Below are 72,089 nucleotides of genomic sequence, written 5' to 3'. Positions count from 1 at the left end.
ATATGTGATATGCATATGATATGAATATGAGTATGAATGGAAATATGACTACGAATACGAGAATGGATACGAAATGTAAATGAGTATGGATACGTATACGGATATGGATGTATGCACACGGATACGCAATAGAAATGGAATGTCCCTATGAAAAGCAAGTAAGTGCTATGACGATGATACTATTATCTCCCATCCTATGCTATTTCATTTGTTGTCTATTATCCTTTCACATTGCTATTGATCATGCTTTACATACTCAGTACATTCTTCGTACTGACGTCTTTTTATTTGTGGACGCTGCGTCATGCCCGCAGGTGGTCAGGGAGATAGACTTGATCCATAGCCATATTTCTCAGGGACTACATAGCGGAGCTCCATTTCATTCGGAGTTATAGCTTTTGGTATTGATTCTTTTGTGTATATATTTATGGGCACGGCAGGGTCCTGTCCCGCCTATATGATATGCCATATTCTTTTTAGAGGCTCGTAGACATGTGTATATGGTTAGATGTGTTTGGCCTTGTCGGCCTATATTTTGGGGATATTATTTTGCTAGCCTTGTCGGCTTATGTACATTGATATGGGCATAGTTGCTAATGATGATATAAATGAATTGACGCCCAAAGAGATTAGTATGATTGATGAACGAAAAGTATGATTTAGCTATGTGGCTCACCTAGATGTAATGTGAAAGTATGTTAAGAGGTGCCTGGGTGGGTTAGCACCGGGTGCCCATCGCGGCCATCCGGTTCGGTCGTGACAATAAGAAAGAAATAACTCAAAGGCAAACAAAGTTAGATTCATCAGAATAAAGGGAAGAAAAGCAAGATATCACATATAAATGGCAGTTTAAAACATTTAGCACAGAAAGGATCATATGTTTGATTCAAATTCTTAATTGATCTCTCGTATCGGGTTTGGGGGTACTTGGGCCTCGTTTGAGTGAGGGGAATATAATATTTCTAATATATAGGGACCGAGTCTTACGTAGACTGCCTACGTATCCCTCCACGGGAAGTCAGGCCTTTCCGTAGTTCGGTTTACATCAAAATAATCTTAAACCTACCTATGACCAGGCTTGATAGAGGCTTCCTGCGTATCCCTCCTTGGGACATTAGGTCGGCGCAGTTCCGTTTAAAAAACATGGGGGGGGGGGGGGACAAATCCGTGTTAAATACAAAAAATAGGATCCCCTAGAACTACCCAAAAAGCGACCTTTCTTTTGAGGTCAATATTGGTTGTTTGTCCGGTCAACCTTTCCTGGTCCTAAGGCTCGCAAATTCTAATACTGAGAAGGGAGCACCAACCAAAGGGCTCCCTTGTGGACCAAATTTTCCAACTCAAATTTGAACGCATCGCATTCTTCTATGTCATGTCCTAAAGCTCCAGTATGATGCAGAAACATTTTAAGGTGGCCAACTCCTTCAGTTTGGGCCCTTCTGGGTCTGATGGGGTGAATCTTCCCAATACTGACCAATTTCTAGAAGATGCTGGCATAAGAGTCTCTGAATATAGTGAGGTTGTAATGCCAAATATGAGTGTTCTGTGTAATCCCTTCAGTCCGGATGAAGTTGTCATGGACCATTGTGAATGTGGGCCCCACATCTTGGTGATACTCTTCTCTGCTATTAGTCTAATGAGTCTCCTTTTGAAGGCTAGACATTCATTGAGGGTATGCCCAGCCTGATCTTGGTGATAAGGGCATCTCTTATGTGTGAAAGCCGGAGGGCAAGGTGGCAACCTGTCGAAGAAAACACTGACTATTCCTTTGCTTCGAAACTTGATCATCATCTCCTCATTCGTAACCTACTGAGGCGAGACTCGGTAGGGACAATCCAACTCTTTGATCGTAATAGCCCACCACTCGGGTGAAGCTGGCCGGGCATACTCCATTCGCTCTATAGGCTCCTTCCTAGGGCTTGATAATGCAGCAGAAGCTCCTTCCCCTTTAGGGCTTGACGGTACAACAGAGGTTTCTTCCTTTTTTATGCTTGAAGGCGCAGTGGAGGTAGCCACCTTTGATGGCCATATGGGCTCCTGTGGGTCCGATTCCATTTCTTCTTCCTCGGACTCTTCCATTATCGGGATGTACTCGGGAAGAATTCCTTTTCCCTTGTCAAGGACATTTTCTCCTTGAGCTTCGACAGGCTTTTCGGGCGAGCTTTCCGCCTCATCCAATAATTCATCCGTCTCCTTGATCTTGGACTTTACTATCCGGATCTTCTTCTTGAGATATTGAATCTTTCGTCGTAGCGAAACCTCATTCTTTTTCATGATCTTGAGCTCGGGTGCAGTCTTGTTGTTCATCTTCAAATTCTGAGAAAATCGTTGGGCTTAGTGCGGGTATTTTGTTCATTGTTTTTCTTTGGGCGAGTGGACAGTATTCGAGATCAATTGAGCATTTAAACGAAACATATGGAAACAAATAAAGCCACACAAAGCAGTTCATAAGAGTATACTACGCGCGTTCTTAAACATAACTAAACGTTTGAAACATAAATGTGCCATTTGAATTAAACCATTGCCCCATAATCATTAATAATAACATTCTTCCCCGCAAGGTGCAAAAGATAAAGTAAAGACAGTGCATAAAATAAATCAGTAGAAATGTCCTCCAGTAGTGGATGATGAAGCCCGATCTCTATTAGTCTCGCCTTTCTTTGCTTTCCGGAGGGTAGTCTAGATGTGTAGATGGCCCGATCTCTATGTGAAGGTCAGTGGAGCGACATCGTCTAGAATCTTCTTCATTCGGTCATCCAGCTCAACCAAACAATCGTTGGTAAGCTCCAACTCATGCCTCAGACTCTCTATGACGGCCTTATCATGCTCAATTTTCTCCAAATATTTAGCATCCCTGTCGTCAGCTCTCCTTTGAATCAAATGGGCTCGGATCTCGGCCTGCGAGTCCTTGTCTTGGACATAGCTATAGAGAATAGGCCTAGGAGGAAGTGTGCCTTGCAAGTCAGCTCTCGACTAATCTTTATATTCTACAACACAACCCGGACGAAACCTATCTTCGGCTAAAGTGTCGAGACCCCAAATCATGCGACCCTTCCATTCCCGGATGCAATCTAAATCCCTCGGTGGTCTATCCATGTAGTAGTCGATGATGAAATCTCCCATGCCTCCAATCTGGGGTACGACTTGGATTCTCCAAAATTGTCTCAGAACCCAGGCAGGAGCAGAAGGGCGAATCCCTCGAATAGCCATAAGTGGCAAAAATGGACACTTTCTTCCTTTAACTACAACTTATATGGATACGAAGTCATGGAACATCCATTGAATGCTTTCTTCCTTCAATCTAGAGAAGGTGAATGTCTAACTTTGCATGTTTTGTTCTCCGAAGTTTGGATGAAAATCCTGAAGATTATCCCTTTCAGCCGGCCTATTTAAATGTTGTTCACCCATAACCTTGACAATATGTTTGAGGATCCACCATTGCAGGAGTAAATTACAACCTTGGAAGAATTTGTAATGATTCAAGAGAGACTCGGTATAAATCGGCTAATATGATCGGGGTTATATCAAAGTATTGGGTTTCTAGTATTTCGACCGTAGAAGATGACATGGGTGACCGAAATGACTCGGGTATCAATGGCTAAGGACCAATCTTTGGGAAAAACCATAGTTCCCAAAAAGCAAATGGCGAAGGCCAAGGGTTTGGTAGCCGTCCAGTCGGCATAAGTCTTGAATTCTCTGGGATGTTCCACGAATCCATCCGGGCTTCCAAACCTTCTGTACAACTCTCGGAAGGGTATGGTGGGGCCGTGGGCCAAATTGGCGTAGTTTAAAGAAAGCATCCTACAAATTTGGGAATAGGTGGGTTTTTCCGGGATCAAAGCATTTTGGTCGGGTTTCTTTCTTCTTTTTAACCCCAAGCTCACACTAGTTAACACGTCCCTAAACTCCTCCAATGTTGGTGTCATTTCAATGTCATCCCCAAATTCGAAAACCATCCAGTCTCTATCGCTGAATCCGATAATTACTTCTATCAAATCCTTATAATCGGTCATAATCATGATGGATGTCAAATTTCCTAAATGGCATGAGATTCCTCTTTTCTCTTCCGGGGACATTTAGCCCCACCAACTCCACAGTAGCTCAGGTGTAGTTAGGACCATATCAAAATTGAACTTAATTGACATCTACAAAACAAAACCCGATGTTAATTCCCCCCCCCCCCTCAATTAGGCAATGGTTTCATTCATAGGCACATTTAAATATTTTCAAATAGCACATAATATGATATGCGATGTTTTTCGGGTCATAGACCGTACTTGACATGGGGTAGTCTCCGTATCGGGTTTGGATAAGTCTAAAATATCCAAACCACGCAGTTTAGTTCTCATTTGGATTTTGCTTAGCTCAATATTAGGCTTATGCAAGAGTGAGTTTTTTCGAATTGACCTTGGACCAGAGCGGACTACTCGGGGTGAACCGTTGTTGGCCGTTGGGTGACCGCACACCAACTTAACGTTCAACGTGTTCCAAAGAAAGGATGTTTCGGGTTTTTTAGTGGAGACTAGATCGCGAGCCCGCGTGTCCCTTTTGAAATCATGCTTTTTGCCTAAAGTGGCGGAGTTTATGATATGATATGAATGATAGTTCAAAAATTGCGGAAATTAAACACATAGGCAAATAAATACAGTCAAGATCATATTATATTGAAACTCTTATGGTTAGAACCTAGAAAAGTTCCCTAGCAGAGTCGCCATCTGTTACGGTTCGCTTCTACGCGGGTTAGGCATAAAAGTTACTACGAGGTTGTTGGTGCTCTAATTTGGATTTTTATGTTTTTTAGAGTCGCCACCTAATTTATTAAGGAAAATTAGGAAAAACCGAGTTAAAAGATTTTTTTTTTTTTTTTTTTGGAAAATAAGAGAAAAAATCCTTTGGACCAGAGTTCGAGGTAAGGGTTCCGGTGATCCCTTAGGGAAGGTTTTAAGCACCCTAGTATTAAGGATCCGTAGAATACGATTGACCTACGAGCTTCAATGTGTGATTAGCGTATTTATTTGCCAAAAGAGTGTTTTAATTTTTTTGCAAAAATGTCATTCCTTTTCATATCATAACATGGTTCCAAGAAAAATTTGGCAAAAATTCCCCCTTATAAGAGGGGGTTTTGGTTTAAAAATCCACGCAAGTGTTCAACTCACTTCATTGCCGGACTAGGACACTAGGATTTCTCACACAGAGTCACCACTATTTCTCCTAACGAAATGGGTTTAACTTACGAGTTTACTATTATATATATATATATATATATATATATATATATATATATATATATATATATATATATATATATATATATATATATATATATATATATATATATATATATATATATATATATATAAAGAAATATAATCTTTTTTTAAGCCCAATATTATCATTTAAGCGCATAAGTCAACTTATATTCCAAACCCAAATTCCTCAATTTTGGTCCAAATAGTTTTGTCACCATTTTTAGTTCCTTTTTGTTTTGGGCTGTCGAGCCCAAACCAGTCGGATCTCATCAAGTTTTTACCAAGTCCAAAACCCATTTCCACTTTTAAAGAATGCATGCAACCAGATCGAGCCCAAATTCAAAATGGTCTTTGAGTTTTTTGTAAAAGACTGTTTTCAACCAGTTCCAAAATATTAAACAGTTTGCCCATTTTTACAAATCACGGATGATAGCTTGGAAATTCATTTTTCATTTTTTGCCAACTTTAAGTAAAAGACGCTAGACATTGCTCCATTTTAAACTTAAGCAAGATCCCGTTCCTCTTTTACAATTAGCCAAGTCATTTAACCAATTTTGAGAAACTCACTATCAAACCAAGTTTTAGTTTTATGCAAAATTAACCATTAACCGAGTTTGAAAAATTTTTTTTTTTTTGGTGACCTCTTAAAAATACTAGGCGTTCCTCCTAAGTTCTAGCATGCACAAGGGTTCCATTATTCACATATTAAGGACGCATACAATATATACATGTCAAATATATAAATGGAGAAAGGAGGAGAGTGAATTTTTTTAACTGATGGGCCTACCCAAGCCCATCAGTGCCATTTTCATCCATTGGCTGGGCCTTCAAAAACATATCAGCTTCCCTTTATTTTTCTCAGTGGACTAGATCAAAAGAAACTATTGGGCCTTTGGCCCAATGGGTTTATTCAAGAGAGATCACCCAACGATGGCATTTCATGCAAGCAAGGATAGAAAAAGATAAAGATTAGGGCTTGTGCAAGTTTAGGATGGCAAAATGAAAGTGAATTCATGTAATGCACAGATATACAAGGCAAGCCAGAATAGAACCTGGAATCGACTAAGTATTGGAGGCACTAAACAAAGTAAGCCCCAAAATTGTGAATAAGCCCAAAGCCCACATAGATCAAAGTACATTGAAATAGACCAAAATATTTACACAAATAAAGAAAGGTATATGAGATCAACCTTCTTAAAATAAGCACCGGGCAGTATCATACAAATATATAGGACTTCAAACTTAATATACCATTGGTATACACATCCATGGAGATACATGAATAGCCCAAAAAGGAAAACTTTTATCTTCTTATTCCTGATGCCGCACAAGATCCAAGGGGTTTCTAGGAACCCCAGGCATGGCAGACACCAGGGAAGACTTAAGCTTGATCCTTGAGTGCTATTAAGCATCTCTACTTATGTGCTAAGTTGTGGTATACAAGAGAGAAAGCATTAATATTTGTATGCACAACCCTCCATGAAAACTAGCTATAGCATACATATAATATACAACCAGTCGAGTGTATTGCAAAATTTAATAATGAACACCCTTTTAAAAAAACAATCAGGCCCAAGCAGAAACAGTAATAGGAAAAGAACCTCGAACCCAAATAATGTCAATTATCAGAAGTACAACAAAACTGGGCTAACCAATGAATTATACTTAGTCACTTAGAAAAGGCCCAAGAAACTGGCCATGAACTCCCAAAAAGCTAAACAAATATTAAAGCCAACAAACTCATAGTAGTGATATACACCATATATAAATATTAGGTATACCAATCTTTATACACTTGTGAGGTGTATAGAGTTTGAGTATATCTCATATATCTAGGTATATCCTTTCATTCATTATATATATATATAAAACAACTCTATACAATAGATGATGAAACAAAGATGATAGACCCTCAAATATAGAAGTTTCAGCCAAGCCAAATAGACAGAATCAAAAAAATTTAAAAATTAAAAAAAAAAAAATAACAGAAGGGATTCACAGGTCAAGTGTCGAGGATATATGATCATGAATGTCTCTACTCTCTTTTTCTTTTATTCAATATCAATGATAACCTCTTGCCAACTTAGTCTTTAAACTCATGATCACACACTTACTATATACTAACTCTAAATCCAATTTTACAAATAAGTCTTTTAATCAGACACATATAGAGAGACAAATGTGTATAGTTACAAGATAAGGGCAGAAATCAGCAGGGGAAGATAGATTTTGAAATCACTTTCTTTTCAAAACTAAGCATCAAATGGTAGTGCTATAGCCAATGCAAGCTGAGACATGTCCTGCACAGAACAACCTCATGAGGCAATTTGTAATGGATTTAAAGGACCAACATCTCATCGCTTCTTACCCAAGCACAAGATTCTTGACTGTCCTCATGAGTCACAGACCATAAATGCCAATTCTAGAAAATTTGAACATGGATTCTAGCACTTAGGACTCAGTAAAAGACTCCCTTTTTAAATTGAAACTAGTTAAATCAACTTGATGACACAAGCCTCATACTTCCCAAGGAGCATGTAAAGATCTTAATTACCACAGACAAGTCAATTTGATGTGTAAAGGTACAATGCAAGTCTAATCAAAACCTCAAAAGATTCATACACCATTTAATTTTGAGATTTACTAAGAATGGTGTGCAGATAGCCTCAGAGCAAAGCAAAGCAATAAAAAAACAACTATCAACTAGGCAAAAGTCCTATTTTTAGACAAAGTGCCAAGCTTTAGACAAGTTATTTTTTATAGTGGACTAACTTAAGCAAAACCAAGCTTGACATGTTAAGACATCAGACTTAGTAGAAGTTATCATAAGACAGGAATAAAAGTTTAAACATAGTCTAATTCAATGAGATCAGCCAAAAAAAAAAAAAAAGCTTCCCAGACTTAAAATTATTGCAGTACTGCCCATCAAATATAAGATCATCAGGCCAAACAAGCCAAAAACCATCCTAGGAGAAGTATAGAAAAAATAGTCAAATTAACACTTAACTTTACTGACCATGTTTAAGCTACCAATGTCTAATAACCATCCAACTATCTCCCCACAAGATAATAATACACATTGTTCAAGTCAACACTAGCTAACAGTCATCTAACCAGCTCCCAACAAAGCAACAACACACATCTCATTTAAGCAGCACAACACAGATTTAGACATGAATAAATTTAGGCATGAAATGACTAGAAGAAGGGCAAGTTTGACCATATAGATCAGACACTCAACCCATAATGTGGCTAGTTTGATTTTAACAGTGCATAAGCACTCTTTCTTTATCATATCAAGACTTAAACTATAGAACCCTATTTTTCATTATAAGCATGTTAGATTAACAAACAAATGAAGCCTATTTGATTAGGATTGAGCAAATTATTAAGGCCAAAGTCAATATAGGGGCATATTCTAGTTAAACTAGATTACTAAGTGTGTTAAGAAAACACCTTTATTAAAAGCACTATTTAATGTTCATCAAATCAACATACTTTAAACTTAAACCACATCATCTTACCTACCGAAATCAAACTAAATACATATACAAAGCTAATTAATTGGACTAATCACACACATAGACTACATTGTATTAAATAGGACATGACAAGTTAACTAAAACAATCAAGTAGACCAGCACAGCAAAAGGCTAAGGAAAACAGGAATCGAGAGAAAAATGCAAAGGAAAATTACCTCCTTCTTGAGCAGCCTTTAGTCGAAATTTGAACTTGGAGACTCTTCCTTCCCAAATCAAACTCAACCACAAAATCAAATAATGATTTTAAAATTTTAACTCCTTAAACTTCAGTCTCAAAGCAAGTATTGCCAAAACTGAGTTTAAGCCTCTATTTTCCGTGAAATAATTTTTTTTTCCTCCCCTTCAAAATGAAAAATCGAGGCCCCTTATATAGGAAACCCCAAAACCAACAAACCCTAGTTATACCGATGTGGGATGAATCCCAAAATTGGGATTTTCTCCACACATCTTGACATTGAAGGGCTAGGACTGGTTTAAAATAAACCTCCATGGATAGATTTCATTTCAAATAGTTAGTCCTCAAAGTTCTTGAAGACCAATAAAAAATTGGAATTTTCAAATGAATACAAACAAATGTAATTAAAGATTTCAGAGTTGACCGTTTGAAATCACAACAAATCACAAAGAAAGATAAAAAAAAATAAGGCACAATATACCTTGTTTGGTTAATCTATGATGAAAATGGCCGAATGCATTTAATGTGTTCCCCCTTAAGGTGATACAACCCTGAAGAAAGCAAAAGCTTCTCTGAAATCATGCCAAAAATGGCATTGTGACACAAGAGAGAGAAGGCCGCCTCTAGGCGGCGCTTAGGGTTTCAAACTCTTTCAACCGAGAAACACCAACAACCCCTTAGGGGTTCGTTTGGTTGGAGGCTTGCCCTCAAATTTGGGGCGTGATGGGCCGGGTCTTGCCCTTCATTGGGTTAGACTCGGCTGATTTTTAAAAAGCCATAAAGGGACCCAATATGGTGTACATATATATATATATGATATATATGCATATACATGTATATATCATGTATATATGGACGGGTACAACGATTTTAAATAAATAGCCTCATTTTGAGAAGATGTCCATTAAATACTACAAACCCCGTTTAAAATTAATTAGCCAGATTTTAAAAAGAGAATAATAAAATAATCCAGATAATAATAACAAAAGACAACTAAGATTTTAAAAGAGGTGATAATAATAGAAGTAGCCAAGTTTTCTTTTCCTTTTTCTTTTTATCAAAAGTGCTTAACAAAAATTTGGCCAGTTGTCTTAATTAGCTAATAATTAATTACTTTAATTATAGCCGCTTAATGACAATTTCAAAATTAATTACACTTAAAATTCAATTAATTAAGAAAAAATTCCAAATTTGGTAAAAATGAGAAATGAGGGGTAAAATGGTCAATTTACTTAATTGATCAATTTTCCTTGAATTTAAACAGAGTGAACAATTTGCAGAAATCCCTTTTAACAACTTAGACAATTAATTGAAGTAATCATGGAAAATTATCATTCTCTTCTTGGTTAATTTTAACAAGAGTGTAATATTTGTAAAAATACTTAAATTAATTCAAAATATTATAGAAATTATCCCATCAACAAAAATGGCAAAAATATAGCCTTAATAGTTTTTTTTTTTTAGAAAATTATTTTGGCTTTCTAAACACATATTTCCCTTTGTCTAATACTTCAAGGACTCTGAATAATTAAAGTAAATTATGGAACGTCAAAAATTAGGTGTCAACACCCTCAGCCACACAGCAAGCACAAATATTTAAAATTTTAACTAATATCGAAAAAATAAAGGTTTCCCAGCAAACTTGCTAAACCCAACTATTTCGATTTTTTATATGTAAGCGATATACTTTTTTTTTTCGATTCGCCTCCTCTTAAAAATGCAAATAAAGAACCCCTTATATAGGAATCCCCAATTCTCTCAAACCCTAAGTCCACCGATGTGGGATAAACCCAATCTTTGGGTTTTCTCCTCGCAATCTCGCATTGTAGGGCTAAGATCTAATCAATTTAAACATCAAAGGCCAACAATCGACCAACACAAAATATATCTGTAGGGTCTCTCAAGGACCAATAGAAATCAACCATTCAAAATCAAATACAACAAAACCCATTAAGGTTTCTCAGTTATATAACCGTTGTAATGAAAAAGTAGAGTAGAAAAATACAAGTTATACCTCGTTTGGCTTGGTTTTGGATGAAAGAGGAAGAAGCATTAAGGGCCTATTTGGAAAGCCACCCAGGTAATTGGAGTTGGGTGTAACTGGATGTAATTACATAGTTTGGCCTATTTGTTTGACCAGACAATTACACAGTTAGGTGGGAATTGGGTGTAATTGAGGTATAATTACACTCTCAATTCTCAAGGGGGAGGGGGGGGGGGGGAGAATGGGTGTAATTACACCCTGTAATTACAGGGTTACTTTTTAGTCTATATTTTTAATTTTATTTTAATTTCTTTTCTTTTTTAATTTATTTTTTATTTTTATTAATTAATTTATTTTTTATTTTTAGTTTTAAATTATTTTTATTTTTAAAATATATTTTTCTTTTTATAGAATTTATATTTCATTTCCTTTCTTCTCATTCCCAACCTTTACTTCTTGTGGTTCCATGTAATTGCTCATATTTTTATTAGTTTTTGTTTTATTCATTAACCGTGTTAATATTCTAATTTTTTAAACTACATCTCTTAATATTAGAAAGAATGGGTCATTAACAAATTTGACATATAATAAGTGATGTTATTAAAATAGAATTTCATTGTGAATGAGGTTGTAGACTTATATTTTCCCTTCTTTTTCCCTTCTTTTGAATTATAGGATTATTTACTAATGTTACATTGAAACTTACTTATGTAACGTTGCAATTTGACATAAGAGTATTATGTTAAAAAAAATTCTTTTGGATTTTGAATTTAGGTTATATTTTCAATTTTAACAATATTTGCTTTAGTACTATTGGCTTGTTATTTTCACATTGTATGTTGTTTATTTTTCACTTACAATTGATAGAATTATTGTCAAACATTTGAATAGTGTTATGGCATTATATTATAAATAGTCTTTTTTTGTCAAGCATCCAATCCCATGATGTTCTCACAAAAAGGGTATGCTTTTAAGTTTTATAATCAATTAAAATTAAAATATTATTAATTTTGAAATTATATATCAATTATTTTTTACAATATTAGTTACAAATATATGATTATTAATTAACATATTTTCAATAAACAATGTATTATTAAATAACTAATTTAATATCATTTATAAAGGCACCTATTTTTTAAATATTAATTTTAAATTTTTTATAATTAAATTTTATTTTAAAATTAAATTAACTGTGTAATTGCACTTGTGCAACCAAACAGCACGCTTGTAATTACACTGTAATTACATTATGACAAACAAACAGGACGTAGTAATTACAATGTTGTGTAATTACTAGGCTGTGTAATTACTAGGGTAGTAGTTACACCAATTCCAATTACCAGGTGGCTTTCCAAACAGGCTCTAAATGCTTTTCTCAAAAGAGACCCAATACGATTGTGCCATGCCTGTGGCACTCTGAGGAGTTGCCAAAAATGGTGAAACACGTAGGAGAGAGGGAGCTGCCTCCAGGTGGCGGTAAGGTTTCAAAAACCCTTCACAAGTGAAAACAATACAACCCTTTTAGGGGTTTGTTTGGAAAAGCCCGATTCTTTTATATTTTTGGCTATTGGGTCAGGTCGGTCCTTAATGGACTGGACTCAGCCATTTTTTTAAAGTGAAAAACAGGCAGTCCATCTAGCATTTGTATACATGGGATATACACATGTATATGTATATTCATGTGTATATCCATGCATATGTATATGTTGGGAGAAGCTTCACTTTAAACAAATAACCACATTTAAAGGAATACCCGCTAATTAAACACATTTTCGCAATTAAAACCACTTTTTAAATTAATTTGCTAAATAATTCCCTACTTTGCAAATATGGCCCTAATTAAAATAAACCATAAATTTGGCCATTTTAATTAAAGTAAATAATTAGATTATTCAATTATAATAAATTGTAATCCTATTTTAAATCATATTGGCCTAGTTGTGCAAAAATTTAAAGTTAAGCAAGAAATTGAATATTTATTTTAAATAACCAATTTCCTTGAATTTAAAAGAAGTGAAATATTTACTAAATTGATTTAATTTTTCTGGAAAACATCAATATTGTTCCAATAATATGTAATAATTTCCAAATGAGTTATAATATTTATAGAGATTATTTCACCAAGTGAAAATGGTAAGAATTATCTAAATAATTTTATAAAATCATTTTGGTTTCTAAAAAAACCTTTTTCACTCCGTTTAATATTCAAGGACTCTGGATGATTAAAATAAATTATGGGAGATCAAAAATTAGGTGTCAACAACTGCCCCTTCGGTGTTCGGGGATGGCGGGACCATCCCCGAGCAACGAAATTTGACTAACCCTGATTTTTGACTGACCCAACTTATATCACCTCTCGTTTTATGCAATTTTTTAAAATTTATGCCGGACCCTTGTTTCTGAGTTTCCTACATATCTCAGGTTTCATGAGAATTCAAGCCACTTGTAGTTCGACTCGATTATGACTTCTAAATGCGAATTAGATCAAATTCTCAGATTTTTCGGCTGTCAAGCAGGGAAGTCCGGTTTGATTGTGTCACGACCCAGCTAGAGGGCCATGACGGGTACCCGGAGCTAATCTACCGAGCACCACCCATCATGCTCATCATCATATTCAACTTGGATGAACACAATTCTCAAGCAAAGCTTACTAAGAAATGATCTTCAATTACTCCTCAAAATATACATATATGCACAAGCCCACGAGGCTACAAAATGATATACAAGATATACACTAAGAAGATCATGAGACATTCACTACCCATACATATGTATCTACGGGCCTCTAGATGGAGTGCTGAAATCATAGGGACCGGACAGGACCCCGCCATGCCCCAAATATATACACAAAAGAATATACCAATAAGCTGCAACTCCGGAGTAGTGGAGTGCTCCTGTGTATCTTTTGATAAAGCTCCTAAGTATTTGTGACATCTCCCTGTCTACCTGCGGGCATGAACGCAACGTCCATAAAAGAAAGGACGTCAGTACGAACAATGTATTGAGTATGTAAGGCATGTATAACAACATAACAAAGAAATAAGAGAGTATCAGATGAAGGGATAACCTGTAACAGATTGCCTCTTAAGGCGGAGTCATGCTTGCTAACTTTCATATTAAAACAATATTACATCATACATACATAAACTGCCCGACAATATAGGCACGGTGTGATCATCATTAGCTCGCGTCCAGGGTAACCATCTCATGCCGCCCACTAGTGGTGTCTGCCGGGCCAACTAGTCACGGTGTAATTATCATCATAGCTGCCCACTACGCCCATCGTAATGGTGTCTGCTCGGCCAACTAGGCATGGTGTAAACATACTTATACATAACATAAAGCATGCATGAGAGCCTAACTGAAAGCTACAACTCTATTGGAGCGACGTAAGGTCGGTAACGTCCGATTATATTATGGAACAATCATCATCACTATGCCTCACCTTGAAGGAACTAGTACCATGAGGTGAGATGGCCAACAATTAATAACATCAAGGAAATTATGAAATAAGATCATTAGGCTCATAATGACATCAATTTATAAGCTTTGAAATCTCTAGAAATAAAATCATCATCATTATCATAGAACACATCTTATCTCTTTCTCATAACAAGCTCTTAAGAATCTTTAACTTTAAACTTTTGGGATGCAAGAAGGTCATGAAAATATAGAGAGGAATTCGTAACATAGGATTCATGCCTTTGGAAGAAAGGGGCTAGCCTTAACATACCTTTGCGTCTCCTTAACGACTAAACGTTCTCCTTCCAAGCTCACAACTCTACCTTCAAGAGAATTCGTACTAAATTAGATCATTTAAAACATGCTTAAGTCTAAACTAAAGCGACTAAGAGCTAATAAAAATTGGGCAGCATTTTTTTTTTTTTTGGCGACTTTCTCCATATAATAAACAACTCCCAAACATCAATAGCAACACCCATAATACCATAATCAATAAACTTCTTCAAGTTAAACATTGTTCAATTATCAAAACTCCCTTTCAAAGTCATTCATAACCATAGCTACAGCATAATACCATATTCATTTTCACATAATATTTCCTCAACGTCATTAGTGTCATCCTCAACAAGATTATACTCATGGTATACCAAGAACTATGACTCAAGTCAAGTTACTCTTCAAGAATATCATTAAATCCATGTTTGAGCCTCATATTCTTCTTCCTTCCTTCATTCAAGTTATTCAACAACCAAATACTCTTAATACTATGAAATAGATGTAAAACTCACCTTTGATCATGTAGAGATGAACTTTGGATGGATATACTTCACTTGAGAGAAACCTTAACTTCAATACCAAAGGGAATCTTGACTTCTACAAACCCTAGTGAGCTTCTTTGCATCTGATTCTCTTGGTTCTTGGTAATTAATCCTTGGTTTCTCTTGGATTTGTGTTGTTATGGTGTGAGAAAATTTCTAGAGCTCTCAAGAGTTGTGGAGAATATGGGAAATGAATTAAATGATCATGGGTCATATATATATATAAAGAGAAAAATCTGAAAAAAGTGACCTGATTGAGTTATACGGACATTTATACGGTCCGTATAATTTTATACGATCCGTATAAGTGACCGTATAATACTACCAGGGACTGACCTTCTCTGGACAGGTTATACGGACCCTTATACGGATTGTATAAAGTTATACGAACCGTATAAGTGGTCGTATAACTCATATTTTCCGAAATTGTCTCGTTGATTCATTTGACTTCCAATCCTTGAAGGACCTTCTTGACACTTGTATAACACTTCATTAACCATCTAAGGAGCCCTATAGCTTCTCCTCAAGACATTACTAAATAATCATTAGCTAGATAATTGTGAAACCTTCACAAACACAACTTATACTTTACTTCCTTCGACAAACTTAATTTCTCTGATTCGTAATACTTTAAAAATCTTGTAGTATACACTTTTAAGATACCAAATACCCTCCTTAAGGTAATGTGGGCTTCATGGCCACCTTAAGCTTGCGTGAGTCTATTCACAGCACAACGACACAAAATGTCCGAGGTGTAACATTCTCCCCCTTTAGGAACATTCGTCCTCGAATGTTAAGCTCTCGGGGATTCTACCAAAATTTTGCCCAAGTTTCCCTTATAATATGGCATTACCATCCTGTCACAGAAACCTACAATATATGGCCTCATAGGGCTACAGCAACGATAGCAAGAAACATGGCCACACACGACCCAAAAGCATTGAAAACAAGCATTACATACCTGAAGACAATGGCTTCTCATCTTGAACCTCTTCTAGGGGTGGAAATAAATGTGGATATCTAGACTTCATATCTTCTTCTACTTCCTAATTCATCTCTTCTCTATTGTTATTTCTCCATAGAACCATAACTGAAGCTACGTCTTTAGTTCTGAGCTTTCACACTTGCCTATCTGGTATGGCAATCGGTAGTTCTTCATAAGTCAACTTCTCGGTAATTTGGACATCATCTACAGGCACGATTCTGGAAGGATCTCCAACATACTTATGGAGAATTGACATATGAAATACTGGATGAACTGGCTCCAATTCTGAAGGTAGATCTAATTCATATGCCACTTGGCCTATTTTGCGCACAATCCTGTAAGGCCCAACATACCGGGGACTAAGCTTCCCCTTCTTGCCAAATCTCATTATACCTTTCATTGGCGATACTTTCAAGAATACCCAATAATTAACTTGGAATTCCAGATCTCGTCGACGATTGTCTGCATAAGATTTCTGAAGACTTTGGGCTGTCAATAATCGATCTCGAATAAGCTTGATCTTTTTCACTGCCTGTTGAATCAATTCTGGACCTATTAGTTGTGTCTCTCCTACTTCAAACCACCCAATGGGCAATCTACACTTCCTTCCGTATAGAGCTTCGTACGGAGCCATCTAGATACTGGAATGATAACTGTTGTTATATACAAATTCAATAAGTGGAAAATGATCATCCCAATTACCTCCAAAATCTAATACACATGCCCGCAACATATCTTCCAAGGTCTGAATAGTGTGTTCAGCGTGTCCATCAGTCTGTGGATGAAGTGCTGTGCTGAGTCTCACTTGAGTTCGCAATCCTTCTTGAAAGCAATTCCAGAATTTAGCAGTATTGTACTCCTCTATCAGTAATGATGGATATTGGGACACCATGAAGTCGCACTATCTCTTTAAGATACAGCTTTGCATAATCTTCTGCTGAGTACATAGTTCTGACTGGAAGAAAATGAGCTGATTTTGTAAGTCTGTCCACGATTACCCATATGGAGTCATACTTACGCTGAGAACGAGGCAAGCCTACAATAAAATCCATGTTAATCACTTCCCATTTCTAGGTTGGAATTTTCATAGCTTGCAACAATCCTCCTAGCTTTTGATGCTCAATTTTCACTTGTTGACAGTTTGGACATCGAGCTACAGACTCTGCTATATATTTCTTCATTCCGTTCGACCAATACATTAATTTGAGATCATGGTACATGTTTTTCGCTCTAGGGTGAACAGAACAATGGGAGTAAGGGCCTTCTTCTAAAATCTGATGGCGTAATCCCGCAACATCCGGAACGCACAACCTGCTTCGATACCTGAGAATTCCATCTGCAGAAATCTCAAATGTTGACTTCTCTTTCTGAAGAAGTGTATCTTTGTAATAATTCAACTTGGGATCTTCATATTGGTGCGTTTACACCTCCATATCTAACGATGAAACTGTAACACCTCGTGCATTCGGGCTAAGATTTGACTCATAAGACGGGGGTATAATGAACGCAATTTGAGTAGTGTATAAATAGTGTTTGAAACCCAATCAAGACATGAGAAGAGTCCTTGAGCAAAGGAAAGTTGGAAGCTACCCTACGGAGCGTGTTTTCAAGTGAGTTTGCACCATGTCTCAATTAAAATGAGTATACGGAATACTCTGTAAGGAATTTGGAAAACTTTCCTTCTTCAAAGTTGTAGATATTTGAAATACCTTTCCAACGGTATACTATGAAGGTCAAACAGACATTTGCACAAAAAGTTATGCCTGTTTTACTAAAACAATGTTCTGCCGATATACGGTGGAATATACGGGCCGTGAAAATTATACGAGCCGTATATTCAGACCATAAAATTGGCCCAGAAAGCCCAAATCACTTTAATTGATTTACGGTGAGACATACGGTCCGTAAAACTTTTACGGGACGTAAAATAGGGCATAAAATGGGTCTGACAGCAATTATAAAACTTCGTTTTAAGGCTTTTTCACTTCATTCTTCACACCCCCAAGCCCTAGAACGACCTTCTATTCTCTCCCATCATCAAGAACACCAAGGTAAGCCTACTCTAATCATTCCAAGTCAATTCTAATATATATCCTTGTAATCTAAATAAGAAATCATCATTCATAACCTAGAGTTTTCAAGAAAACCCATCTCAAGGTTCAAGAACTCAAGATTTTGGAAATATTCTTCAAAGTTAAAGAATCCAATTCAAGTTTAGAGCATTACCAGGTATGTAGAGTTACTATCTACGTGTGAGAACATCATTGTTCTTCCCCACGCCTCATAATCCATAAATTATTATTCTTTACGAAAATTAGGGTTTCTATACCATGCTCATGATAACCCTAGGTCCATGTCCATGATTATATTATGTATGAATTGTTATAATTCCATCATTGAGTTCTTAATATTTCTTTATGATTATTAAAAATCTGTCCGTAATCTATGAAAAACCCATATATCCCATTCCATGGGTTCATGCATGCTAATTTATGATATATTATGTTATTTTCAAGAAAATACTATACATGTTTTACAAGTTCATGCAAGCAAGTTATGATTCATGAAAACCATGTACAAGCAAGTTATGATTCATGAAAACCATGTATAAGCAAGTTACGGTTCATGAAAACCATGTACAAGCAAGTTATGTTTCATGATATACCATGGCAGCAACTGCCACTATTTTACATGTTCATAATTTTGGGAGTTGCTTTAATTACCGAGGAGGGCTTCAGATAGCCTAAAACTACGTTGCCACCGTAGGATGAGGATTAATCCACTCATGTTCCGGATGATTCTCATAATGACTGGATCCTTTCATATTATTAAATCTCTTGTTCCACAGGCAAGGATCGAAAGTGTGTTCTTGGCGGGACGCAAGCACCAGACCATGGATCGGTTACAAGCTATTGCACTCCCCACGTATAATAATTTTTCTTATATTATACTCATATGTATTCATGCTCATGCTCATGTACAGGTTTCAGTTCTCGTATATCATGTTATATCATGTCCCATGTTATTTCTTCAGTTGCTTTACATACCAGTACATTCAATGTGCTGACGTCCCCTTTTATTTGCCCGGGGGCCTGCATTTCACGATACTGCATGCGATTTTACGGGACGACACATCTCAAATAGGGGACGCATTCGTATCAGCTTATTGGTAAGCCCCATCTCATTCGGGGTTTAGTCAACTTTTGTTTAATGATTAGTTATGCATCTAAGGTATGCTGGGGGCCTTGTCCCAGTAAGTATGTTTTCCTGTCAGACTCATGATAGAGGTTTCATAGACTAGACAAGTCAGTTATGTTATGTCAGACTTTCGGAGTCGTATAGCTATTTTGGCTCATTCATGTTATTTCTGTACTCATATTTAAACAAGTATTATTATTAAGTATTATGACTTACTATGTTTTATAAAGGCTCATCATGCATTCACATTATATTCCGCTCATGTTATGCCTCATGATGATTCGGCAAGCCATGTGGTTCGCTCGGTTACATGCAAGAAGGCACCGAGTGCTGTGTTTTCGCCTGTGCCATGGTTCGGGGCGTGACAAAGCTTGGTATCGAGCCAGGTTCAAGTTGTCTTAGGGAGTCTATGAAACCGTGTCCGGGTGGGGTCACTTTTATATGTGTGTGCGCGCACACATATAAACGATTGACCACCAAGACATTTAAGATTGTCTCACTTCTTTCAACTCTAGATCGTGCAATAGAGTTGTGTTCTCAGAAATCATTCGAACTCAAGTGTTGTTTCCCATTCTACCGAATACGCCTAGTCTCAATGGTTGAGGAAGATGTAAAGCTAGTCGTTATCGATGTGTTGCTTTCCGATGGAGGCATCAGGAATTATTCTAACTCGTGCCATGAAGCTTAGAGCAAGAAGTAACATTCTCTTTCCATCGAATTCTAAACGTATCGAATGCGTAAGCGGCGAGAAGAGAAAATTCGAGACCCAAGACTTACCAAATAGTGCATGGTGTGTTTATCGAACAAAGATAATACCCTTTTAAAAATAAGTTTCGGCATGGCAAGACACATAGGTATATATACCTTTGGCGTAATAAGTTTATTTGGATTATCCGACCATGGAGCTAAGATAAGGATGATAGTTCGGATTTAAGACCCTACAGAGTAACATGTTATGAAATTGGGCCGCAAGAATCATAAATTGTCCCATTAGTTTTGAGCAGAAATAGCCTAAGAGCCAACCACTCCGTAATACTAGAAAGTCTCAACTTTTTTTTAAGGATATATATATATATATATATATATATATATATATATATATATATATATATATATTTTTTTTTTTTGTCATATGATCTATGTACATGACTAGGAAGTGGGACCGATGCGATAAGAAAATCATGAGCAAACAATATTGAATTTTTTTGTAGGGTTAGTTTTAATTTATTTAAGCTTATTCAGATCAGACCTAGAGAGTATGATGTTAGTGAGTTACTACAAGAAGCAGATATTACTATGAGATAAAAGATATGACAATTCCCTCTTAGGTTATGTCATTAAGTATTTATCCTCGATATGTATAGTGTAATATAATTTTAAACTTGTATAGGGAGTTTGGGATTAGTTGTTCCAATTTCTCATTTGAGAATTTGAGACAGATAAAATTTCCCTAGGTGTGATCCGTGTCTACGATTCGAAAAGATAGTATACAACCCCGCATAGAATAGAGTCGGATAAGGAGGAAAAGTTAGAAATAACCTTATGCTTCACTTTAGTACTCAGAGAAGAATTAGATAATGTGATGCTAGCAAGTAGATTGAAGCATAGTAAGTAAGTTTGAATAGATACGGTGAATTAGAAATTTTCAGCGTAGTTAGTAGAAGTATGATTTGAGTTACTTAGTCAAGTTAATACTAGTGAGTAGCAACGTCTAAATACACCGAAGGCGCGTTAGAACCCAAAGGGTTTAAGTTAAATTCGAGGTATAGACATGGGTGAAAGAAGAAAACCATCTAAGCAGTAAAGAGAGCAAGCTACAGAAGAAGAGCCTTTAAGAATTATCAGAAAAGAGTTTTCCCAAGGCCCGACAAAGCCAAAGGTGCCGCTAAGGGTAGATTAGAAACCCCGTTCATTTAAGTAATCCAATTTTCCCACTAAGTAAGACTTGCTTCAAGTAAGCTAAATAAATGAGTCGTCGGTATGTTGAGGAAATTAGTAACCACTAGATGGCCACTTATCACTAACTCAAGGGATCCACGAGGCTTTAAACGTCACTTTTGAACTAAGGGAGATCGTGCGATAAGGTGCTAGATAAACTATGTGTTTTGTAAGTTGATAGGTGTTAAGGAGATTATGTCAGAGGGTCACAATTTCATGTAGCCAAGATAAGGAGCGTAGAATGTGATCTTTGTCATGCTGTTGAGATCAAGTACTAGGTAATTATGTTATAAGATAAAGTTCTAGAGCGAATAGCGGGTTTTAAGGGTATAATGGTTCCAATTCCAGAGTAATTCATGTACTATGTGGTACTAATGCCCAGACGTACTCTACTCATGCCTTTTGTACCCATATCATGCCCATGTTAGAAGCTTTACACTCCACATTTAAGATACAAGAATTAAGACTTCATACGATAGTAAGCTATGCAAGGGAATGTCCTTTCATGTTTCGCACATCAGGTGTGCTCATGTCTAAAGTTAAAAACTTCATTCAGGTCTCACGTATCTATCATTCTTTTATACTCATCTCCATGTTCTAGCATCTAAGTGCTTTTCAAATCTGATAATGATCTTGACCCCTATGATTATGTTATCCATGTTACCACATACTCGTGCCCAATTCATTTGGCTATCATTCCAACATAGCGGTATCGTAACAATGATTAGATAATAATGAAGGTGAACCAAGATGGATGTCCTACCTATGATTCTATGTAATTCGTGCTTATGTTTCTTTGGCTAATGTTTTAAACCATCTTGTGGCTTGGCACAAAGGATGCCCTTATCTTTTCAGTACCTATGCCATTTTTATGTTCAAAAGTGACTTTCTACCCGTATGTAAATGCTCGAGGAACAAATTATACATGCCTATAATCCATTCTTTGATGAGCCTTATTTATAACAAGGGCGTTTACTCACGGTGATAAGAGTAAACTATGTTAAACCATGTCCTATTCTTTCGGTATATCTAAATTCTAAAGGTAATATTTTATCCATGCATGTCTTATTATTAGCTCAATACTCATGAAATTAGGTCCAGACTCCACGATATGCATCTATGATGTACTCAGATAAATGTCAGGTTGCTCATGGTCCCATGCCTCATGTCATGCTATTCACGTTTCATTCCATATGAATCACGCTCTCATGTACGCATGTTCCACGTTACGTCCTCCATGTTCAATGTACCATGTCATGTCTGTTCTCTAAAGCAAAGTGTCCCATGTGAGTAGTACCAATAATTCCTTTTCTCTCAGTCCCCTATAATTCGCTCACGAGAATGAGCAAGATAAGCTAAGGTATTCATAATCATGATTAACAGCTAACAAGATAATCAGAAGTAAGGTGCATTCCTATATTCAAATAGATATCTTTTCATGTACCCTGTGGTACTTATCTCAGGAGTATTCTACTCAGATTTGACGTATTCATGTCATGCCTATGCTAAAGATTTATGAATACCTATGTTAGGATCATATTCTTGTTATATGACTCAAGTATGTCGCATTCTCACCGAATTGCGCTTACATTCAAAGCCTAAGTCATACTCCTATCTCATATTACCATGGTGACATACGAACGTCTATGGTTAAGTCTCTAAGTATCCAAATCCTACCTGCGCTTAGTATTCAACCCTCATGTTGTAACAATCATGTTTTCGACATTCAGATCCCATGTTACGATATCCATTTGTACACGTATTCGTATCTCATGATAGTTTGGCACTCATGTATTCATGTCATCCAGTCTTCATGTATTTATGTCCCACGTCATGCGTCTCACGCCCAAGTAATCATGTCATGTTCATGCCTATTTCCAGTAATCATGTCATGTTCGTGCCTACGGATTTTATTTCAAACCCCATGTATAGTAATCATGTAATCATTCAACCAATATTCGTGAGTTCAAGACACTCGGTATTTATGTTAGCTACAAGATGCGGTAATCACGTACGTCACATCATACGTATTAAGATACCGTGTGAGTTGTGTGTTGGTACTTTAGTTAGCTGGCAGACATTTGAGAAATGTCGTAAGGGTTTGAATTATGAAGGAAGTCCTGCCATAAATTTTGTAGATTCCAGAGTTAATAGCGATTCTTAACCACTAGTCATAAATCGAGGACAAATGTTTCATGATTCTCATTCATGTAGGTGCTACTCAGTTTCATGTTCTCCATGTACATGTTTCCATGTAATCACGTATTCAGTTCTCATGATCCATGACTATGTTCCCACATAACCATGTCAAACTCTTATGTTTTATGTCATGTTTCTTTCATGTTCATGTATTCAAGCCATGTCCAGCCATATTCTTGACCATGACCCATCATTCGGGGACGAATGATCCCAAGGGGGAGATATTGTAACACCTCGTCCATTCGGGCTAAGATTTGACTCATAAGACGGGGGTATAATGAACCCAATTTGAGTAGTGTATAAATGGTGTTTGAAACCCAATAAAGACATGAGAAGAGTCTTTGAGCAAAGGAAAGTCGGAAGCTACCCTACGGAGCGTGTTTTCAAGTGAGTTTGCACCACGTCTCAATTAAAATGAGTATACAGAAATATCTGTAAGGAATTTTGGAAAATTTCCTTCTTGAAAGTTGTAGATCTTTGAAATATATTTCCAACGGTATATTATGGAGGTCCAACAGACATCTGTACAAAAGGTTATGCCTATTTTACTAAAATAGTATTTTGCCGATATACGGTGGAATATACGGGCCGTGAAAATTATATGGGCCGTATATTCAGACCGTAAAATTGGCCCAGAAAGCCCAAATCACTTTAATTGATTTACGGTGAGACATACGGTCCGTAAAACCTTTACGGGACGTAAAATAGGGCGTAAAATGGGTCCGACAGCAATTATAAAACTTCGTTTTAAGGCTTTTTCACTTCATTCTTCACACCCCCAAGCCCTAGAACGACCTTCTATTCTCTCTCATCATCAAGAACACCAAGGTAAGCCTACTCTAATCATTCCAAGTCAATTCTAATATATATCCTTATAATCTAAACAAGAAATCATCATTCCTAACCTAGGGTTTTCAAGAAAACCCATCTCAAGGTTCAAGAACTCAAGATTTTGGAAATCTTCTTCAAAGTGAAAGTATCCAATTCAAGTTTGGAGCATTACCAGGTATGTAGAGTTACTATGTATGTGTGGGAACATCATTGTTCTTCCCCACGCCTCATAATCCATAAATTATTATTCTTTACGAAAACTAGGGTTTCTATACCATGCTCATGATAACCCTAGGTCCATGTCCATGATTATATTATGTATGAATTGTTATAATTCCATCATTGAGTTTTTAATATTTCTTTATGATTATTAAGAATACGTAGTAATCTATGAAAAACCCATATATCTCATTCCATGGGTTCATGCATGCTAATTTATGATAAATTATGTTATTTTCAAGAAAATACTATACATGTTTTACAAGTTCATGCAAGCAAGTTATGATTCATGGAAATCATGTACAAGCAAGTTATGATTCATGAAAACCATGTATAAGCAAGTTACGATTCATGAAAACCATGTACAAGCAAGTTATGTTTCATGATATACCATGGCAGCAAGTGCCACTATTTTACATGTTCATGATTTTGGGAGTTGCTTTAATTACCGAGGAGGGCTTCGGATATGCACGAAACTACGTTGCCACCGTAGGATGAGGATTAATCCCTCATGTTCGGATGATTCTCATAATGACCGGATCCTTTCATATTATTAAATCTCATGTTCACGGCAAGGAGGCGGGTGTTCGGGTGGGACGCAAGCACCGGACCATGGATCGGTTACAAGTTATTGCACTCCCCACGTATAACAATTTTTTTCTTATATTATACTCATATGTATTCATGCTCGTACTCGTACTCATGTACGGGTTTCGGTTCTCGTATATCATGTTATATCATGTCCCATGTTATTTCTTCGGTTGCTTTACATACCGGTACATTTAATGTCGACGACCCCTTTTATTTGCCGGGGGCTGCATTTCACGATGCAGTGCGGTTACGGACGACACGTACGCTCGGTAGGACAAAGATTCGTATCGGCTTATTGGTGAGCCCCATCTCATTCGGGGTTTAGTCAACTTTTGTTTTATGATTAGTTATGCATCTAAGGTATGGGGGCCTTGTCCCGTAAGTATGTTTTCCGGTCGGACTCATGATGAGGTTTCATAGACTAGACAAGTCGGTTATGTTATGTCAGACTTTCGGAGTCGTATAGCCATTTTGGCTCATTCATGTTATTTCCGTACTCATGTTTAAACAAGTATTTTTATTAAGTATTATGACTTACTACCTTTTATAAAGGCTCATCATGCATTCACGTTATATTCCACTCATGTTATGCCTCATGATGATTCCAGAACGTATGTGATTCGCTCGGTCACATGCAAGGCATCGTGTGCCGTGTTTCGCCTGTGCCATGGTTCGGGCATGACGAAATGTGGGTTATACAGAAACTATTGCATTGCCTGAGTCCATTTAGCGGATTCCCAGGCTAGCTAGCTGGTGAAGCTCATGGACTAATTCCTTCATCTCCAGCTGAATGTCACATAAACTGCCCATGGATTTATGGCTAAGAGCATCAGCCACCACATTTTCCTTTTCGAGATCATATAAAATACTTACATCATAGTCTTTCAGTAGCTCTAACCATCGCCTCTCCGTAGATTCAACTCCTTCTGCTTGAAGATATACTAGAGACTCTTGTGATCTATATAAGTATCAACGTGAACACCATACAAATAATGTCTCCATATCTTCAGTGAGTGAATAACCGCAGCTAATTAAAGACCATGGGTCGGATAGTTCTTCTCATGTTTCCACAACTGCCTGAAGTCATAGGTAATAATCTTACCGTGCTGCATCAACACACAGCCCAACCCAACACCCGAGGCATCACAATAGACAACATAGCCTTCTGATCCTTCTGGAAGTGTCAGGACTGGGGATGAAGTCAACCTATCCTTCAATTCTTGAAAACTGCGCCCACAAGTATCGGTCCATTGGAATTTTGCCGATTTCTGGGTTAGCTTCATCAATGGTGCAGAAATAGAGGAAAATCCTTCTACAAATCTTCTATAATAGCCCGCCAATCCCAGAAAGCTAAGGACCTTTGTAGGTGTTGTAGGCCTTGGCCAAGTCTTTACGGCTTCAATTTTCTGAGTATCCACTCGGATGCCTTCAGCTGAGATGATATGGCCCAGAAAAGTCACAGAATTCAGCCAAAACTCACATTTTGAAAATTTGGCATATAATTCACGAGTCTGAAGAATTCTAAGGACAGTACGTAAATGTTCTGCATGCTCCGCTTTTGACCGAAAGTATACCAGAATGTCATCAATGAACACGATCACAAATAGATCTAGGAAAGGCCTGAATACATTATTCATCAAATTCATAAACACTGCTGGGGCATTAGTCAAGCCAAACGACATTGCCAGAAATTCGTAATGACCATATCTGGTTTTGAAAGCCGTTTTTGGAATATCTTCTTCTCTAACTCTCACCTGATGATATCCTGATCTCAGATTTATCTTTGAAAACCATTTAGCTCCCTGCAATTGATCAAATAAATCATCGATTCTCGGAAGCAGATATTTATTCTTTATTGTCACCTTGTTCAACTGCCTATAGTCAATGCACATTCTCAAGGAACCATCTTTATTTCTTACGAACAAGACAGGTGCTCCCCATAGTGATGAACTGGGTCTAATAAATCCCTTCTCAAGCAAATCCTTCAGTTGTGCCCTTAGCTCTTTCACCCCGGGAGCCATTACAGCAGAAGGAAAGAGATATGGGTTCGGTGTCCGGTAGCACATCAATAGTAAAATCAATCTCCCGTTCCGGTGGAAGACCTGGTGACTCATCTGGAAACACATCTGGGAACTCATTCACTACCGGAACGGATTGAAGAGTCGGCAGCTTTGCTTCGGTATCATGGACCCGGACTAGATGATAAATATAGCCTTCAGCAATCATCTTCCTCGCTTTGAGATAGGAAATAAACCTACCTCTTGGAGATGCTGTATTATCTTTCCATTCAAGCACTGGTTCTCCTGGAAATTGGAATAGCACCACTTTTGTTCTACAATCCACATTAGCATAACAAGAAGCCAGCCAATCCATGCCCATAATAACATCAAAGTCTAAAATTTTCAACTCAATCAAGTCAGCTACAGTGTGACGACCGCACACCACAACCACACAATTTTTATATACTTGTCTAGCTATTACCGGGTCACCAACAGGAGTAGACACCTCAAAAGGTTTGATTGGCTCGGGTCTCACCCCAATATGATCGGCAATATAAGAAGTGATATACGACAAAGTAGAACTCGAATCAATCAATGCATAAACATCATAGGAGAATACTGATAATATACCTGTGACAACATCAGGGGAGGATTCAAGACCCTGTGGGGATGTGAACTGGATGCTCCCCCTCTTCCCCTGCCATGACCTGATGGCACTTGTGAACCTTGCCCCATAGGGTGTACAGACAAGGAATAATCAGCTACTGATCCCGTGGGTTGGGCCCCAACTCTGCCACTCATCGAGGGACAATCACGCATCATATGCCCAGTCTGACCATAGGCATAACAAGCATCTGAGCCTCGGCGACAACGACTCGAATGTAATCCCCCTTGCACCTTTGGTGCACGTCGGGTACCGGTGGTCTCCTCTGACTAAAATCACCTCCAAACTGGGAACTCAAAATTCTCGAACTCTGACCCGGACCAGAATAAATGGGGTAGTCAAATCTCCTGCCCGCAAATCGAGAAGGTGCACTAGTCGCGGATTGGCCTGAATACCTGGAATATTGTTGCCTCTGGCCTCCTCTATACTCGCTACTAGCACCGACAGATCTAGCCGTCTTACTATGCCCTCTATCAATATCGCACTCACCCCTTTGCGGCTGCTGTTGCTCTTCCAAATTTTGGGCATGGGCCTGAATACTGGAGATGTCCATCCCTTCCTGAAGTGAAGCTGTCAGGCAATTTTTGATCAAATGTGGCCCTATGCCACTCACAAATCAATGCAACCCGGTCCCCAAATCAACTACCATGGTCGGAGCATACTTGGCCAATGAATTAAAACAAAGACTATACTCTCGAGCTCTCATCTCATATTTTCTTGCCTTAAATTCAAAAACCTGTCAGCTCGGGCCCGACGGACCTCAGGCGGCAAATAATGGCGGATAAAAGCATCTACGAACTCCTGCCATACCGGGGAAGGCACATTTTCCCCTCTCAAAGTTATCCAATTATTATACCAAAGGACGGCTACATCCTGCAATCTATAGGACACTAACTCCACTGACTCAGTATCGAACGCATGTATTATTCTCAGCGTCCTCAACATCTCATCTATAATACCCTGCGGGTCTTCATTTGGCTTTGACCCAAAAAATTCTGGAGGATTCAAACTCATAAAATCACGGGCCCTTGCAATAACTGCTCTATCGCCTAGACCCACACTCTACTATTGAGCCTGAGTAGAAACTAGCTGGGTTAATAACTGAATTGCCTCGATCATCTGCTAGCCCGAAGCGCCCGGTAGAGGGACTGGAGGCATTGGAGCTGGAGTGGAGACCCCTTCATGCTCCTCTAAGATAGGCGGAGTGTGAGAAGTATGAGATGGAGCCTCATTATAGGACTCACCCCTTCTATATTTACCGGTGGCTCCCATTCTCCTGCCTTCCTGTCGCAGTCTTGCCCTTCTGGGTAGTTGTTACTTTCCTCTTTACAGGCATTGCTGAAATCATAACGCACAATTAGGGAAAAGAGAGATCTTATATTATAGCTCTATCGCACGACCTATGAAGAATAAGGACGGTCATTATTCCTAAATGCCCTGCAGCCTCTTGTTTATAAGTGTGGCGTGCTTCACACCCATAAATAAGACTCTACCGGACACGGCTCGTAGACACACCCTAGGATGGAACTGCTCTGATACCACTTTTGTCACGACCCAGCTAGAGGGCCATGACGGGTACCCGGAGCTAACCTACTGAGCACCACCCATCATGTTCATCATTATATTCAACTTGGATCAACACAATTCTCAAGCAAAGCTTACTAAGAAACGATCTTCAATTACTCAAAATATACATATATACACAAGCCTACGAGGCGACAAAATGATATACAAGATATACACTAAGATGATCATGATACATCTACTACCCACACAGATGTATCTACGGTCCTCAAGATGGAGTACTGAAATCATAGGGTCGGGACAGGATCCCGCCATGACCCAAATATATACACAAAAGAATATACCAATAAGCTGCAACTCCGGAGTAGTGGAGTGCTCCTGTGTATCTACTGATAAAGCTCCTAAGTATCTGCGCCGTCTTCTTATCTACTTGCGGGCATGAACGCAGCGTCCATAAAAGAAAGGACGTCAGGACGAATAATGTACTAAGTTTGTAAGACATGTATAACAACATAATAAAGAAATAAGAGAGTATAAGATGAAGAGATAACCGGTAACTGATTGCCTCTTAAGGTGGAATCATGCATGCTAACTTTCGTATTAAAATAACATCATATAATACATACATAAACTTCCCAACCATATAGGTACGGTGTGATCATCATTAGCCCGCGTCCAGGCCTCCCGCGTCCAGGGTAACCATCTCACGTCCACTAGTGGTGTCTGCCCCGCAAATTAGGCACAGTGTAATTATCATCATAGCTGCCGACTACGCCCATTATAGTGGTGTCTGCCCGGCCAACTAGGCACGGTGTAATCATACATATACATAACATAAAGCATGCATGAGAGCCCAAGTGAAAGCTACAACTCTATCGGAGTGATGTAAGGTCGGTAACCTCCGATTATATTATGGAACAACCATCATCACTATGCCTCACCTTGAAGGAACTAGTACCATGAGGTGAGATGGCCAACAATGAATAACATCAAGGAAATTATGAAATAAGATCATTAGGCTCATAATTGTATCAATTCATAAGATTTGAAATCTCTAGAAATAGAATCATCATCATCATCATCATCATTATCATAGAACACATCTTATCTCTTTCTCATAAGAAGCTCTTAAGAATCTTTAACTTTCAACTTTTGGGATGCAAGAAGGTCATGGAAATATAGAGAGAAAATCGTAATATAGGAGTCATGCCTTTGAAAGAAAGGGGCTAGCCTTAACATACCTTTGCGTCTCCTTAATGACTAAACGTTCTCCTTCCAAGCTCTCAACTCTACCTCCAAGAGAATTCGTACTAAATTAGATCATTTAAAACATGCTTAAGTCTAAACTAAAGCGACTAAGAGCTAATGAAAATTGGGCAGCATTTTCTTTGTTTTGACGACTTTCTCCATACAATAAACAACTCCCAAACATCAATAGCAACACCCATAATACCATAATCAATAAACTTCTTCAAGTTAAACATTGTTCAATTATCAAAACTCTCTTTCAAAGTCATTCATAACTATAGCTACAACATAATACCATATTCATTTTCACATAATATTTCCTCAACATCATTAGTATCATCCTCAACAAGATTATACTCATGGCATACCAAGAACTATGACTCAAGTCAAGCTACTCTTCAAGAATATCATTAAATCCATGTTTAAGCCTCATATTTTTCTTCCTTCCTTCATTCAAGTTATTCAACAACCAAATACTCTTAATAATATGAAATAGATGTAAAACTCACCTTTGATCATGTAGAGATGAACTTTGGATGGATATACTTCACTTGAGAGAAACCCCGACTTCAATACCAAAGGGAATCTTGACTTCTACAAACCCTAGTGAGCTTCTTTGCATTTGATTCTCTTGGTTCTTAGTAATTAATCCTTGGTTTCTCTTGGATTTGTGTTGTTATGGTGTGAGGAACTTTCTAGAGCTCTCAAGAGCTGTGGAGAAGATGGGAAATGAATTAAATGATCATGGGTCATATATATATAAAAAGAGAAAAATCTGGAAAAAGTGACCCGGTTGAGTTATACGGACACTTATACGGTCCGTATAATTTTATACGGTCCATATAAGTGACCGTATAATACTACCACAGACTGACCTTCTCAGGATAGGTTATACGGACCCTTATACGGACCGTATAAAGTTATACGAACCGTATAAGTGGTCGTATAACTCATATATTCCGAAATTGTCTCGTTGATTCGTTTGACTTCCAATCCTTGTAGGACCTTCTTGACACTTGTATAACACTTCATTAACCATCTAAGGAGTCCTATAGCTTCTCCTCAAGACATTACTAAATAATCATTAGCTCGAAAATTGCGAAACCTTCCCAAACACAACTTATACTTTACTTCCTTCGACAAACTTAATTTCTCTGATTCGTAATACTTCAAAAATCTTGTAGTATACACTTTTAAGCTACCAAATACCCTCCTTAAGGTCATGTGGGCTTCATGGCCACATTAAGTTTGCGTTAGTCTATTCACTGCACAACGACACGAAATGTCCAAGGTGTAACAGATTGGTAGGAGTATGACTGACTCTCTGGCATTGAGTTAGCCTACGTATACCTGTTCTTGGGAATCAATTCACTTGTAGTTTGACTCGATCGGAAGAAAAGATTATCCCTTATGAGGGATTGCCTTTGTGTGTGCCGGTGTGTGTCCGACCGGTAGTGGAATAATAAAAACAAGTAAGACACATAAGCAAATAAGAAATCTTGTGTGGTTGAGCATGGTGAGAGGTGATCTTCCAAGTCCTAGCCGGAAAGCTTGACTCTCATGGGCACCTTATCTCGACCGGCTGCGTAATCAACCCGCTCTATTTGCCGGCTACAAATCTGCTTCCATCTGTTGAGTAACGTTGATTTTTAGGTGACGAATACTGCGGTCATCTGAACAGATTTACATCGTCTTTTCTTTTGAGCGAATACTGGGGTCTCCTCACCGGTTTTGCATCGCTTTGTCTTTTTGGGGCAAATATTGCGGTCTCATGATCGATTTTACATCGCTTTGTCTTTTTGGGGGCGAATACTGCGGTTTCATGATCGATTTTACACCGCTTTGTTTTCTTTAGGTTGAATACTGCAGTCTCCTGATTGGTTTTACATTGCTTTGTTGTCTTGCTACATCCGGTAGTTTGTTTGCATGGCCCTTTCGTCAATTGAAATAAATGGCCCTCTTGGCATGTTTATATGAATAGCCCTCTTGGCATGTTTGTATGAATGGCCCTCTTGGCATGTTTGTATAAATGGCCATCTTGGCATATTTGTATTAATGGCCTTCTTGGCATGTTTGTATGAATGAGCCTCTTAGCATGTTTGTATGAATGACCCTCTTGGCATGTTTGTATGAATAGCCCTCTTGACATGTTTGTATGAATGGCCCTATGTTGGTATGAATGACCCTCTTGGCAGCAGAAAAATAGATATGAAATGGCCCTCTTGGCAAATAAGAAGAAGTGATGGCCCTCTCGGCAGCAGGAAAGTAGATATGCAATGGCCCTCTTGGCAAATAAGAAGAAGTGATGGCCCTCTCGGCAGCAGAAAAGTATATATGCAATGGCCCTCTTGACAGCAGAAAAGTCTATATGCAATGGCCCTCTTGGCAAATGACAGATATGGCCCCTTTGGCTAACTAGTCTTACTTTTGTCCGTTATGTCGGCTGTGACCCTCTTAGTTAGGTGTGCCGTATTATTTTACTACGATCCTTTTGGCCAAACATTTTCCTTTGCGGCAATTTCAGTCATTTTGTAGCTTTTGTGGGTCTAATTTTTGCCCTCGTGGCATTTTCATCCTTTCATAGCCCTCATGGCTAGATATTCGCCTTTTCGACATTCAAAATCTTACAGCCCTCATGGCTTAAACTTCATGGTATTCTGATCTTTCCTAGCCTTTGTGGCTAGATATTCTGTCCTTGGTGGCATTTAAAACCCTATGGCCTTCGTGGCTGGATATGTATTCTGAAAGCCGGATCCCAGCAGTGGTTTTGATTTTTTTTGGCTAATCGCTTCCTGCACATGAAGCAAAGTTAGAAAAAGTATCGTCTTCTGACGTCCTGGGGACCTACATCAGACATGGATTAGTTTTTCCCTATTTAAAGTTGATTCGTGTTGCCGGCGCTATTGCGTCTTCGGCTTTCTGGACCCGAAACCCCTCTAGCTCTGATATTCGAAAGATAAATCTATTTTCATCATGCAGAAAAATCATTTTTGTAATGTTACCATAAAGATATTAATTGTAGAAAAATAAATGCATTATTTTGAAAGTGGTAAGATTAATTGTCATGACATGTGCTTTGAATGAGGGAGATCCCTTCTTTCGTGACTGGGGTTCTTCACTTCCTCGCGCGAAATTTTTGAGACCTTTTCTCAAAAATTCTGCCCCATTGTAAATCTCGATTGACGAATTCTCATGCCGAATCTTCCAGGATCCACAAAATTTCTGCCCCAGTTTAGCGTTGATTAAATGGGGAATTTGAGAGCCTTTCAAAACTTCTGACCCAGTTTGAAACTTTGGGTTAGTTGACTCTTTGCAGCGGATTGAGGGCGCGAATTTTTGAGATCTTCTCAAAAATTCTGCCCCAGTCGGGCGTGCAGCAATCCTTGCTCCTTTGTGAAGTCCTATCTCTGAGGCTTCTTAGGGGTTTCTTGGTTTTTGCTTTTGGTGTGACCAAGCTCAAAGAGCACCTACGTATCATGTCGCTGTAGGAACTCAGGTCGAACGTAGTTCAAAAAATAAAAGTAAAGGAGTTTTTGGTTTTTGCTAATAATGCGACCGGGTCCCAGATGGACTGCCTACGTATCCCACTGTGGGGAAATCGGGTCATTGTGTAGTTCATATTACAAAAGATGTTTTGTTTTGTCTATCTACTACAAAAAGATTACAAGAAAAAAGGAAATAACTAATACAAGCAAATAGAATAATGATTACAAGCAAAGAGTACTATTACAAACTGAGAAACTCCTTCTTCATGCATAGTAGCGCTTGATTGCATCTGAGTTGATTGGCTTTGGCCACTCTTGTCCGTCCATTTCTGCCAATACTACTGCTCCTCCAGAGAGTACTTTGCGGACCACATAAGGACCTTGCCACTTCCCTTTGTATTTATTTTGATGTGGAAAAAATTCTTTTGGCACCATTTGCCCAATTTGAAAAAGTCTAGTTCTGACTCGTTTGTTGAAGGCGCTTGCCATCCTTTGTCAGTACAGTTGATCGTGACATACGGCAACCATCCTTTTCTCGTCAATTAGAGCCAATTGCTCATATCGAGCTTGGACCCATTCAGCATTGTCTAATTCTGCTTCTTGAATGATTCTCAGGGAAGGTATCTCAACTTCAGCAGGTATGACTGCTTCAGTTTCATAGACCAGCAAGTATGGAGTTGCTCCTATCGAAGTTCGGGCCATAGTACGGTATCCTAATAAAGCATAAGGCAACTGCTCGTGCCAACCTTTATGATTATCAGTCATTTTTCTCAATATCCTCTTGATATTTGTTTTGGCTGCCTCTACGACTCCGTTCATTTGTGGCCGGTAGGCTGTCCAATTTCGGTGAGTGATCTTGAACTGCTCACAGATGTCCTTCATAAGATAGCTGTTCAGATTTTTTCCATTGTCTGTTATGATGGACTTGGGTATACCGAATCGGCATATGATATGGTTTCACACGAAGTCAGCTACCACTTTCTTTGTTACTGATTTGTGAGATGTTGCTTTCACCCACTTGGTGAAGTATTCAATAGAAACTACAATGAACCGGTGGCTATTTGAAGCTGCGAGTTCAATAGGTCCAATAACATCCATTCCTCAAGTGACGAAAGGCCATGGTGAGCTCATAGTATTAAGCTCACTTAGAGGGACCTTGATTAGATCACTGTGGATTTGACATTGATAGAACTTTTGCACATAGTTGCAGCAATCACTTTCCATGGTCATCTAATAGTATCCTGTTCGTAGAATCTTCTTTTCCAGTATGAATCCATTCATATGGGGTCCACATGTTCCACGTGTACTTTTTCTAAAAGTTTGGAGGCTTTGTCGGTATCTACACATTTGAGCAGACCTAAATCCGGTGTCTGTTTGTATAACACTTCTTTGTTTAGGAAGAAACCATTTGCCATTCTTCGGATGGTCTTCTTTTGTCCATTTGTAATGCTTTTCGGATATTCCCATCCTTCCAGATACATTTTGATGTCATTGTACCATGGCTTGCCATCTGGCTCAGCTTCCACATGGTAGCAGTGGGCATGTTCTTCTTTCAAACTTATCCTTAGCGGGTCGATGTGACTGCTTTCAGGATCTTTGGATCATTGATGCTATTGTGGCCACTGCATCAGCAAATTCATTCTGGGCCCTTGGCATATGCCGAACTTCGATCTTTCTGAATTTCTTGCACAATCTTTGTGCCAAGTTCACATATGGTAAGATCTTTTCATTATTAGTGGCCCATTCGGCTTGTACTTAATGAATTAGTAGGTCGGAATCTCCAATGACCAATAATTCATTGATGTCCGTATCACGTGCCATTCTGAGGCCTAGGATGCAGGCCTCGTATTCAGCCATGTTGTTGGTACAACGAAATTTGAGCTTAGCGGGCATGGGGTAGGGTTGTCCATTTTATGATATCAAGACCGCTCCGATTCCGGAACCTTTGTAATCCACCGCTCCGTAAAAGAACAGTTTCCAGCCAGTACAGGATTCTGTTGCTTCTTCTTCTATGGCCAACACCCCTTCATCTGGGAAATGGGTGTGGAGTGGTTCGAGCTTATTATCCACCGGGATCACGGCTAGTAGGTCAGCCAAAGCCTGTCCTTTGACGACTTTCTGGGTTATGTATACGATGTCAAATTCACTTAATAACATCCGCCATTTGGCCATCTTCCCGATGGGCATGGGTTGGCAGAATATGTGCCTCAACGGATCAATCTTGGATATGAGGTGAGTGGTGTATGAAGACAAATAATGCCTCAACTTCTGAGCCACCCAGGTTAGAGCACAACAGGTTTTCTCCAATAGCGTATATTGTAACACCCCAAAATTTTTAAACTAACACTTGAATTTTCGATTGACCATATCTTGATAGTAAGGGTATATTTTACTTCGCACTTCCTAAACGTGAATTTGATGATATTTGGAATTTATTTGAAGTGTTATGGGTAGTTATGTAAACTATTCCTACAATTATTATCTTAGTAAATTATTAAATGGATTAGATGTTTATGTATTTAGGGTATCCCCTTTTTGTAGTTATCCAAAAAGAAAAGAAAAAAAGAAAAAAAGTTTGTGGTTATCCAAAGGTAAATATATACCTTGTTGGCTAAGGTTTTCTCCACCTCCTCTTGATATTTCGTTTTCTCCACCAAATAAAACCCCAAAGCTTCTCTTCTCTCATAATAGTCATCCACTAAATCAAACATCAAGACTTGTTTTGGTTGAGCCACAAGCCACTCCACACGATTGAGGTAAGTTGCAAAACCCGTTTTTGAACTGGACAGCTGTTAGTGTTTTCAGCATAATTCCTTGTATAAAATTTAGTTTTAAGTGATCCAAGATGTTCTAGAAAGCTATTTCATAGATCTACAACTTTTGTTCAGGCTCCAAAACCCAGTTTTGCTTGTATTTATTCGAAAAGGGGTGATGAAGTACAGGGAAGGTGCTGCCCAGATTTTGTTTTACAAACCCTCCATGTACTACTATTAGTATTTTGGGCATATATTTTTGTACGAAAGTGCTACTGGGGTGATTTAAATTTCTATAGAATTCCAAGACATATATCCACAACATTCATTAAGATCACAAAGTCTATTTTTGCTGTTTACCCCTTTGAAACTGAGCCACAATACAAGACAATAGTACTGTCCAGAATTTCCGTTTTGCTAGTTTAGGGTGATTTTCACCGATATTGTGGTTAGTTTTGATGTGCTGAAACTATTGAACTTAATTAGTCATTTGATTGTGTGTTTAAGGCATATATATACTCTTGTACAAGCTAAGAGAAATTGGCTAAGGAAGTCGACATATTTACTTGATCGCTACTTTGGGATTTATAACTTCTTGATGTTTGTTTGAGCTTTAGAAGCTCTAAAGCTCCAAGGTTTGCACCTAAACTTGAACTTTTCTTTCAGTTTGTTTTGGTTGAGATATTGTGAGAAGCTTTGAATATTGGTGAAATAATATCTACTTTAAATTGTTGGCATATTGGCTTTGTTGCTACTTTGATAGATTACTTGTTTTGTGGGCTGAGAAAAATATGTTGAGACACATCAATATGATAACATGATCATTGAGACTATAATTTTGTAATTGAGTTATAAGTATGCCAAAATCACATTGGTGCTATGTGAAGCATTTTTATAAGACGACTTAATTCGCCCACATATACGGATTGCTCGAGCATTATTGCATTCTTGATTATGGGGTGACGACCTTTCTTGATTTCGGATCTTGCCCATCTTGACTTTGGATTTGCATTTCATCTTGATGATGGAATTTTGTCGATTCTCGAGTATGAGTGGAAAGCTACTTTCAACATGGCTCATGATTCTTTTGATTATTGGGTGACGATCCTTCTTGATATAGGCTTCGGTCCTTATTGATAGGGGCTTCGGTCCTTCTTGATATGGGCTTCGGTCCTTCTTGATAGGGGCTTCGGTCCTTCTTGATATGGGCCTCGGTCCTTCTGGATATGGGCTTCGGTCCTTCTTGATAGAGGCTTCGGTCCTTCTTGCTATTTGATAGTGCTTGATATGATGGCATGACATATGTGTTGGGTGAAATTAACTAACTGAATGGCGTTTCGTGAATTAGCTTCGAAAGCTTTCTTGACACTTGGTATTTGAAGCTTCAAAGGCTTCTTGACACTAGGTATTTGAAATATTAGTATCTTGAACTATCTTATGGTTTGGTGATTCTCTTGAAGTGTCATACACTGATTAAGTACTTGGTTATAACTCGGATGAGCTTATGTCTTGAACTTACTTCTTGCACTTATATTTGATTCATAGCTCACTATTAAATTAACCAAATGGTGAAAATTCTTGGATTTGCTTGGAAAGCTTCTTGATATGTGAGATTTTGAATATTGATAGCTTGAACTATTTTAATATATGTTATTTACTTTCTCGAAAGAATTGTACCTTCATTTAGTTCTTATTTGATATTTCATTTCCTTGAAACCATTGTACCTTCGTTAAGTACTTGATGATGATTTTGACAAGCTTATTCCTAGAATTTATTGTTGTACGCCTTACATAGCTTGCTTCTCTTTTTGATATGAAATGTTAGTTATGTTTATGTGCTACTAAGCTTTATGCTTAGCGATAGTTTGTTACTATCGTAGGTGATGTTCCGAGGGAGACTTAAGGATAACCAATTGAGATAGACTATTTGGAAGCTTAGATGAAGATCACATTTGCCTGTGCATGTTCATTTTGCATACGTTTGGGGACTTGTACGTGATCCATGTGATACACTTAGGTATGCACTTTTGAAACTTGTTCACATGGGCCTATTTTCGCTACTAAATTATTCTGAATATCTTATTAAACAAATTTCTTCTGAATGTTGAAGTATGAAATTTGCTTTTGCTTCGCAAGTAGCATCCTCCCAAAAGGGGGTGCTACATATATCTTGCCTCACAGGTTGTGAATTTCTTGCTCAGATAGTAAATGGCACGCTCCTTTTTCCCTTCTTCATCGTGTTTCCCTAACACGTAACCGAAGTCTTTTTCAGTAACTGATAAGTATAACAACAGTGGGCTCTCAGACCTTAGTGGTACCAATACTGGTGGGTTAGACAATATCTCTTAATAGTGTCGAATGCCTCTTGGCACTCCTCTGTCTATTTTGTAGGAGCGTCTTTTTTCAAAAGCTTGAGGATGAGCTCCATAATGATGGTGGATTGAGCTATGAATCGCGCAATGTAATTCATCCTTCCCAGGAAACTCATGAGATCTTTCTTGGTTTGGGGAGGAGGTAATTCTTGGATTGCTTTGTTCTTTGTTGGGTCTATCTCTATGCCCCTTCGGCTAACTATGAACCCCAGTAATTTTCCAGTAAATATACTCCGAACGCACATTTGGCCAGGTTTAATTTCAAGCTAAACTTTCGGAGCCTGTTGAAGAATTTCCTTAAATGTGTGGCATGCTCAAAACTTTCCATTGACTTGATAATGACATCGTCCATAAAGACTTCAATTTCTTTACGGATCATGTCATGGAAAATGGTAGTCATGGCTCTCATGTATGTTGCGACGACATTCTTAAGGCTGAAAGGTATTACCCTGTAATGGTACACTCCCCATGGGGTGATGAAGGCTATTTTCTCGGCATCCTCTCTATCCATTAAGATTTAGTGATAGCCGGCAAAACAATCCACAAATGACTGTAGCTCATGCTTGACACAATTATCTATGAGTATATGGATGTTCGGGAGTGGAAAATTATCTTTTGGGCTACCCCTGTTAAGATCTCGGTAATCCACGCAGATTCTTATCTTTTCGTCTTTTTTGGGTACCGAAACAATATTGGCTAGCTATGTGGGGTATGATGTAATTTCCACCACTCCTGACTCAATCTGTTTCTCCACCTCGTCTTTGATTCGGTTACTAAGATCTGGTTTGAATTGTCGGGTTTTCTGCTTTACTGGAGCAAAACCCTCATTGATGGGTAGCCTGTGAGATACTATGCTTGTGCTTATCAATGTGAAGATATCCATACTCCCTTAGCAAGCTTATCAATTCTTCTCTTAAAGGAGTATCTAGGTGAGCACTTATCCTTATTTCTTTGACATCCTCTTCATCACCTAGATTTATGGCTTCTGTTTCGTCCAGGTTTGGTTTTTGCTCATTCTCTAGTTGTTCTACTTCTTCCGTGAGACCCTCGGGTAGCATTGTGGTCTCATGGTATTTCTCATACTCTTTTTACTCTATGCTTCCCTTATTCGTTTTGCAACATGTCATGACATTTAAGGTTGCTTTATTGTTTTTATTACTGAAAAGAAATTCAAGGCAAAATATGTTAGTATAAATCATGCATGCAATAAAATAAAATAGTTTTGATAAACCGAGGCTTTCATTGATTTAAAAAATATTCAGAAATACAAACTATGGTCCTGGCTTGGATCAAGCCATTAACATTTTTGAAAATATTACGAGGTATGTAAGTGACAAGAGGGTGAGTAATCGGGCCTCGACCGGTTCTCCCCATTTTCGAAAATATATTCATTTTTCACTACCAAAGAGCTAGTAGCGGGGTAGAGGTCCAGTTGGACAGCTGCTCGTCTGGTTCTGCCTCTCTGATGGTGGGTGCTTCAGCACATTCTTCCAGAATCACGGAGCAATCTTTCTCTCGAAATAGCATCCTTATCCCTTCTTCAATGTCAGCATCTCCAGGCATAGGCATTCTATAGGGAAAGGACTGGTGCAGATTTGGAATGGGTTTGCAAAGGTCCGCAACCTCTTGTTTCTTCTTGGTGGGTATCTCTTCTTCTGTTGGGACGTAACCAAGCCCAAAGCAAAAATTATCTTGAAGAATGGGAATGGGCTCGGTGATGCCCTGCAGGTTTCTCCCCAGACCTTTTCCGGGTTCAAACCCCTTCAAGCTCATAATGGAAGCAATCATTTTGTAAACTGCTGGCATGGGAGTTTCCAGGTACTCTATCTTATGAGCCGCTCCCACTAACTCCATGACATGGAAATTTGTTCCTTTGGGTGCGGCTTCAATGACAAGTACAAAATTGTCTGGGTAATTGTGCATGCTGGCTTCTCCGCGGATCACGACTTCTTCTCCTTCCCAGATAGATTTTATAAATTGATGGAGTGAGAATGGTACTGCTCTTGCCATGTGGATCCATGGTCTTCCCAGAAGCAAATTATAATTAGCGGGTATTTCCATGACTTGGAATTTAGTGGTGAACTCAGCTGGTCCTATTTGAACGTCCAAATCAACTACCCTAGTGGCATCACAACGTCCTCCGTCAAATGCTCTTATGTTAGTGTGGCTTTGAAGAACCTTTCTAAGTTCATATCCTAGCTGAGTCAAGGTAGACTCGGGAAAAACATTAAGTCCCACTCCATTGTCGATTAATAATCGGGTTACCACTTTGTTACGGCACATGATAGTGGTGTGCAACGCTTTGTTGTGATTTGGGCCTTCTTTGGGCAACTCTTTCTCTGTGAAGGCAATTTGATGTTCCTTCATAACATGAGCGACCATTTCGGCCAGATTTTCACTGTTTGTTCCAGCTGGGACGTGAGCTTCTTCCAACACCTTCATTAAAGCCAGGCGGTGTTGAGGTGAACTTTGCAACAATGTCAATATCGAGTTTTGGGCTGGAGTTTTCTTTAAATTCTCAACAATGGAGTATTCCTTTAGCTGCATTCGGTACCAAATCTTATGGATTTCTCCTTTGATAGTCCTTTCGATTTCCCCTTTGGGGTCATTAGTCTTTCGGAGTGTATCATCTTTCGGATATTGTAATGCCATGTGCGACAACAACTTGGACTACAAACTCTTTATGGGGTAGTGCTGGAGTCACTTGAGAAATGTATGTTGTCACTGGTGCAGGGATTAATACTTCAAATTATGAATTACGGGTGTTCTTACAAAGACAATGACGTTACTGTGCGTTCAAGTTCTTTCATACGATTATGGACTGTGGGCCTTCCTACGACCTAGCCTTCCTCTCTCTCAATCATGTGAATCACATTGTTGTCATGGTTTGGCAAAGTGTTGGTGTTCACATTTGGAGGGGCCGTTTGGAGTACGATTCATTTCGGTTAATCAAATCCTGTATTTATGACTTGAGGTTGATGTAATCTCGATCGTGTCCTATGCCATTGGAATGATAGGCACATGTACGATCGCCCTCGGTAAAATTAATTTTTTGGGTCAACGACCTTTGGGGGAAGTGCCTGGATCATCCCAGCTGCACTCAATATTTTGAACAAATCAGTTCGAGATTCCATTAGCGGAGTGAATACCCGAGGAGGTTTCTTCTCAAAATTCGGATGTGGCGCATTATAGGCATTTGGTGGTGGTTGATTTTGGTAGGTATTTGGTTAGTTATTTTGTGAGGGACAGTAAATGGGTGGGGCAGTTTGATAATTTGGCTGTGAAGCTTGGTAATTTGGAGGAGGTGATTGAAAGGCATTTGGTGGAGCTTGGTAATTTTGGGGTGGTGATTGGAAGGTTGGTTGCACGTAATATACGAGCACCGTGTTGTAAGGGGTGGGTATGTAGGTATTTGGGGGAGGTGAAACATATGCTTCCATTGGGAAATCTTCCCTTCTTTTGGGTTTGGGATTAGGAGTGTGGGATATGCTAGCCACGTCTTTCTTCTTCTTGCTCATAAACCCGACTGAGCTTGAACTAGCGGATTTTCCAGTCATGCTTATGATTCGGCCAGTCTTGAGACCATCTTCTATGGCCTCGCCTATTTTGACTAATTTAGAGAAAGGTCTTCCCACCATTGAAAGCATTCTATCATAGAAATCTGTTTCTTGTGAACGGATGAAAATCGACACAAGTTGTTCTTCGCCCATAGGAGGTTGTACTCGGGCGGCCTCTGTTCTCCACCTGCTTGCATATTCGTGGAAGTTTTCGGTGGACTTCTGTTTTAATTTTTCCAAATAGTATCTATCCGGCACCGTCTCCATATTAAAGCAAAATTTTTCCATGAAAGCCGTAGCCATGTCTTCCCATGTGACCCAACGGCGTATGTCTTGCACCGTGAACCATTCTGAGGCTTCTCCAGTCAAACTTCGGCTGAAAAACCTCATAATGAGCGGCGTTGTCTCAGACATCGACTAATTGGTGACAATAGGCCCACAAATGTGCTTTAGGATTGCCCGTCCCATTAAATAACTCGAAACGGGGTGCTTTGAAGCCCTCGGGTAAATCCAAGTTGGGATGTATGCACAAATCATCATAACTCAGACCAATGCTAGTGAGGGTATTCCTCATGGATCGTTCCACAATTGCGGTCATCTTCCGCTCGATCCTTTCTTCCTGTTTTTCCTGCTCAGTCTTCCATGCTTTTTCCATATCCTTATAATGGTCAATTTCTTGATCGGGTGAAAAGGTGCCTAGTGTAACAGGTGTGCGAAAAGAAACAATAGGCGAGTTCGGGTAATAGGGGTGCTTTTATCGGTTGGTAGTGGGATGCTACTTGGTTGTATAGTGATGCCGAGATGGGTATTGTGTTGTTGGGTAAGAGGGATAGAGTGAGCGGTCCCGGGAATTTAGTTAATATTAGAAGGTGATGGGGTGTGGTTTGAGGCACCAATGTGTCCATCGATTGGGGTAATTTGCATGATGGTCATAACGGACTTGGTGGGGAAGTGATCGGGTAGTGGTGAATTCAGGGATGGAAAAAACGGCGGAGGCCTTCTTTCCTCAGCAGGGACCTCTCGGGCAGCATTAGCAGCCTTGCTTCACGCCACCTCCTTTTGAAGATAGCAATTTTTTCAAACGTCATCTTCATAACGCCTTCAGTAGGTGATGACTTAGGAAGTTCGCGCAAAGGCGATTCTCTGAGAGCAATGTCAGTAGGGGTAGTTTCGTTCTCTATGTTACCAGTCATTTTTTCTTTGCCTCTATCTTGTAGGGATAAGGATGCTATTGCAACTTTGGATCTTGTGAAGTATGCCAGTGTGAACACGAATCAACTTCTCTTTCTATAAGAAAAAAATAACTCAAAGGCAAACAAAGTTAGTTTCGTTAGGCAATAGAAAGATAATCAAGCTATCACAAACAGATGGCAGTAAAAAAAAACACTTAGCACATAAATAATCATATGTTTGATTTAAATGCTCAATTGATCTCTTGTACCGGGTGTTGGGTACTTGGATTTTTGTTTGGGTAAGGGGAATATAATATTTATAATATATAGGGACCGAGTCTTACGTAGACTGCCAACGTATCCCTCCGCGGGAAGTCAGGACCTTCTATAGTTCAGTTTATATAAGATAAAATTTAAAACCTACCCGTGACCAGGCCTGATGGAGGCTTCCTGCGTATCCCTCCTTGGGACATCAAGTTGGTGGAGTTCAGTCTACATAAAAGGGTGGGGGGGGGGGTGACAAATCCGTTTAAATACAAAAATGAAATCTAAAACTACGAAAAGAGGCCTTGGGGGGAGGGGGACAAATCCGTATTAAATAGAAAAAAATGGGATGGACCAAATTCTCCAACTTAAATAAGCGACCTTTCTTTTGAGGTCAATATAGGTTGTTTGTCCATTCAACAACTACCCAAAAATTTAGAGTAATCTCTTCAGTTGGGATAATGTTGTCATGGACCAAAAGCGAATGCGGTCCCCATATCTTGGTGATGCTTTTCTCATCTATCAACCTGATGAGTCTCTTCTTGAAGGCCAAGCATTCATTGATAGTGTGCCCTGCCTGATCCTAGTGATAAGGGCATCTCTTATGTGCGAAGACCGGAGGACAGGGTGGCAACCTGTCGAAGCAAACACTGACTATTCCTTTACTTCAAAACTTGATCATCATTTCCTCGCTCATAACATACTTACGTGAGACACGGTAAGGACAATCCAATACCTTGATCGCAATAGCCCACCATTCGGGCGAAGCTGGTCGGGCATACTCTATTCGCTCCACGGGCTCCTCCCTAGGGCTTGATAGCGCAAAAGAAGCTCCTTCCCCTTTTGGGCTCAAAGGTGCAACGGAGGTTTATTCCCTTTTTTGGACTTGACGACGTAGCGGAGGCAGCATCTTTTGATGGCCACGTGGTCTCCTGCGGGTCCGACTCCATTTCTTCTTCCTCGGACTCCTCCACTATCGGGATGTACTCGGGAAGAATCCTTTTTCCCTTGTCCAGGACATTCTCTCCTTGAGCTTCGACAGGTTTTTCGGGCGAACTCTCCGCCGAGTCCATTAACTCATCCGCCTCTTTAATCTTGGCTTTGACTGCTCGGATATGCTTTTCGAGATCTTGAATCTTGCGGCGTAGCGAGACCTCATTCTTTCTCATAACCTCGAGCTCGGGTGCCTTTTTGTTGTTCATCTTCAGATTCTGAGAAAGTCATTAGGCTTAGTATGGGTAATTTGTTCATTGTTTTTCTTTGGGTGAGTGGATGGTATTTGAGATCAATTAAGCATTTGGACGAAATGTATGAAAGCAAATAAAGTCACACGAAGCAGTTTATAATATTATACTATGCGTGCTTCTAAGCATACTAATCGTTTGAAACATAAATGTGTCATTTGAATCAACCCATTTCCCCATAATCATTAATATTAGTATTCTTCCCCGAAGGGGTACAAAAGATAATGTAAAGACAATGCATCAAATAAATCAGCAGAAGTGTCCTCCAGTGGTGGATGATGAAGCTCAATCCCTATCAGTCTTGGCTTTTTTCGCTTTCCGGAGGGTAGTCTGGATATGAAGATGGGCCGATGTCAAAGTTGCCTCCATTAGAAACCCTTTCTGTGTGAAGATCAGTGGAGCGACATCATCTAAAGTCTTCTTCACTTGATCATCTAGCTCAATCAAACAATCATTAGTAAGCTCCAACTTGTGTCTCAGACCTTCTATCACGGCTTTTTCATGCTCAATTTTCTCCAAATACTTGGCATCTCTATCGTCGACTCTCTTTTGAACGAAACGGGCTCGGATCTCGGCTTGCAAATCCTTGTCTTGGACACAGCTATTGAGAATAGGTCTAGGAGGAAGTGTGCCTTGCAAATCGACCCTCAACCAATCCTTATACTCCACGACATAACTCGAGTGAAACCTATCTTCGTCTAAGGTATCAGGACCCCAAATCATGTGACCCTTCCCTTCTCGTATACAATCCAAAGCTTTTGGTGTTCTATCAATGTCGTAGTCAATCAATAAATCCCCCATGCCTCCAATCTGGGGTATGACTTGGATTCTCCCAAATTGTCTCAAGACCCTGGTAGGGGCATAAGGGTGAATCCCTCATATTCCTATAAGTGGCAAGAATGGACACTTTCTTCTTTTAACAACAACTTCAATGGACATGAAGTCATGGAACATCCATTGAATGCTTTCTTCCTTTAGTCTAGAGAAAGTGAATGTCCAACTTTGTCTTTTTTGTTCTCCGAAGTTCGGGCGAAAATCTCGAAGATTGTCCCTTTCAGCCGGCTTACTTAAGTGTTGTTCACCACTAACTTTGACCATATACTTGAGGATCCACCATTGTAGGAGTAAGTTACAGCCTTGGAAGTATTGTAGTGATTCCGACAGAGGCTCAGGGCTTGGTATAGATCGGCTTGTATGATTGGGGTTATGTCAAAGTATTTGGTTTCTTCTTTTTGGGTTATGCCGTAAAAGATGGTATGGGTGACTGAAATGACTCGGGTATCTATGGCTAAGGACCAATCCTTGGGAAAAACCATGGTTCCCAGAAAGCAAATGGCAAAAGCCAAAGGTTTGGTGGACGTCCATTCGGCAGAAGTCTTGAATTCCCCAGGATGCTCCACAAATCCATCCGGGCTTCCAAACTTTCTGTACAACTCTCTGAAGGATATGGTGGGGCCATGAGCCCAATTGGCGTAATTTAAAGAAAGCATTCTACAAATTTGGGAGTAGGTGAGTTTTTTCAGGATCAAAGCATTTTGGTCAGGTTTCTTTCTTCTTTTCAACCCCGAGCCTCCGCTAGTCAACATATCCCTAAACTCCTCTAGAGTTGGTGTTATTTCGATGTCATCCCCAAATCTGAAAACCATCCTGTCTCTATCCCAGAATCCAGTAATTACTTCTATCAGTTCCTTGCAATTGGTCATAGTCATGATGGATGTCAAATTCCCTAAATGATATGAAATTCGTCTTTTTTCCTCGGGGGACATTTGGCCCCACCAAATCCGCAGCAAGTCAGGCGTAGTTAGGACCATATCAAAACTCAAATTGATTGACATCTATAAAATAGAAACCAAAGTTAATTCCCCCCCCCCCCCCACTAGGCAATGGTTTCATTCATACGCACATTTAAACGTTTCCAAATAGCACATAATATGATATGCGGTGTTTTTCGGGTCATAGACCGTACTTGACATGGGGTAGTCTCCCTATCGGGTCTGAATACGTATAAAATATCCAAACCACCCAGTCTACTTCACATTTGGATTAGCTCTGACCTAGGGTTATGCAAGAGTGGTTTTTTTGAATTAATGTTGGACCCAAGCGGACTACCCGGGGTGACCGTTGTCAGCCGTTGGGTGACTGCACACCAACTTAACGTTCAACGTGTTCCAAAGAAGGGGTGTTTTGGGTCTTTTAGTGAAGGCTACATCGCGATCTTGCGTGTCCCCTTTGAAACCATGCTTTTTGCTAGGAGTGATGGAGTTTATGATATGAAATGAATGATAGTTATAAATTGTGGAATTTAAACACATAAAAAAATAAGTACTAAAATCACATTATATTGAAACCCTTATGGTTAGAACCTAGGAAATCCCCAGCGGAGTCGCCATCTGGTAAAGTTCGCTTTTACGCGGATAAGGCATAAAAGTTACTACGAGATTGTTGGTGCTCTAATTGGATTTTAATATTTTTAGAGTCGCCACCTAATTTATTATGGAAAACTAGGAAAATCGGGTTTAAAGATTTGTTCAAAAATAATTAAAAATCTTTTAGACCAAAGTTCGAGGTAAGGGTTCTGCTGATCCCCTAGGGAAGGTTTTACGCACCCTACGAGCTTCAATGTTTGATTAATGTACTTATTTGTTTACAAATGTTTAGTTTTCCGCAAAAAGATGTCATTTATGTCATATCATAATTTCAAGCCCATCAGTGCCATTTTCACCCATTGACTGGGCCTTCTAACAAAAATATTTGCTTCCCTTGCCATTTCCTCAGTGGACTCGATCAAAGAGAGGGAGGTTGGGCCTTAGGCCCAATAAGTATTGGTGCAAGAAACGGCCTGAAGGGCCCAAGATTGGTTCCCATGAAACATACAAGAAGACTAGGATTAGTACTTGTCCAAGTAGAATACTAAATCACAAAACAACTACATTCAAACCAAATCAGTGCATAAGCTAAACAAGTAGGTCATATAATGGCAATAATTTTTTTTGGCAGAAACAGAATAAGGCTCATAATGTTAAAGAGAATCCCAAAGCCCACATGGACTATTTACTCAGATTCAGGAAGAAAAGGAAAAAAAAACATTTAAACCAAGTACAGAATTTGTTTAAAATGCTAGAAGAGGCCCAAACACTAATTAAAACAGTCGGCCCAAGAGACTAAACTGACACAAATGTGGGCTCATATTCACAAGTGGCAAACATAGTATACCTCAAGTATACTGAATATATCCATTCCTATGCACTTGTGAAGGTATAGAGATGAATATACTCTGTATATTTTGGTATATCACCAGTATATATGGAAGAAAACTAATGCATTGAGAGGAGATGAGGAGAAATAAACTATTCAAAGTTCTTTCTAACTTATGTAAGCCAATCAATAGCAAATTCAGAGCCCAGAACCAAAGGGTAAATAAATAGACACATAAGGCTACTTCCCTAAGAAAAAATGAATAATGTTAATCAAACAAACATACACCACCACCAACCAACATACCATGGATTTACACACCCATGGAGAGATCAGAACAGCCCAAGAAGGAAAGCTCTTACCCTCTTGTTCCTGATGCCACATAAGATCCAAGAGGTTTCCAGGAACCTCAGGCATGGTAGACACCAGGGAAGGTTTGAGCTTCATCCCCAAGTGTTGTTTTGCCTCTCCACTTATGTGTTAGGCTCACAGTATTAAGGGAGATGAAGTGTACATGAATGGTGTCAACAAACAGCCTCCTAATCGACATTCTAGGTGTGCATTTCAAGATGAGAAAGTAATAGGACTGTTACACTCACTTAGTAGACTTTAATGTACTCAAGTGGACTACCCAAATATTCACTTTAGTTATCTTTTGTAGTGAACTAGCAAAACCTAGTTTTAAAACCACCATTTCCTGAAGGACAAGTAGTTGTTCTTTACCTTAGTGAATAGGTGAAACCTCTTAAGCCAAAGAAAGTGATTAAGCAAGACACATAGTAGGTTATCAGTTATCTAAGTTAGACTACCTTAATATCAACACAACAAATGAATCTTACCAAGAAAGAGGTTTGATAGTCTTAAATGATTTAAAATGTTTCAAGACTTTTTAAAAATCCAATTGGCCAACTATAAATTAATCACTTTTCCCCAATAGAGACTCTCAACACAAAGAGCAACCCAGAATCTAAGAACCAATTTAGAATCCAAACAGATCATCTTTCAGCCAAGAATGTTTAACTGTCACGACCCAACCCGCCATGACTGGCACCCATACAAACCCCTAGTGCGCGAACCAACACACAAGTCATCTATTCATTCAAGGTTGTTTTTATATTAACCAATTCAATATGTTATTAGTCATTCAAGCACAAGATAATCAAATAAGTCATGCCATAAAAATAATGAAGTAAGTGCGGAAGTTTGAACTATTACAAATCCCAAAAATCTGAAAGTCATCGTCCAAGGACTCTAATCTAAGACATGTCTAAGGAATGAAAACTGTCTAACAAATAACCACAATGTCCGAAAGAGGAAATAGAAATTATAAAAGAAAGATCTTCGAGCGGCCTGGCATGGATAGAAGCTCACCCTAAATCTGTCAGCAATGGCCTCAATGCTGGATATGAGGACGAGTAGCAATCTCTGTATCACAATCTGCACTCAAACGAATGCAGCAAGGTAGTATCAGTATAAACACTATGTACCGGTAGATATCATATACCGACTAAGATTAGTATCATGCATATATCATAAAATCAATAGAATAAACAAGCCAACCAACAGACATGAAATCAATAAACAACAACAAGTCAACCAAGGATAATCACGAATCAAATCAACTAGAACAAGTCGACCACAATAACCATATAGTCACTGTACACACATGCTAACTGATGTCATTGCTCAGTAGTCATGACCTGCAGGGGACCCATGGTGTCCATGTACCACTCGTTCTGAATACTCATCGAACCCGAGCCATAAACCTTCACTCCGAAAAGAACCTCGGACGCGGCCCAAATCAAAGTGTCTCTCATTTTCGGAACGAGCCTCAGACCACGAGCCCATAATCTAGGTCACATTTGTGCCTTTTCATATATCTATACATAACAGTATTTCTTGCCCTCTTATTATCAATGCTCAAATCATCATTTTGTATCACAATGTCACCAAGAAGATCATATTAACTTCGCATCACAACAACATCAACTGTAGGTTCAATCACAATGAATAGTGGCACGGAGCCCACACAATCACTCAATCAATTTGCATATAGGAGTTCAACCACACAACATCATGCATGAAAAGTAGACATGCTTTCTCCTATAGAATTCACAACACATACAATTAACTTTTTAAAGTCTAACTCAAGTAGACCGTAACCTACCTCAAACGTAGAGCTGGAACAACGCGAATCACTCCGCTATAGCTTTTTCCTTCCGTAAAGCCTTGGAACACTCGAAGTCTAGAAATTAAAATGCTCAACGAGTCACAAAATCAATACAAGACACCCTTCCCTTTAGACCCATTCCAATGGGTGAATGATTTCTAGGAGTTAAACAACCTAACAAGGGCCTTAGTAATCACTAACCATCAAACTAAACAATGTTTAATCAACACTCCAATTCCAAGCAGTTTCCATGGTCAAGCTACTATTTTTATGAAACCCTAAGTGCCAATTCACTTAGTTCATGACTTTAAAGGTTCAATTCATGATTAAGAGGAGTTACCTAAGCCATTAGATGACAAGTAAGTGATAGCAATCCTAACCCATCAAATATAGAAGGTTTATTAAGTTCTAGGGTTACTATTACTAATTTCACCATTGAAGACCCATAAAAAGGATGGTAATCATGAAGATGATACAGAATGATTGACAGGGATGGATATGACTTACCGCTCAAGAATATTCTTGCCCTAGCTTGGAATTTTGCCCTAGGTGCTTGTGGGGAACTGTGTTGGAGTTTTGTGAATAAAGAATTCGAAACTAAGTGTTTAAAACTCGCAATTCTTCTCCCGTCGACCGCTGCGGCGGTCAAACCACCGCTGCAGCGGTCTCGCTATAGCGGCCAAATGCCCGTCATAGCAGACCAAAGAAACCCCGACCTCCGCTATGGCGAGTCATATCCCGCTATGGAGACATCGCCATAGCGGGCCCTTGCTCGCCACAGCGGACACACAAGCTAAGATTGACCGCTAGCGGTAAGGGACTCACCGCTATAGCGATGCCGCCGTAGTGGTACCCACCCCGATGCAGTGATACCATATGGGCAGTAAGCTAGACTTTTTGCCTAGTTTTTCACTCTATCACCCAACATTTCATCCGAGACCTCACAAACACAACAAAACATGCACATAGACATAAAAACATCATACGATCCCACCCGTGGTCTCGGAATTGCCAACGAAGTTCTAATTTCCTACGTCACCCTTCGATGGCTCAACACAAGTAAACAAAATTCACAAACAAGTCAAGCTTTTAGGAACTTATACAACTGAGTTTCTATTAGCCCTTCCTACCCTTGGGAAGGTTGTATTTGGTGGGATGATCCTATATTTTCCATAACGACCGGAAGGGTCGTTACACCATATACCAATTAAAACACCGTTCGTCCCCGAACGGACAAGGATGAGCAATTTAGGAAAAGTTACCTGACTCGGCGAAAAGCCGAGGAAACTTGCTACGCATATTAGATTCTTTTTCCCAAGTAGCTTCCTCCACTGGACGATTCTTCCACTGAACGTTCACGGAGACTAGTTCCTTGGACCTTAACTTGCGAACATCCCTATCTAAGATAGCCACAGGTTCATCCTCATATGTTAAATTCTTATCTAACAAAATCGAACCCCAATGGATTATGTACGAGCCATCGCCGTGGTACCTTTTCAACATCGAAACGTGGAATACCGGATGAACGCCTGATAGACTCGGAGGTAAAGCTAACTCATAAGCTACCTGCCCCAATCGCTTGAGAATATCAAATGGTCCAATGTACCTAGAGCTAAGTTTGCCTTTCTTCCCAAACCTCATCACACCCTTCATGGGTGAGACTTTTAACAACACCTGCTCTCCCTCTCCAAACTCAAGATCTCAGACTTTACGGTCCGCATATTCCTTCTGCCTACTCTATGCCGCCAGAAGCTCAGTTTGAATCACCTTCACCTTCTCTAAGGACTCTCTTAGAAGATCAGTACTCCAAGGTCTCACCTCAAATGCATTAAACCACCCAATAGGAGACCTACACCTCCTTCCATACAACGACTCGAACGGAGCCATATCAATACTCGAGTGGTAGCTATTATTATATGCAAATTTAGCCAAAGGCAAGAACTGATCCCAATGACCACCAATGTGTATCACGCAAGCACGAAGCATATCTTCAAGAACCTGAATAGTCCACTCGGACAGCCCGTCAGTTTGAGGGTGGAAAGTTGTACTAAGGTCTAACCTAGTACCCAATTCCTCATGCAAATGATCCCAAAATCTAGATGTGAACGTCGTGCCTCTGTCGGACACAATGGAGATAGGAACCTCATGAAGCCTAACCACCTCACGAATGTAGATTTTAACCAATTTCTCCGCATCATAAGTTATATTCACCGAAATAAAGTGGGCAGACTTAGTCAACCTATCAACAATAACCCAGATAAAATCAAACTTCCCCAACGTCTGCGGAAGTCCAACCACGAAATCCATGGCTATTCTTTCCCACTTCCACTCAGGAATGTGCATCCTCTGTAGTGTACCCCCAGGTTTTTGATGTTCATACTTCACCTATTGGCGCTTTTAGACACTGAGTAACAAACTCCACTATATCATGCTTCATCCTAGTCCACCAGTAGTGCTGTCTCAAATCGCGATACATCTTGGTAGTGCCAGGATGAATAGAATATCTCTAACTATGAGCCTCTGTCAGAATAGTTTTGATCAAATCACCCACATGTGGCACGCAAACTCTCCCTTTAATCCGAAAGACCTCTTCGTCAATCATGTTCTCCTTGGTCTCACTACGCTACACCTTGTCATGTATTTTGCATAACTTAGCATCCTCAAACAATTTAGCCTTAATCTGTTACAGAAATGATAACCGAGCCTCAGTACAAGCCAACCCCCTACCCGTGTTGGAAATATCCAACCTCATAAAATTATTAGCTAGAGTCTGAACCTCTCTAGCTAACAGACGCTCCGAAGAAATCAAACGAGCCAGACTTCCCATACTAGCTGACTTCCTGCTTAACGCGTCAGCCACTACATTTGTTTTACCAGGATGATACAGAATGGAGATGTCATAATCTTTTAGAAGTTCTATCCATCTCCGCTGCCTCGAGTTTAGATCCTTCTAAGTGAACACATGCTGCAAACTGCGATAGTCAGAGTACACCTCACAATGGACACCATACAAGTAGTGCCTCCAGATTTTCAATGCAAACACTACCGCTGCCAACTCCAAGTCATGAGTAGGATAGTTCTTCTCATGCACTTTCAACTGCCGAGAAGCATAAGCAATCACCTTCTTTTCCTACATAAAAACATCACCCAAACCAGAACGTGAAGTATCACAATAAACAACAAAATCCTTGCCCTCTATGGGCAATGCTAGAATAGGTGCTGTAGTCAGCAAAGTCTTGAGCTTTTGAAAGCTCTCCTCACACTCGTCGGAACACTGAAACGGTACCTCTTTCTGAGTTAAACGAGTCAAATAAGAAGCAATAGAGGCAAACCCTTTCACAAACCAACGATAGTAGCTAGCCAGACCCATGAAACTATGGATATCGGTCACTGATGTGGGCCTAGCCCATTCCCTGACTGCTTGAATTTTTTGAGGATCCACCATAATACCCTCTTTTGAAATTACATGCCCCAAGAAGGACATAGAAGACAGCCAGAATTTACTCTTGGAGAATTTAGCATATAACTCCTCCCGCAATACACCACGAGAAATCCTCAAATGATTCTCACGCTCCTCCTTACCTCTAGAGTACACCAGGATATCATCAATGAACACTATCACAAAAGAGTCTAGAAAGGGCTTAAACACACTGTTCATCAAATCTATGAATGCAGGTGGGGCATTAGTAAGCCCAAAAGACATAATCAAGAACTCATAGTGTCCATACCTGGTCCGAAAAGCTGTTTTAGGAACATCCTCTGCCCGCATCTTTAACTGGTGGTACCCTGACCTTAATTCAATTTTAGATAACACAGAAGCTCCCTGTGACTGATCAAACAAGTCATCAATACGGGGAATGGGATACTTGTTTCGAACATTTACCTTATTCAGCTGACGGTAATCAATACACATACGCATAGACCCATCCTTCTTCTTAACAAATAATACAGGATCACCCCAAGGAGAGGCACTCGGGTGAATAAACCCCTTACTCAAAAGATCTTGCAACTGCTCTTTCAATTCCCTGAGTTTTGTTGGCGCCATCCTATAAGGTGGAATAGAGATAGGACGAGTCCTTGGGTATAAATCAATTCTAAGATCAATGTTACGATCAGGTGGCATACCAGGCAAGTCCGTAGGGAACACATCCGCAAACTCGCGTACCACTGGAACCGAATCAATAGATGGAGTATTTGCACTAGTGTCATGGATATGTTCCAAGTAGGCTAGACAACCCTTCTCCACTAGCTTCCTAGCACGAACGAAGGATATGACTTTCTTAGGGAGGGGACTAAGGTTACCCTTCTACTCAAGTCTAGCTGCCCCGGGCATAGCTAACGTAACGCTTCTTAGAGTGACAATCAAGAATGGCATAATTCAGGGACAACCAACTCATTCCCAAAATGACATCGAAATCTACCATATCTAGGATCATCAAATCTACCCAAGTACTATATCCCATAAAAGTAATCGTGCAAGAAAGGTAGACTCTATCTACCACCACCGAATCCCCAATAGGAGTAGATACATAAATAGGGACATCAAGAGTATCACACATCATATCCAAACCCACAGCAAAATATGTAGACATATATGAAAAAGTAGAACCCGGATAAAATAAAATAGAAGCCATCCAGTCATAAACTGAGATAGTACCTGTGATGACAGCATCGAAGGCCTTAGCCTTGGGTCTACCTGGGAAAACGTACAAATGATCGTGCCCTCTTGTAGCCTGTGAACCACCGCAATTACCCTGTCCAGTCTGAGCCCCGGCCCTTCCGAACTGCTATCCGCTCTGCCTGCCTAAGGACCGCCTCTGCTAGGATGAGTACCACCCCTACCCACGATGTGGCCACCCTGCCCTGTCGGTGCGTGATCCCTACCTCCTCTATCTGATGTAAATGGAGCTCGAGGAGCCTGATACTAAGTCCCCTATCCACCCTGTCTGTGTCTGGGCAATACCTCTTAATATGCCTTATCTCACCACACTCTTAACATGCACGGTCCAGCATAGGTCGCTGAACAGAAGCTGATGAAGCACTATAACCCCCTTGCTGACCGGAAGCCTGATAATTTGCCCCTGATGGACCCCCAGAGGACACCTACATCGCGGATTGAACCGGACGCCCTGAATATACCTACTAACTCTGACCCCTTGAGAAGGAGTTACTGAAATTCCCACCCCTTCGGGCCTTCTTCTCTACCTGCTTTGCATGACTTTAATCCCCTCAACAACATGGACATGCTCCACTACCTCCTAGAATGAAGCCCCGGTGTCTGGTAAGTCAAGAGCCGATAGTCAAGTCCGTTGTTCAATCCCTTAACAAATCGCCGCACCCTCTCCCCCTCGGTAGGTAGCAACTGAAGAGCATATCAGGACAAAGAATGGAAAGAGGACTCGTACACAGTAATAGACGAGTTCCCCTGATCAATATTAGCAAACTAATCGTTCCTTCGGTCCCTCAGAGTACATAGAACATACTTATCCAAGAACATTGAATAGAACTGAGCTCAAGTCAACAGAGGAGACCCAACTGGCCTGCACTCCACATATGCCCTCCACCATAGCTTAACATCACCCAAGAGCTGAAAGGTCACAAACTCCACACTCGTACTTGTCGGCCCCCCATCGCATGGAGCCTCTCGTGACAATGGCCTATGATGAACTCGTATGCATCCTCTCGACTCAAGACCATAGAAAATCGGAGGCTTCATTTTAGTGAACCTCAGAACAAATCATGCTCTTCGCCACTCACCGGCTCGTGAATCGGCTCGGGAAAGGCCTCAAAACTCGAAACTTCATCCAAGCGAGGTGCCACTGCTGCGGCATGCTAAACCCCCAGAGCCTAAACTCTATCTGGACCTGGGGCTGCTATCCCTCCGCCCCTACTTACTGGAACGGCTGGTATAGCCCCTGCCTGTGCTAACCCATGCAACCAATTTAGCACCGCGCTATGCGCATCTCGGTAGCCTCCGGGAGCGGGGCAGCCTCCCCGGTGGACCGGGTACCGTCGCCGGCAGGGCTGGTGCGGCTGCATCTCCCACGGCCTCATTAGGAGCCACTGAAGGCACAAGATCAACTACAGGGACTCCGCCCCCAGCCGGTGCTGCCCCTCTACCAGCTCCTCTGCCTCCTCCTCTACTTCTACCTATTGCCGCGCGTGTTCTCGCCATCTGCGAGAAAATGAAGGATAGTTAGATACCAATTTGAATCATCCAGATACCAATTGGAATCAAGCAGCACGAAAGAAAGAAAGAAAAGGGAATTTTCCTAGTGTCTGGTAGCCTCCTAAAGATAAGTACAAAGGTCTTCATACCGATCCGCAAAAATCTACTAGACATGTCCTTGTATAACGAGATCGATGAACCTAAAGCTCTAATACCAACTCTGTCACGACTCAACCCGCCATGATTGGCACCCACACAAACCCCTAGTGGGCGAACCAACACACAAGTCATCTATTCATTCAAGTCCATTTTTTATATTAACCAATTCAATTTGTTATTACTCATTCAAGCACAAGATAATCAAATAATTCATGCCATAGAAATAATGAAGTAAGTGCGGAAGCCCGAACTATTACAAATCCCCAAAATTCGAAAGTCATCATCCAAGGACTCTAATCTAAAACATGTCTAAGGAAAGAAAATTGTCTAACAAATAAAAACAATGTCCGGAATAGGAAATAGACATTCTAAAAGGAAGATCTTCGGGCGGCCTGGCATGGATAGAAGCTCACCCTAAATCTATCAGTAACGACCTCAATGCTAGATATGAGGACGAATAGCAGTCTCTGTATCACAATTTGCACTCAAAAGAATGCAGCAAGGTAGTATCAGTACAAACACTATGTACCGGTAGATATCATAGGCCGACTAAGATTAGGATCATGCATATATCATAAAATCAATAGAATAAACAAGCCAGCCAACAGACATGAAATCAATAAACCACAACAAGTTAACCAAGGATAATCAAGAATCAAATCAACAGGAACAAGTCTACCACAATAACCACATACTCACTGTACACACATGCTAACCGATGTCATTGCTCAGTAGTCATGACCTGCAGGGGACTCATGGTGTCCATGTACCACTCATTTCGCATACTCATTAGACCCGAGCCATAAATATTCGCTCAAAAAAAAACCTCGAACGCTGCCCACATCAAAGTGTCTCTTATTTTCGGAATGAACCCCGGACCACAAGGCCATAATCTAGGTCACATTTATGCCTTTTCATATATCTATACATAACAATATTTCTTGCCCTCTTATTATCAATGCTCAAATCATCATTTTGTATCGCAATGTCACCGAGAAGATCATATTAACTTCTCATCACAACAACATCAACTGTTAGTTCAATCACAATGAACAGTGGCACGAAGCCACACAATCACTCAATCAATTTACACATAGGAGTTCAACCACACAACATCATGCATGAAAAGTAGACATGCTTTCTCCTATAGAATTCACAACACATACATTTAACTAATCAAAGTCTAACTCAAGTAGACCGTAACCTACCTCAAACGTGAAGCTGGAACAACGCGAATCACTCCACTACAGCTTTTCCCTTCCGTAAAGCCTCAGAATGCTTGAAGTCTAGAACTCAAAATGCTCAATGAGTCACAAATACTCTAGTCACAAAATCAATACAAGACACCCTTCCTTTAGCCCCATTTCAATGGGTGAATGATTTCTAGGTGTAAAATAACCTAACAAGGGCCCTAGTAATGACTAACCATTAAACTATAACAATGTTTAATCCACACTCCAATTCCAAGTAGTTTTCATGGTCAAGCTACTATTTTTATGAAACCCTAAGTTTCAATTCACTTAGTTCATGGCTCTAAAGGTTCAATTCATGATTAAGACAAGTTACCCATGCCATTAGATGACAAATAAGTGATAACAATCCTAATCCATCAAATATAGAAGGTTTATTAAGTTCTGGGGTTACTATTACTAATTTCACCATTGAAGACCCATAAAAGGGATGGTAATCATGAAGATGATACCGAATGATTGAAAGGGATGGATGCGACTTACCTCTCGAGAATATTCTTGCCCTAGCTTGGAATTTCTCCCTAGGTGCTTGTGGGGAACTGTGTTGGAGTTTTATGAATAAAGAATTCGAAACTAAATGTTTAAAACCCGCAATTCTGCTCCCATCGACTGCTGCGGAGGTCAAACCACCACTACAGCGGTCTCTCTATAGTGGCCAAGTGCCCGCTATAGTGGACCAAAGAAACCCCGACCTCCGCTATGGCGAGCCATATCCCGCTATGGCGACATCGCCATAGCGGGCCCTTGCCTGCCACAGCAGAAACACGAACTAAGATTGACCACTAGCGGTGAGGGACTCACTGCTATAGCAGTGCTGCCGTAGCGGTAACCACCTGTTACACCTCGTAGTTTCGTCCGTTGAGATTCGTTAGGCGTTAGTTGTCCTAATCGTGGAAACGGGAGTTACCTTAGGAAATATGAGATTATATATTCACATATTATGGTTATGGGGTTTAAGCCTATGAAATAAGCTATGGAAGGGTTTAAGAACAAGTAAATTAAGGAATGGAGTAATTCAAAACTTTGGGAAAACTTGGCAAAATTTTCGAATAGGATTTTGGTCCACATTTGGGGAGGCATATATCCTAGAATATGAGGAGTTTTGGTGTGTTTCTTTTGTCCAAATTGAAGTTCATCGAGTCTAGTTTCTAACACAAGAAACCGTTTGTCAATGTGATGACTGAGTAAACAGTTATGGGTGTTTCAAGACAGACTGTCTGAGCAGAAAATTTCTGCGGACCATTTGACGGCCCGCATGAATTTTGACGCCCCGCAGAAAATTCTGCGGCCCGTCAAACTGCACCAGCTCAGCATCAAATGGTCACAGTGAACCATATTTGACTGGGCAATTCTACGGACCATTTTGACGGTCCGTAGGAACCCCGGCCCGTTAAAATGGGCGCGAGTGCTTGGACGGGATTTTAAGTTCCACTTTATATAATTCACTGCACTTCTTTTGGACATTTCATTTCACCAAATCAGATCTAAAAGCTCTCCAAAAACCCTCTCTTCAACTCCATAAACTAATCCAAGGGAGATTAAATATCGAGAGGCAAGAATCAAGAGACGCATATGTTACAAGTCTTGCTAGGTTTAGTAGACTCCAAGAATTCTTTAGATATTGAAGCTAGGGTTTTCATATAAGTTGATAGCTTTCTCCAAAGCTCATTCTTATGAGATAAAGTTAGTTTTTATGCTTATTACATATTATCAAGAATGTTTAGTTGTTGAATAACTTGGGGGGAAGGAGAAAGCAGAAGATGAGTTCTAAATGTAGTTTTTATGATGTTTTTGAGTAGTAAGCTAACTTGAGTTATGATTCTTAGTATAATATGGATATAATATTGTTATGGAAGCTAGTAATAGTGATGAGGAAGCATTGTACAGAAATGTGCTTAAATGGGTGTGAAGTTGTTGGTATAAGTTGAACACAAGGATGAATTTTGAAGGCTAAATCGAATGTGAATACTTGATTATGATATTGTGGATACTATTGTGGTTGTTGGGAGTTATTTTGTGATATGGTGGAATTTGACGAAATAGAAATCTTTGCCCAATTTTCATTAGGTCATGAATTATTCTAGTTTGAATTTAGGTTTATCATTAAGGCTTAACCATGTTATGAATCCTTCTAAATGTAGATTATTCAAGCTTCAATGGGGAACGTTAAATAGTTAAGGAGACAAAGAGGTATGCAAGGCTAACCCTTCTTTCATTAAGGCATGGTTCCCTTGCTATATGTATCCTTTCATGAGTTCCATAATATCTTCCAAATGACTCTATCTCTAGGATTACCAAAGCTTACGATTCTCGATACGTTCACGATTCTATTGCCTTTTTTATATGATAGTTGATCCTCGAAGGATCGATATAATGAAAATGATGATGTCAATGATAACGATGATACTCATGAACTCCTATGTATACAGATTTAAGTATGTAAGACTTTTATGTAACACCGAGCTTATATGGCCGGGTATGATACCTATCGCGCACACACCACTACAGTTGAGTACGGATAACACTGAGCCTGGGTAGGGCCAGGTATGTACGACACCGAGCCTTGTCATGGCCGGGTATGTTAAACCACCGAACCTTCATGGTCGGGTATGCTATGGATGCGAATATGTATATGAATACAGATACGAATATGGATACGGATATGGATATTTGTATATCTATATACGTACGTACACGAGCACGCATTAGAAATGGAAGTTCCCTATGAAAGACAAGTAAGTAATTACGAGGATGGCTACTATGTCCTGATTCTCCCATCTTATGCTATTTCTTATGCTGTCTCTTATGCTCCTATTATGATGTTGATTATGCTTTACATACTCAGTACATTATTCGTACTGACGTCCTTTTGTTTGTGGACGCTGCGTCATGCCCGCGGGTGGACAGGGAGACAGGCTTGATCCATAGATATCTTATTCAGGGACTGCATAGAGGAGCTCCATTTCATCCGGAGCTACAGCTTTTGGTATTATTCTTTTGTGTACATACCTATGGGCATGGCGGGGTCCTGTCCCGCCTATATGATGTGACATACTCTACTCTTCTTAGAGGCTCGTAGACAGTTGTATATGATTAGATGTCCTTAGCCTTATCGGCTCATATTTTGTATATCATTTTGATAGCCTCGTCGGCTTATGTATATGGATATGGGCATTGTTATTGATGATGATATAAATGTGTTGTTGCCCAACAAGATTAGCACTACCGATGCATATAAATTATGAGTAAGCCATGTGGCTCACCTAGATGTGACTATGAGAGTACGCTAAGAGGTACCCGGGTGGGTTAGCACCGGGTGCCCGTCATGGCCCTCCGGTTGGGTCATGACACCACCCCACCGCAGCGGTACCATTTGGGCAATAAGCTCGACTTTTTGCCCTGTTTTGCACTCTATCACTAAATATTTCATCCGAGGCCTCACAAACACAACAAAACATGCACATAGACATAAAAACATCATACGATCCCACCCGTGGACTCGAAATTCCCAACAAAGTTCTAGGTTCCTACGTCAACTCCCCCCCCCCCCCCGATGGCTCAACACGATTAAACAAAATTCACAAATAAGTCAAGTTTTCAGTTCTTAGACTTATACAACCGAGTTTCTATTAGCTCTTCCCACCCTTGGGAAGGTTCTATTTGGTGGGGTGATCCTACATTTTCCATAACGACCGGAAAGGTCGTTACATTAACTCTTTTAACAAGGAAAATGCAACCAGGCACAAGATCAGACAAAGAAACTGACCAAATAAGTTAAGCCTGAGTGCCTCACTCCTAAGCAGTGTCCCAAATAAAAGAAAGAGTAAAATAGACTTAGTTTTAAGCATGGTTAATTAATAGTCTTTAAAACCTTTTTGAAAAAAAAAATAGAACTTAACCAGAAAAGTATTGCATATTCATTTAGCTTCAAATTGTTGAAAGGATCATGTAAAAAACACAAAGCTGGACTCATACAGGGAAAATAGTGGCTGTCCATGAGCCAAGCTGAGTCAAACATCAGACAGAACTAGTTTTCAAACATGACAAAAAAGACTCCAAAACATTAACTGAAACTCATTAAAACCAAGTAAGGATATTAAACTTTACAAGCATGTTGTGACCAAACAACTTTAAAACTATCATATGCCTAAACTTACCTATTACCTTTTCCTAATCACTTAGTTAAATAATAACCTTCACTTTTATTCAAACATCATGTGACAGTATCAAACTCTTCCTTTTAAGTGTATGATTTGTAACCAAATGCACCCCACAGTCACAAGTATCCCTCATGTCACTCAGCCACAAAAGGAAATGATAAACTAAAAAGGGACTAATTGTACTCCTCAGATTCCCTTAGAGTTAGACCAACATGTCTTTCAGGCTCATAAACTAACAAGTAACTAGGATTCAGTACTACAAATTATTTCACACTTAGTTATATTAAAAGCCAACAAAATCCACAAACTAATACATTAACAGATAATCATGGCACGTTACTTCATTCAAAAGCAGGTGACTTAAACTTAGTTAAATACTATAGATTTCATGGGTTATTCTTATTCAAAAGAGACCTATTCCCATAAGAAGACAAGCAAGCTATAAACCAAGTTATTACTTTCTAATCACAGGGGCATACCAATTAACTAGTATGATCATCATTCAAACATATACACCTAGTGAGCTTTCAACAATATTAACAGGAGACAAGGCAAGTGAAGCATGATTAGGTAGGCTCTAAGTTTTATCACACATGATTAACCAGAGTTAAACAGACAACATTAACCTAAGAGTTTCTAGACTTAACAGACTCATACCTAATTAATTTTGAACACACAGATCACACTTCAAACCATCATAAGACATCAGGAACATAACTTAACAAGATAACTCAAACCACTGACTGTTAATAGGAAACTTATCTAAAATAATTCATAACTTAATCATCTGATATATCAATGAGTTCTCAAAGCCTACATAATAATTAATATATAAGTGCACACAAGACTAACCTACAACAGAACAAGATTAAACTAAAACAAAAACTAACATCATAAGACTAGAGACATCATAAACAACCACAACATCAAACCATACAAATAGTAGAGAATATATATTTCACACCCCAAACCTGGTAAGGCGTAACTGGCACCCCGCACCTTACTGGGACCGAGCGAACTAAGCTGTAACTTGCTTCTTCTATGTCTCGAATGACAAAATAAGGTCAAGGAGGCTAATTGTGAATATAATATCATGCATATGTATATCTACAATGGGCCCATGATGGCAACATAACCACTAACAAAACATAACTAAGCTGGGTACAAGAAACTATTTGCAAAGCCTCTATGAACATGACTGAAGTATACAAGTCGGGACAGGGCCCCCGACATACCCGTAACACACAAAAATACATATACGATCCCAGACTCGGCAATGCTCCAAGAAGAAATGGAGCCCACTAATCAAGATCAGTACCTGGAGGAAACCTACTGTGGAAGGTCCTTGTCTCATCTGTCTATACCTGCGGGCATGAACGTAGTGTCCACAAGCAAAAGGACATCAGTATGAATAGTGTACCAAGTATGTAAGGCGAAAATGTAACATAACAAACTTATACTACAAATAAGAAGGATAAGAATCAACTTGGCACATCTGACTTACTAATGAGAATCTGGTATGCATGTCTCTTTATACTCTCATATCCTTAACTCCCTCGATGCATAATACAGTGATCCTGACCTACATATTATCCTAGTGCTATCTGCCCAAACGATTAGTGGTAACTACCCGACCGACCGTAGCACTGTGGTAACTGCCCATCCGATTACCGCCCGATGGTAAAGCGCAACTACCCGACTGATCAGTGGTATCTGCCCAACCAGCCGTAGCTTGGTGGTAATAACTGCCCAACCAGTCGTAGCATGGTGGTAAATACATAGCTGCCCAACTGTTCGTAGACCAGTGGTAAATGTAATCAACATCATGACCTGGCCTCCCTGAGTAATCTCTATGCACTTCTCATGGTCATCACTTGTCCGTTATAGCATACACAATCACATAAGTCTTACAAGCACAGTTCTGGGCCATAAGGACCTCTTACCGCTTAACTGGACATTAACCAAATTCTGAGATAAATCATAAGCCTCTCTTCTAGCATTAAATACCTTATTGGGGATCCTCTGCTAGCATTCGATTCATGTCCCACAAAACATTACCTAAGTACACATTTCTAAACGCATCGGAGTGACATAAGGTCGGTAAACCTCCGATTAACATTGTAGAGCTATCATCATGAACATATCTCACCCTGAAGGAACAAGATCATAAGATGAGATCAACAACAATGAATAACATCTATAGTCATGAAATGAGCTCAATGATATCATAAGAATATCGGGAACTATAAGCTTTGGTACTTTTAGAAACAGGGTTATTGAAGATATCATATATAGGTTCACAACAAAGGAATCATGCCTTAAGAAAGAAAGGTTTAGCCTTAACATACCTGGAAGCTTATTTCTCGACTTTCCAACTTACTTCCCGTCTTGCAATCTACATAAGATCATTCGTGGTCTCGTAATCTACATATAAAATCATTCATACTATTGTTAGGCTTATCATCATATGCTTGTCTTAAGCCTTCAAATTAAATCCCCTTAAAATGCGAAATTAAGAAAGATCTCCCCAGTTTATATTCCTAGCCCGAAATCACAATACCAACAACCAACACAACAACAACAACACTAACACTAACAACATCATCATCAATACCAAAATATTCCATAAAATATCCCACACGATGTTTATCAACATACAATAACAATATACACTTCCTTTCTTCCCAATCAAGGAGCATAATCTCATCAATGCACCAACAACATTAGATACCATCCATATACATGTAAATTAGCCCAACGACACAGACACAACATTCTCAAAACAGTCCATAAACTCAACAACTACAACACAATACTTTATGACCTTTCCTCCATAACTATTTTCATTTTTAAGACTTGCTAAACCTTCAAATCAGCTCAACATAAGAGATAGGATGAAGAACATACCTTATACTTGAAGAACTTTAGCCACACCAACTTTCTTCAAGACCAAAATCACCACAACATCAAGTAGGAGCAAGAACAATCACATTTCATGAACTAGTTTGGTGTAATCTAGTTAAATTCTTGATCTAAGGGCTATAAGTGCTTAAGAGAAGTGTATGGATGTGTCTAGAACTCAAAAGAAGTGTAAATGATGAAAAAAAGGGGAATAATAGGATATTTATACCCTTTGAAAGTCGGTTCCACCGACTTTCCAAGTGGGGCCCGTGGAGAAGCCATTTGGCAGCTTAGAGGCTTATCTTAAAATGCCCATAACTCCCTACTCCGATATCATTTTGATGAACGGTTTGTTGCACTGGAAACTAGACTTCCTAAAATTCAATTTAGGCTTTTGTTTCACAACAAATCTCCTGATATACTAGGAGATATACTTCTCTAAAGTTGACCCAGAATTTCTGTCCAAAATTCTGCCAAATTTTCCAAATTTTCAACAAACTTATTTTCTTCAATTTGTTTGGTCCCGGAATCTTTTGAAACTCTCCATACATGATATTTATCATTAATTATACTTGATAATGGTCATGTCCTTTGGTTCCAAGGTTGTCCTTCCCGATTACGACTTATGAGATCGTAATTCATCTTTTACTTCATTGTTACGTACTTCCCATGGTTTGTAACTTTCAAAACTTCATGGGACGTCTCCGATACTCCATTAATACGGTGAAATACGTGGCGTGCTCATGCTCTGAAAGTGCGAGGTGTAACAATATAAATGACTGAAATGAACTAAAAAACTTACTAAGGGAAAACAAAATCACCTTTTTGATGTGCAGCCTAGCCAAGAATAAACTTGAAGAAAATTATCTTCCACCCTCAGCCACACAGCAAGCACAAATATTTAAAATTTTAACTAAAATCAAAAAAATAAAGGTTTCCCAGAAAACTTGCTAAAAACCCAGCTACTTCGATTTTTTATGTGTAAGCGATATATTTTTTTTTCGATTCGCCTCCTCTGAAAATGGAAATACAGAACCCCTTATATAGGAATCCCCAAATCTCTCAAACCCTAAGTCCACTGATGTGGGATAAACCCAATCTTTGGGTTTTCTCCTCACAATCTAGCATTGTAAGCCTAAGATCTGATCAATTTAAACATCAAAGGTGAAGAATCGGCCAACATAAAATTGATCTGTAGGGTCTCTCAATGACCAATAGGAATGAACCATTCAAAATCAAATACAACAAAACCCATTAAGGTTTCTCAGTCATATAACCGTTGTAATGAAAAAAGTAGAGTAGAAAAATACAAGTTATATGTCGTTTGGCTTGGTTTTGGATGAAAGAGGAAGAAGCATTAAATTCTTTTCCTCAAAAGAAACCCAATACGACTGTACCATGCCTGTGGCACTTTGAGGAGTTGCCAAAAATGGCGAAACACGTAGGAGAGAGGGAGCTGCCTCCAAGCGGCGGTAGGGTTTCAAAAACCCTTCACAAGTGAAAACAATACAACCCCTCTAGGGGTTTATTTGGACGAGCCTGGTTCTTTTATATTTTTGGCTATTGGGCCGAGTCTATCCTTAATGGACTAGACTCGGCCATTTTTTTAAAAATGAAAAACGGGCAGCCCATCTAGGCATTTGTATACATGGGATATACACATGTATACTTATATTCATGTGTATATCCATGTATACGTATATGTTGGGAGGAGCCTCACTTTAAAGAAATAACCACATTTAAAGGAATACCCGCTAATTAAACCCCTTTTTATCAATTAAAACCACTTTTCAAATTAATTTGCTAAATAATTCCCTACTTTACAAATATGGCCCTAATTAAAATAAACCATAAATTTGGCCATTTTAATTAAAGTAAAAATTAGATTATTTTGATTGTAATCCTATTTTAAACCATATTGACCTACTTGTGCAAAAATTTAAAGTTAAGCGGTAAAATTGAATATTTATTTTAAATAACCAGTTTCCTTAAATTTAAAGAAGTGAAATATTTACTAAATTGATTTAATTTTTCTGGAAAACACCAATATTGTTCCAATAATATGTAAATTAATTTCCAAAGGACTTATAATACTTATAGAAATTATTTCACCAAGTGAGAATGGTAAAGTATTATATAAGTAATTTTATAAAATCATTTTGGTTTCTAAAAAAACCTTTTTCACTCCGTTTAATATTCAGGGACTCTGGATGATTAAAATAAATTATGGGAGGTTAAAAATTAGGTGTCAACAACTGCCCCTTTGGTGTTCGGGGATGGCGGGACCATCCCTGGGGCACTGGAAGCGGAAGGAAATAGGTCATCAAGAACTGCTCCATCCGCAGCCAGTGCCCCACCCCCAAAGTTCAGGAATGTCCAGAGGTGGATGAGTTTCAGGCTAGCAGTCTCTCAGTCACAGGCCAGTGTGGGTCAAAAGACTAATGACAATCCGATTTGCAACAAATGTGGTAAGAGACACCCAGGAGGGTGTCACATGGGTATGGATATATGTTATGGGTGTGGCCAGCAGGGCCATTTTCAGAGGGACTGTCCATCAGCGAGACAGGGTACCGGAGGTAATGTGGCTCAATCGACAAATTCAGCAGCTCCTCGAAATTCTCAAGCCCAATCAGGGCAGTAGTACCCAGGAGTAGGTTTATTTCCTATCTCAAAGCCACAAAGATGATTTCCAAGGGGTATATTTATCACTTCATCCGAGTCAGGGATACAGATACCCAGACCCCAACTGTCTAGTCCATACCAGTCGTTAAGGAGTTTCCAGAAGTTTTCCCAGAAGATCTTCCTGGAGTTCCTCCTGGCAGGGAGATAGACTTTGGAATTGATCTACTTCCCGAAACTGAGCCAATATCTATTTCGCCATATAGAATGGCTCCAATAGAGTTGAAAGAATTAAAAGCCCAGTTGAAGGATCTTCTTGACAAGGGATTTATAAGGCCAAGTATCTCACTGTGGGGCATGCCAGTCCTGTTTGTCTGAAAGAAAGATCGATCCTTATGCATATGCATTGACTACCATCAGTTGAACAAAGTCACTATTAAGAACAAGTATCCTCTAACCAGAATTGATGATTTGTTTAACCAACTTCAGGGTGCCCAATGTTATTCCAAGATTGACCTCAGATCAGGATACCATCAGTTAAAGATTAAGGAAGTTGAAATTCCAAAGACTGCTTTCAGAACCCATTATGGCCATTTCAAATTTCTTGTCATGTCATTTGGGCTGACAAATGCACCAGCTGCTTTCATGGACCGTATAAACAGGGTCTTCAAGCCTTACCTTGATTTACTCGTCATTGTATTTATTGATGACATTTTGGTGTATTCCTGTAGTGAAACTAATCATGCATAATATCTCAAAATAGTATTCCAGACACTTCAGGATCGTGAGCTTTATGCGAAATTGTTACACCCCGTACTTTTATACGTAAAGTTTCGTCGTGAGTTAGTTGACGCGTGCATTTAAAAGGCGAGGTTGTCTTAAGGTCATAAGGGATTATACATGCTCATTCTTCATACATGAGAGCTTGGTATCATGTTTAGTAAGTATCGAGAAGGTTGGATATTAAGCGAATCGAAGAGTAAGTTTGTTGAAACTTCGGGAAAATTTGGCAGAATTCCGAACAAGATTTTTGGGTCCATTTGTGAGGGGTATATCTCCTAGCATACGAGGAGTTATGGAATGCATAACCTATGTAAATTGAAGTTTAGCGAGTCTTCTTTCCAATGCAACTGGCACAATTCAATTTGGAGAAAGACAGGGAGAAGTATGGACCGTCGAAGTTCAATGGTAACGTCATTGTACATCGACCGTACGTCAACAGTGAGGCGGTGGAAAGGTTGTTCCAATTGTTATATATTGATTTGTTTTATTTTAACCCCACACGTTTCTCATCCCAACAGATCCTAAACACCCTAAACTCCCTCTAACACCTTTTAACCTTGTGTCAATGTTTAAGCACGGATTAACCTCGTAAAACCTGAGGGTAGCTAAGATGAGGTTGTAGCTAGTGTTGTTGGCAAGTTGTTAGCTTGGTAGCCCGGAAGTGGAGTGTTATAGTTGGATTTATTAACCTATTAAGGTATGTTCTTACCCTAAACCTTGTTGATAAATGGTATTTAAAGAGATTTGTTAGTTTAAGGTAAAGGAAGTCGTGGCATAAAGGTTGAAAGTTGGCATGTCGATATTGTTAGTTTATGGACTATTTTTGAAAGGGGTTTTGAGTTGGTTTCACTCATATTTTGATATGTGGTTCTTGATTATGTTGTTGTTGATGTGTTATTGATGTTTGGGCTTGATTTGGAGTTTGATAGAAGTTGAGATTATAGGGGAAATGCTGCCCGAATTCCGTTAACTTAAGAACTAGTTTAAACTTGGATTATGAATTTGCCCTTAACCTAATTATGTTGTAAATGGTCTTGAATGTAGATTTGCGAACTTGGAAGATAGATTGTGAGTAGCTAAGTGAGCAGCAAGGTATGTTAAGGCTATCTCTTTCCTTCTTTTTGGCATGAATCATATGAGAAGAATGAAACGAACGAACGAACGAACAAATGTTATCCATAATGATTCCATTCTTAGAATGCTAGAAAGTCTGTGTTCCCTTGGATTCCTGATGATGTTATTATTTCATTTTTATGATTCTTGATTTAATTTTGTGACCATTGAACCAGCAAAGGTAAGCCATGTGATGATGTTAGCTCCATAGTTATATTCGGAGGTTACTGACCCTACGCCACTCCGAAAGGCCCAAAAGTTATTCCTATGAGTCATTCATGCATTGTATATTTATGCATACACTTATTTTACCACACCTAGCCATGCTATAGTCGGCCAGGTACGACACCTATTGTGCACACCACCGCCGTTGGGTACGGATAATGTCACGACCCAGCCATAAGGCCATGACGGGTACCCGGTACTAACCCACCGAGCAGCTCTAGTCTAACAGTCCATAACCATTTCTAAGTGGGCCATATAGACAGCTCATGGATACCTTATGTTACACCTCGCATTTTGTGCGTATTCGGAAAAATTGAAAATACTTCGGAACGTTAAGAAATAAGGCTTTGCTTGGGTTTTTCTTAATGTGCGGGTGATGTCTAAGGAAATATGGACGCGGAAATATTAAGGAAGGTTAAGGACATTGCAACGTATTGATTTTGTTTGGCTCATAAGTTGGCTATGGAAAATGTGGACGTGGAAATATTGGAAAAGTCTAAGGGCAAAATTGGAACGTCGGAAAATGGCTTTATGAATCACCAAAAATATGGGCCAAGAAATTGGGCTTGGAAAAAAAAAAGAGAACAAGTTGGCCCAAGGAGTAGGGTGGCCGGCCATATTGTGGCTTGGCCAACCCATGGTTTAAGTCATGTGACATGGTCACATGACAATTTAATTATAAAAGAAGGAAAGGTTCAAGAAAATTCAAGAGAAATTGAGAAAAGGAAAGAAAGAAAGAAGGAGGAGAAATCACCATGGCCATTCGGCCATGGACTCAAGATTTGGTCCTTTCAAATTTTGATTCCTAAAATTATTTTCTTGTTGAATTCCTACTAATTCAAGGCCCTTAACAACTTGGTGCAATTGGTTTGGAAGATTGAGTCTTGGTTTCTTCAATTCAACACTTGAGGAAGTGAAGAAGTTTGAAGAACAAGGTAAGAATTTATCTCTTCTAATTGTGTTTTGAAGGTTTAATTGTGTTGTGGAATATGTAAATGAGAAGAAAACATAGAAATATGGAAGTTTGCATGGTGGAAGTAAAAGCTTGCATGTGGCCGAACCTATGTAGTGTGATGATGTTGAATTTTGTGTTGTATTTTAGTTGTGGTTATTGTGGAGTTTGTATTAGAAATGAAAGTTGAATAAAATGGGATGGAATTGGAATTTTGCCTCTTGGCCGTGTGGTGTGTGGCAATGGAATAGTAATGGATTTATTTTGTTTAATATGTTGATTGTGTTGTGGTGATTATTGTGATGTAAATGAAGCAATTATGGGTTGAGTTGGTATGAAAACGGAATGTAGGAATTTATGTCGTATTTGTATGATTTTATGACATTATGGAATGGAGATATTAGAGTGTGAATCATGATAATTATTGATGAACTTGGAAGATGGAAATATGTTATGAATATGTATGTTAAGGATTAGAAGATTTGGATAAATTATGACTTTGGTGGAGAATTGTATATTTTGTAAAACTTGAGTATATATGGTAGAAATGATATGAAGTGCTCCCGAATGGTATTGTAATGATTTTGGCTGGCAATGAATGTGAGTATGATGATGTTGGTTTGAAAATATGAAGTCGAGATGGAAACTATTGCATTATGTCGGAAAATAAATTAGTTATGCTATATTGTGGTTTGTAGTAATTGTCGATGCTCTTGATGTTGTTGTTGGGTTGTTGGTAATTGTTTTGAGCCGAGTTTAATTCTCGGGGTGTCGTATGTATAGGGGAAGTGCTTGCCGAAATTCCGGTAGCCAAATAAAAGCTAAAGATTGAAATGTCAAGTCTCATGAATAGTAAGCGGTCAATGTGACCATTTGCATTTTTGGCGAAATGGGATCGGAGTTTCGACGAGCGTAA

General features: G+C 39.3%; 1 protein-coding gene across 1 annotated transcript; it reads right to left on the bottom strand.

The window, feature by feature from the left end:
• Nucleotides 1–34,610: 34,610 nt before the first annotated feature.
• LOC132053688 (uncharacterized) lies at nucleotides 34,611–35,213 on the bottom strand. Its single transcript, XM_059445801.1, has 2 exons — nucleotides 35,091–35,213; nucleotides 34,611–34,976 (listed from the first exon to the last, which is right to left on the bottom strand). The coding sequence occupies exons 1-2, from the start codon at nucleotides 35,211–35,213 to the stop codon at nucleotides 34,611–34,613; spliced, it is 489 nt and encodes a 162-aa protein (XP_059301784.1).
• Between the last annotated feature and the right edge of the window lie 36,876 nt (nucleotides 35,214–72,089).

This window comes from Lycium ferocissimum, chromosome 4, assembly GCF_029784015.1.
Source record: "Lycium ferocissimum isolate CSIRO_LF1 chromosome 4, AGI_CSIRO_Lferr_CH_V1, whole genome shotgun sequence".
Lineage (NCBI taxonomy): Eukaryota > Viridiplantae > Streptophyta > Magnoliopsida > Solanales > Solanaceae > Lycium > Lycium ferocissimum.
The sequence above is the reverse complement of the archived record's forward strand: the minus strand, read 5'-3'. Positions and strand labels throughout refer to the sequence as shown.

Coding starts and splice junctions, on each gene's coding strand:
- LOC132053688 (XM_059445801.1), bottom strand. CDS start 35,213: ATGGATGTTATTGGACCTATTGAACTCGCAGCTTCAAATAGCCACCGG. Junction 34,977..35,090: donor AATCAGTAACAAAGAAAGTG/GTAGCTGACTTC, acceptor ATCTGTGAGCAG/TTCAAGATCACTCACCGAAA.